The following is a 72,089-nucleotide window of genomic DNA, read 5'->3' as shown; positions in this document are numbered from 1 at the left end:
GTTTGATTGAGAAGTATAGGACATTTGTTTTAGCCTATATGTTTATTTTCAACGTTACCAGTTATTTTGAGAATTGAAACAGGGGTTTCTGTCAGGATTTGTAAAAAATGTTATTAAAGATGATGATGAAAAAGCTAGGAGTAACAGATATTTTGTGTATGATGGGGTTTTGAGTAATTATTTGTATTTCTCGTAATTCTAGAAATATGATAGATGCAGATGAACATTATTTTTTTGCACTGGTTCATTTCGTGATTTTGTTGGCAATCTGTCAATATGTATAGAATGAGGACATACTATATTTTGTTTACAAAATGGACACTAAAAAAGTTGAAATTGCATTAAATTTAGAAAAAGCAACAGAGAATCTTGCAAATTACAAGCTATAACTCTAATTATGGATAACATTTACATTGAGGGTGTTATCTCAAAATCAGGCCCTGGAAGGCTGCAGACCAGGAAGACTTCAAGTAACTGTTTCAAACCTACTTTAGGCTGAGGCTTAGCCTCCTCAACCTGAGAGGGCTCTCTCTAGATGGGTTAATGATTTTGATTAAGATAAGATGGCTAACTCTTTGTGAAATAACTGTGACAAATATAGATGCTGGAAAAACATTAAACAAGTTTCCATTGGGCCTATGGAGTCAACAACACCTCAATAAACAAGGATCTTGACTTTACATAGAAGTCAGGGCATTCAGCATTTGAATATTCAGAACATAACTCATATGAAACCATAGTTTATAAATGCATACAGGAAATCAGAGCACAATCAGTGAATTCTGAGTGATTATACATCTATACAACTGTAAAAAATTTAGGAAAGGACAAGATCACACATTCTGAACATAGAAATCCTTCATGAATCCTGAGAAGTAAAGCCAAATTATATTACTGAAACTCTGTCTTTACATAAGCAAAATACAGTGCTCTGTCATAAAGTTTTCCAACCCTCATTACATTGTTGTTTCAGCTATATATAGAATTCTTATTCTAACTGATCGAGATTCCTCCTCCAGCATGAGGGGAATTCGATAACTACCTCTAATGACACCTATCAACTATTTAACTAACTAATAAATACAATAAAGTGCTGACTGGAGCTTTTTTAGAGTTCTAAATCTACTATGACTCTAACTCCATATTATATGCATGATGGCTTCTCCTCGTTCTTTGACACCTGGTCCTCTTTCAGTTTGGCTGAGATGGCTGGGATGGGTATTTAATGCCCCATGTTGACCTTGGATGTTGAAACTTTTTAACTGCTCAGAAATATTAGGAGGTTACCCTTGCTTCTCGGCTTCAGTTTTTTCCAAAATATTCGAATGCACAGAAACATGTCTTTTAGCCTTTAATTACCCAAAATGTGGAAGACTGCCACGTTTTTCATGCGCTGTAAGCTTTGTCCTTGAACATGTGTGTAGGAAAAAGTTTGTTGCAGGCCAACCGTTTGATATATCTTGAACGGTGATCAAGGGACTTTATAACAAAAATTTAAAATTGAATTTGAATATTCAACTTTTTAAAGCATCCACCTGTCTTGACCTGATTGACTGTTGACAGCTCCAGATGATCTCTTGCATTCCCTTTAGGCGTTTCCTTTTCAAAATTCCCGCTCATAATTCAAACTGTTTGATTTACGTTAAAATCATCACTTTCAGCAGTTTCGTAGTGCGCTACGAAACTGTTGAGTTATTTAAAACAGTTTGCCTTTGACCCGAGATCTTTATCAACCAAATATTTGATTGCCAAAAACTCCCTTCGACTTTCCACATGTTGAACAGGGATTTATATTTCCTCAGAGAAATAAGATTAAGCAAATTTGTCAAAAATTTGAAACAAAACCTTACTTGAAGTGAAAAACTCATTTAGCAGGCAGCCGGCTTAGCTGTGTCTTCAAATCTTCAATTTGTTTCCTCATAGCTCTATTCCCAGCTCTCAGTTGCATATTAATCCTTCTGATATACTTGGCTTCTTTGATTGCTGGTACTGTCCAGGTGTGAAATTGTGAATGGCCATCAACCACTGAATTCAGCTGAGCTTCTACAGCAGCATTCCCTTTCCATAGGGTTTTATAATATTTTGCATGTATGGTTGCATGCTTCCTAGCGGCTTTCCTCAATTTAGCAATTTCATACTTAGCTGATTCCAATTGTCTCTGTATGGCTGCTATATTATCTTCTTGAGATGCAATGGCTGTTTTGCCCGTGTCTTTTTGTATCTCTTCCCATGTTTCCTCTGTTCTTGGCAGTGTCTCCTGTACTTGCTGGAATCTCCTTGTCATAGGTCTTCTAGGTTTGAAAACAAACTCTTCAGCTGGCACATCAAATCTAAGCCTTTTTGAGGCCTTGGATTTCTTAGTGCTTTCATGTTCTGACTGCATCAATTCGATTTGAACTGGTAGAGACTGCTCAATTTCAATAGCCTGCAATAAATCATTTAAACTTGCCTTGGACAATGGACTTTCTTCAACTGCTATAGCTTTACCATTTTCCTTCATTATTTGACTTCTTGTTCTTACCCTTGAGATTGCTTCAGATGTGCTTGTTTCGGGTACATTCTTTTTACCCTGAGCCTTTTCCTTAGTTATTTGCTGAGGTTGATCTTGGATGATGAGAGGCTTCACTGGTTTTCTTAGTTGTGACTTTGGAACCCTTTTGGCTCTTGCCTCTTTTTGGAGCTCAGCTATTGTGAAATCTCTGGCCGGTTGAGGAGTGAGGCCAGTCTTGCTTTGGAATCCAGCCATAAAAATAAAAGAATTCCAGTCTCTGTCTATCTTCTGGAGGCCATCTAAAACCAGCAGCTTGATCAAACCATGATGAAACAAAGAGGTTTCACAGTCTTCTTTCCTCAGCTGCACCTTATCACACATCTTACTCAAGCTACGGAACAAATAAAAAGGTAGGTCTATGGAGACTTTCCCAGTGAAATGCAAAAGCAGTTTGAAATGGTAAGAATAAACCTTGTTATACCTTCCTTCACAAGTCAAATATTTCTGTATGCAGGTGAGTAAAAGAGCATAATGTTCCTTGACATAATTCCTGGGCACTGCCTTAGTTAAATCTTCATTTACATATGCATCCTTTAAAAACTCCTTACAAGGATTCATGTCAAATTTGAAATTTTTAAACCATTGCTCTTGTCCTCTTGGAATCTCTGTCACAGCAGATATCACCTCTGGAGAAACCTGCACTTCTAACATGGCTACCTTTGAATTCAAACCAGTGAAGTTTAGTGCAAATTCTTTAGTTACCTGTGCATGCCCTCCTTGTAGCTTTTTGCAAAAGTTCCAGCATCCGGCGTTTTTAAACGCTTTCTTCACCCCTTCATCTCTCAGCGTTATATCCAGGCCCTCAGGTTCAGTCCTTAGACATTTGCTGGATCTGTGCTCTTTTTTCTCCATGGATTCTTCCAAATCTTCGCACACAAAGACTAACAGCTCCGGTTGAAATTGTGATTCAGCTTCTTTTTAATTCCGCCTCGCTTGATTGTTAGCCTCGCTTGATTATCAGCCTCGCTTGAAATTTAAACTCTTCCATTTAAAATCCTTCAATACATAATCTTGCAGATTTGTCACTCATGCAAAACCTACGGCCATCATTAAGGTTTATGCACGGTAAAATTTCTTGGGAATGATACTTCGTGCATATCAACAGATCTAGTGGTGGTGATAGTGGCAATGAGCATTCAAACGTGATAAGAGAGGTACATGAGCTGACATGAGAGGACATGACTGATGACTCACCTAACGGACTTGACATTTCGGGAAAGATTCGCTGCGGAATGCACGAATCCATGATTTCGCAGCGCTGTTAGTTTTAAATTTTAATAATGCGCTGCGAAACTGCCTAATCATGATGCGCTGCGAAACTGCTTAATCATGATTGTGCTGCGAAACTGCCTAATCATGATTGCGCTGCGAAACTGGCGAATGGGAATTATGCTGGGAAATTACTAAAAGACATGGTGACTCGGATAACACAAGATGTGGCTATAGAACACTGATGGGTGGAGGAGAACCAATGGGAGTTGAGAATGAATTGAGCTAAGAAACTCTTTAAAACTCCAAATCCTTGGGGAAGAAAATTAAAACGAAATTAAACTAACAAGGACCTTTGTCATCGGGCTAGAATAGAAAATTATATGCATCAAATTTTTAGTTCTAAGTGATAACAGTGGCTCCACTTGGGATAGTGTGCTCCTGCAGTACACTAAGAACTCGCAGGTCCAGTGCTTTGTCCAATTTATGAAAACGTAAACAGAATTGACAAGCATCCCTTTCTAGCTTTGTGAGCCTTCACCTTGGGCTTGAGCTTCCTGTTCAGCTTGTCATTTATTTGCAACAAAGAAAGACTAATAAAACGGTTATATACAATGTTTTTGAGATACTTGGCAGAAATTCAATCAATTGTAATGCTTTAGGAACCTGCCATTAACAGGTCCTCCAGCATATGGTGTTCCATCAATCTCTTGTAGAATGTAGGTGTTATTCCCATGGAAAGCAGAAATTTGATATGGCCCTTTCCACAAATTTTCAAATTTACCATGTTTACCTTTCTCTTCAATTCTAGCTTCCCATTTCAAGACTTTATCATGAATCTGAAATGTAACTTCTTTGATCTTTTTGTCGAATGCTCTCTTGATCCTGTTCTGGTTTTGTTGATGATTGTCAAACACCTCATTTCTTTTCTCCTGCAAAGCTATTAGCTGATTGATCCTTCGTTGTATAGCATTTGGTTCTTCTTCTAATCCTTGAATCAGCTTCATTACTGGTACCCCGAGGGATGTTGGAAATATAGCCTCTGCCCCATATACTAGCTCATATGGTGATGTTCCAATGGACCTCTTTGTGCAAATCCGGTCAGCCCACAAAGCATATTTCAGTTTCAAATGCCAAGCTTTTTTATTTTCTTGCAGCAACTTCTTAATGATTCTCACAAGACTCTTGTTTGATGACTCAGCCAAACCATTTCCCTGTGGATAATAAGCAGTAGAATGTCCAAGGGAAATGTGATACTGATGACAAAAATTAATTAACCTTTTGGACTTGAAAGCTTGAGCATTGTCTGTAATGATCTTGATTGGGCAACCAAATCTTGATAATATATTGTTTTCTAAGAAAGAAATAATCACTGAATCATTTGCTTGCCTTGCAGGTATTGCTTCTATCCATTTTGTAAAGTAATCAGTGGCTGTGAGAATCCAGCGATGCTGTCCTGATGAAGGAGGATGGATTTCCCCTATAAAGTCTAATCCCCACTGCTGGAAAGGTGCTTCAACATAAATAGGAACCAAGGGCATTGGCATAAGCTTTCTCTTTCCTTCAAACACTTGACATTCATGGCATGTGGCTATCTTTTTATAGATATCTCTAAACATAGTTGGCCAAAAATAGCCAGCTCTCAAGACCTTGTTTGCAGTGGCTTTCCAATAGTGATGTCCTCCACAATCCCCTTTATGAAACTCATCAATTACTTTATCAGCTTCTTCAATGAGGCAGTTTAATAATATTCCTCCTGCATCTTTCCAAAACAAATTTTGGTCATACACAAAATATCTGAGAGATTTCAATTTGGTAAACCGAGCTTTGGATTTTGAAAGATTATCAGGAGCTCTATTATGCTGCAAAACAAATGCTATATCCTTGTACCATTCTGAGATCAAGAATTTTTCATTTATCTGGACCAATTCCTCTTCATTTTCAGAAATTTCTGAGATTTCTGTGCTTAAATTAATATCAATACAGTCCAAATTTGACTGAGTCAACAATTTGGCTAGGCCTTGACCCTTTACCAACTTGGTGGGTTTGATCTCAATGTCATACTCCAACAGTTTTGCTATCCACTTTCCCCTTTTTCCATCTGGATTAGCTTGTGTAAGAATATCTTTTATAACAGCATTTGGCACGTATGCAACAATGTGAGAGTGCAAAACATAAATTCTGAAATCTTTAATTGCTTTCACCAATGCATAGGCTTGCTTCTCTAAGATATTATATTTCAATTCAGCATTGGCCAATGTCTTGCTAAAGAAAGAAATGGGTTGTTCGGTACCTTGACTTCCTTTTTGCAATAAAACTCCAGCAATTGTGTCTTCAGAAGCAAATGTGAAGATAAGGAACTCCTTGGTAAAATCTGGGCTGATGAGTATTGGTGCTTGAGTAAGTGCCTTCTTGATCTCTTCAAATGATTTCTTTGCTTCAACTGTCCATTTAAAATCTGCTCCTTTCTTTAACATTTTTGTTATGTTCTTGACAACTTCAGCAAAATTAGGAATGAATCTTCTAACAAAGTTCACTTTCCCAAGAAAGGATTGAATCTCCTTCTTACTCCTTGGTAGATCTAACTTTTGAATTGCACTAACTCTATTAGGATCAATCCTAATTCCTTCTTCAGAGATAATATGACCAAGCAGTTTGCCAGAAGTTAGAGCAAAAATACTTTTGGTTGGGTTTAGAGAAATACCAAACCTCCTACACTTCAGTAGGACCCTTTCAAGGTGCTTTAAGTGGTCTTCTTCCTTTTTTGAAAAAACTGTGATATCATCAAGGTAAACCACCACTGATTTGTCCTTTTCTTCAGCAAAAGCAATATCCATTGCTCTCTGGAAAGTGGCTCCTGCGTTCATGAGGCCAAAGGGCATCTTTGCATACATGAATGTTCCCCATGGTGTAGTGAAAGCTGTTTTCTCCTGATCATCTGGGTGAACAAGGATCTGATTGTACCCTGAGAAACCATCAAGCATAGACATTCTTTGTGAACCAACAATGTTTTGCAGAATGAAATCCATTTTGGGGAGGGGGTAATTATCTTTCAATGAAGCCTTGTTTAAGTTCCTGAAGTCTATACAAATTCTGATCTCTCCATTCTTTTTCCTGACTGGTACCAAGTTAGCAAGCCAATTTGAAAATCTGATTGGGACAATAATTTTAGCATCAAAGAGCTTTTTCACTTCTTTTTCAATCAGTGGCATTAGAAGAGGATTAATCCTTCTTAGCTTCTGCTTAAAAGGATTTTCATTCTGCTTAATAGGAATGGTATGCTGTATGATTGAAGAGTCATATTGTTTCAAGTCAGCATAGCTCCATGCAAAAACATCAATGAATCTTTTCATCATCTCAACATATTTAGTCTTCATATCAGCTGAAAGGAATTTGGAAATCTTGACTATTTTAGGCACAACCGAGTCACCTAAATTGCAGTTTTCCACTTCCTCTTCATTAGCTTGTAGTCTTGGTGCTTTGAACACATCATTTTGATCAAATAATTTTTCAAGGGAATGAGGCCTTTAGGGATTAAGTTGTTTTGTAACTGTAAGACTTCAGAACTTTCCTTTGACTCTATTAACATATTCTGCTGATCTATCTGATTGTGCTCAAACTCTTCTTTTAATTCAATGAAGTTCCTTACCTGCTGATCATCCTCAAAAACTTGCCAATTTGTGATATTATCCGGTATGACTGGTCTATGGCGAACCTCCACTTCATAGCTTTCAGAAGAATTCTTAGGAATAATAAAGAGACTGGCTGAAACAGTAAGAGAATCTGCAATAGAGTTTTGATCTCTAGTTTTGATGCTGAAGGAATAGGATTGAAATTTTTCCAACATTTCCAACACTAAATTTCTGTATGCTCTCATCCTTGCATCCTTAGTTTGATATGTACCTTCTACTTGTTTAATTACCAATTCAGAATCTCCATAAACAGCAATGTTTTTAGCTTTCAACTTTATCAAGGTTTCCAAACCTAAAACCAGAGATTCGTACTCAGCCATGTTGTTGGTACAATCAAAGTTTAATTTGTATGAGAGAAACTTACTTTCTTCAGTTGGACTAGTGATCCAAATCCCAGCTCCAGCCCCTTCTTTTCCTGCCGATCCATCAAAGTATAATGACCAGCAGCCCATGATATCTCTTTCATCTCCTTGCTGCCCTTCTTGACATTGATTTTCTGCAGGTTCATCTTGTGATTCTTTTCCAACTGATTCATTGAAAAGGATAGCTGATCCAAGGCCAGTATCACATGAGTAAATAGGAAAATTCTGAGGCTTGTCTTTGCTGCTTACCACATAGGCCATCCTTGTTTCGCGATACAACCTTCTCTGTTCACCAAACACTGGGATGGTAGCATATGTAAGATCCATCTGCATTGTGCCCTTGATTTTTGCTGCCCATGACCTTGAAAGAAGCATCCCAAACTTTGGTGGAATGTCTGCAACAACAATGTCCATAACAGTTGTTTTTGCTGGAATTTGTGTGAGCCCCACAACAACATCTTTTATCAAACCAATGCAATGGACTCTTTTTGAATCAAAGGAAAATAAATCCTTATATGGCCTAGTTACCTCTAACCCCAGTCTTTCCATGATTACCTTAGGCATGAGATTATGTGATGCCCCCGAATCTAACATAGCATTATGTAGAGTCATATCATGAATGGTAATGCTTATGTAGAAAGGGCGAAACTCTTCATTTTGTTCATCCTCAAGTCTTGGACCCAAACAGATAATAGGATTATCTTCTTGTACATTTAGGATATCAGCCACTCCTGGTTGTGAATTAAGCATTTCAACAATTTTGCTTCTGTATTTGTCTACCTTGAGAATTTCATTAAAAGGGACTGATATTTTAATTTTTGCAATCTCATTCTCAATATTAAAAACAGAAGTAGTCTTGTCAATTTCTTTGGGAGGAGAAGAAATTTGAATATCCTTTTTGTCAAGAGGAGAATCATCTTTACCTTCAACTACCTTTGATTTTTCCTTTTTATCATCAGCTGTCCTTGATGTATTCTTCTTGAGCTGTGCTTTGTTTGATGTAATAGGAACATCTCTATTCCTAAGATTATACTGCTTTTGCATCTCAAAGATAGCGTGCTGATAGCCCTTTAAAAAATCTGAAGGCTCTTCTCCTGATTTCATCATGCTGGACTCATCGTGTTCCTCCTTAGTCAAGAAAATCCTGACATTTCTTCATCAAAACAATGAATTGATTCCTCAGGGACTTCAGGCTCATCTTCTTCCTCTTCATCTACCAAATTTTGTTGGAAGGGAGGTCTCACTGGAGGATCTGCCTGCTGATTTCTGTTGTCTCTTGGCCTTTGCTGATTCTGAGGTCTTCTGAACTGAGGGTTCCTGAATTGAGGTCCTTGCTGTGCTGGAGGGGCAGAAGCATTCCCAAGAGCTAGTCGGTCCATCAATTTCTCCATGGTTTTCATCATTGTTTCAAACTTGTCTTCTTGAGCAGAAGTAGAAGGTTTCTCTTCTTCCTTTAACTTAGTCTTTGCCATCTTTGATTTCTTAGCAGCAAGCATGTTCACCTCCACTTTAATTGCATCATTTTTCATGTCAGCAAGAGAGGCAGACTCTCTCTCTCTGAGTAAAAGAGAAAAATCTGAATCAAATGATTCAGCATATCTCAACTGTGCCAAAGCTCCAGGAGGTTTCAAATGAGCTGGAATGGAATTGTATATTTTATTAAACCTCTTAGAGAAGTTTTGGACAGTTTCCTCTGGAGCTCTCCTAAGATTGTTGTATTCAGTAAGGGCTTGGACAGGGTTGGTTCTGTTTCCCCATTTCCTTAGAAAGCTATCTTCAAATTCAGCCCAACTATGAATGCTTCCGGCTCTAAGGGCTTTAAACCATTTTCTGACTTCCCCAATGAAAGTTTGAGCAAACAATCTTAGTTTTACATCTTCATCATCCACTTCTTCCCTGTCAACAAAATCATTGAACCTATCCACGTGTTCCTCTGCTGTAATACCTTCATCTCCTCCCCATGTTGGAATTCTGGCAGCATATTCGCTAGGAAGATCATGTAAAACAGCAGGGAGAGCTAGAGGAGCATACCTAGCAGGTATAGCCATAATGAATGGAGGAGCAGTAACAACAGGTATTGTATGACCAGTGGAACCAGAACTAGTATGAGATAGTGTCTGAGGACTATTAGGACTAGCAGAGGCAGAAGATAAAGTATTGGTCCGAAAAGGACTATTTGGACTTTGCAAACCACTCACAAAAGAACTCCAATTTGGGAGAGGTAAACCAGTTTTGGACTTGAGCAAAACCTCAAAAGGATCAAGTTCTTTGAGTTGATTCAAGTCTTCTTCCTCTAATAATAATTCTGAAGTAACAACCTCCCAAAACTCTTCCTTATCCTTTTGTGACACTAAAGATGAAGTATCAATGCCTCTTTTTTGTAAATCTAAAATAATTCCAATAAGCTCTTCTTCGTTTTCAGACCTCAACAATACCTCATGAATTTTATCATCAACAATTTTATCTTCAGGACTTCTAGAAAATTCAGGGAACAGAGATTTTGATACAGATGAAGTACCTGGTATATCAGGAAATCTTTGCCTGCTCCTTGAGATGGTGTTCGGATTATCCACAGGAGTAGGTGGATTTGGGTCAGGATTACTCCTTGTATATCTTCCTCTCGAAGCCACCTTTTTAACTTTAAGATTGTATGGAGTCACCAAGGTAGAATGCAGCCTCGAAAACCCTCTGAGCTCTTGCTACCTTCAGAAGTTCAGCTTCATAATTTCGGGAATGAGTAATCTTCAGGCTCCCGGCAGACGCACCAAAATGTTATCTCTAAATCAGGCCCTGGAAGGCTGCAGACCAGGAAGACTTCAAGTAACTGTTTCAAACCTACTTTAGGCTGAGGCTTAGCCTCCTCAACCTGAGAGGGCTCTCTCTAGATGGGTTAATGATTTTGATTAAGATAAGATGGCTAACTCTTTGTGAAATAACTGTGACAAATATAGATGCTGGAAAAACATTAAACAAGTTTCCATTGGGCCTATGGAGTCAACAACACCTCAATAAACAAGGATCTTGACTTTACATAGAAGTCAGGGCATTCAGCATTTGAATATTCAGAACATAACTCATATGAAACCACAGTTTATAAATGCATACAGGAAATCAGAACACAATCAGTGAATTCTGAGTGATTATACATCTATACAACTGTAAAAAATTTAGGAAAGGACAAGATCACACATTCTGAACATAGAAATCCTTCATGAATCCTGAGAAGTAAAGCCAAATTATATTACTAAAACTCTGTCTTTACATAAGCCAAATACAATGCTCTGTCATAAAGTTTTCCAACCCTCATTACATTGTTGTTTCAGCTATATATAGAATTCTTATTCTAACTGATCGAGATTCCTCCTCCAGCATGAAGGGAATTCGATAACTACCTCTAATGACACCTATCAACTATTTAACTAACTAATAAATACAATAAAGTGCTGACTGGAGCTTTTTTAGAGTTCTAAATCTACTATGACTCTAACTCCATATTATATGCATGATGGCTTCTCCTCGTTCTTTGACACCTGGTCCTCTTTCAGTTTGGCTGAGATGGCTGAGATGGGTATTTAATGCCCCATGTTGACCTTGGATGTTGAAACTTTTTAACTGCTCAGAAATATTAGGAGGTTACCCTTGCTTCTCGGCTTCAGTTTTTTCCAAAATATTCGAATGCACAGAAACATGTCTTTTAGCCTTTAATTACCCAAAATGTGGAAGACTGCCACGTTTTTGATGCGCTGTAAGCTTTGTCCTTGAACATGTGTGTAGGCAAAAGTTTGTTGCAGGCCAACCGTTTGATATATCTTGAACGGTGATCAAGGGACTTTATAACAAAAATTTAAAATTGAATTTGAATATTCAACTTTTTAAAGCATCCACCTGTCTTGACCTGATTGACTGTTGACAGCTCCAGATGATCTCTTGCATTCCCTTTAGGCGTTTCCTTTTCAAAATTCCCGCTCATAATTCAAACTGTTTGATTTACGTTAAAATCATCACTTTCAGCAGTTTCGTAGCGCGCTACGAAACTGCTGAGTTATTTAAAACAGTTTGCCTTTGACCCGAGATCTTTATCAACCGAATATTTGATTGCCAAAAACTCCCTTCGACTTTCCACATGTTGAACAGGGATTTATATTTCCTCAGAGAAATAAGATTAAGCAAATTTGTCAAAAATTTGAAACAAAACCTTACTTGAAGTGAAAAACTCATTTAGCAGGCAGCCGGCTTAGCTGTGTCTTCAAATCTTCAATTTGTTTCCTCATAGCTCTATTCCCAGCTCTCAGTTGCATATTAATCCTTCTGATATACTTGGCTTCTTTGATTGCTGGTACTGTCCAGGTGTGAAATTGTGAATGGCCATCAACCACTGAATTCAGCTGAGCTTCTACAGCAGCATTCCCTTTCCATAGGGTTTTATAATATTTTGCATGTATGGCTGCATGCTTCCTAGCGGCTTTCCTCAATTTAGCAATTTCATACTTAGCTGATTCCAATTGTCTCTGTATGGCTGCTATATTATCTTCTTGAGATGCAATGGTTGTTTTGCCCGTGTCTTTTTGTATCTCTTCCCCTGTTTCCTCTGTTCTTGGCAGTGTCTCCTGTACTTGCTGGAATCTCCTTGTCATAGGTCTTCTAGGTTTGAAAACGAACTCTTCAGCTGGCACATCAAATCTAAGCCTTTTTGAGGCCTTGGATTTCTTAGTGCTTTCCTGTTCTGACTGCATCAATTCGATTTGAACTGGTAGAGACTGCTCAATTTCAATAGCCTGCAATAAATCATTTAAACTTGCCTTGGACAATGGACTTTCTTCAACTGCTATAGCTTTACCTTTTCCTTCATTATTTGACTTCTTGTTCTTACCCTTGAGACTGCTTCAGATGTACTTGTTTCGGGTACATTCTTTTTACCCTGAGCCTTTTCCTTAGTTATTTGCTGAGGTTGATCTTGGATGATGAGAGGCTTCACTGGTTTTCTTAGCTGTGACTTTGGAACCCTTTTGGCTCTTGCCTCTTTTTGGAGCTCAGCTATTGTGAAATCTCTGGCCGGTTGAGGAGTGAGGCCAGTCTTGCTTTGGAATCCAGCCATAAAAATAAAAGAATTCCAGTCTCTGTCTATCTTCTGGAGGCCATCTAAAACCAGCAGCTTGATCAAACCATGATGAAACAAAGAGGTTTCACAGTCTTCTTTCCTCAGCTGCACCTTATCACACATCTTACTCAAGCTACGGAACAAATAAAAAGGTAGGTCTATGGAGACTTTCCCAGTGAAATGCAAAAGCAGTTTGAAATGGTAAGAATAAACCTTGTTATACCTTCCTTCACAAGTCAAATATTTCTGTATGCAGGTGAGTAAAAGAGCATAATGTTCCTTGACATAATTCCTGGGCACTGCCTTAGTTAAATCTTCATTTACATATGCATCCTTTAAAAACTCCTTACAAGGATTCATGTCAAATTTGAAATTTTTAAACCATTGCTCTTGTCCTCTTGGGATCTCTGTCACAGCAGATATCACCTCTGGAGAAACCTGCACTTCTAACATGGCTACCTTTGAATTCAAACCAGTGAAGTTTAGTGCAAATTCTTTAGTTACCTGTGCATGCCCTCCTTGTAGCTTTTTGCAAAAGTTCCAGCATCCGGCGTTTTTAAACGCTTTCTTCACCCCTTCATCTCTCAGCGTTTTATCCAGGCCCTCAGGTTCAGTCCTTAGACATTTGCCGGATCTGTGCTCTTTTTTCTCCATGGATTCTTCCAAATCTTCGCACACAAAGACTAACAGCTCCGGTTGAAATTGTGATTCAGCTTCTTTTTAATTCCGCCTCGCTTGATTGTCAGCCTCGCTTGATTATCAGCCTCGCTTGAAATTTAAACTCTTCCATTTAAAATCTTTCAATACATAATCTTGCAGATTTGTCACTCATGCAGAACCTACGGCCATCATTAAGGTTTATGCACGGTAAAATTTCTTGGGAATGATACTTCGTGCATATCAACAGATCTAGTGGTGGTGATAGTGGCAATGAGCATTCAAACGTGATAAGAGAGGTACATGAGCTGACATGAGAGGACATGACTGATGACTCACCTAACGGACTTGACATTTCGGGAAAGATTCGCTGCGGAATGCACGAATCCATGATTTCGCAGCGCTGTTAGTTTTAAATTTTAATAATGCGCTGCGAAACTGCCTAATCATGATGCGCTGCGAAACTGCTTAATCATGATTGTGCTGCGAAACTGCCTAATCATGATTGCGCTGAGAAACTAGCGAATGGGAATTATGCTGGGAAATTACTAAAAGACATGGTGACTCGGATAACACAAGATGTGGCTATAGAACACTGATGGGTGGAGGAGAACCAATGGGAGTTGAGAATGACTTGAGCTAAGAAACTCTTTAAAACTCCAAATCCTAGGGGAAGAAAATTAAAACGAAATTAAACTAACAAGGACCTTTGTCATCGGGCTAGAATAGAAAATTATATGCATCAAATTTTTAGTTCTAAGTGATAACAGTGGCTCCACTTGGGATAGTGTGCTCCTGCAGTACACTAAGAACTCGCAGGTCCAGTGCTTTGTCCAATTTATGAAAACGTAAACAGAATTGACAAGCATCCCTTTCTAGCTTTGTGAGCCTTCACCTCGGGCTTGAGCTTCCTGTTCAGCTTGTCATTTATTTGCAACAAAGAAAGACTAATAAAACGGTTATATACAATGTTTGTGAGATACTTGGCAGAAATTCAATCAATTGTAATGCTTTCGGAACCTGCCATTAACAGGTCCTCCAGCATATGGTGTTCCATCAATCTCTTGTAGAATGTAGGTGTTATTCCCATGGAAAGCAGAAATTTGATATGGCCCTTTCCACAAATTTTCAAATTTACCATGTTTACCTTTCTCTTCAATTCTAGCTTCCCATTTCAAGACTTTATCATGAATCTGAAATGTAACTTCTTTGATCTTTTTGTCGAATGCTCTCTTGATCCTGTTCTGGTTTTGTTGATGATTGTCAAACACCTCATTTCTTTTCTCATGCAAAGCTATTAGCTAATTGATCCTTCGTTGTATAGCATTTGGTTCTTCTTCTAATCCTTGAATCAGCTTCATTACTGTTACCCCAAGGGATGTTGGAAATATAGCCTCTGCCCCATATACTAGCTCATATGGTGATGTTCCAATGGACCTCTTTGTGCAAATCCGGTCAGCCCACAAAGCATATTTCAGTTTCAAATTCCAAGCTTTTTTATTTTCTTGCAGCAGCTTCTTAATGATTCTCACAAGACTCTTGTTTGATGACTCAGCCAAACAGTTTCCCTGTGGATAATAAGCAGTAGAATGTCCAAGGGAAATGTGATACTGATGACAAAAATTAATTAACCTTTTGGACTTGAAAGCTTGAGCATTGTCTGTAATGATCTTGATTGGGCAACCAAATCTTGATAATATATTGTTTTCTAAGAAAGAAATAATCACTGAATCATTTGCTTGCCTTGCAGGTATTGCTTCTATCCATTTTGTAAAGTAATCAGTGGCTGTGAGAATCCAGCGATGCTGTCCTGATGAAGGAGGATGGATTTCCCCTATAAAGTCTAATCCCCACTGCTGGAAAGGTGCTTCAACATAAATAGGAACCAAGGGCATTGGCATAAGATTTGTCTTTCCTTCAAACACTTGACATTCATGGCATGTGGCTATCTTTTTATAGATATCTCTAAACATAGTTGGCCAAAAATAGCCAGCTCTCAAGACCTTGTTTGCAGTGGCTTTCCAATAGTGATGTCCTCCACAATCCCCTTTATGAAACTCATCAATTACTTTATCAGCTTCTTCTTCAATGAGGCAGTTTAATAATATTCCTCCTGCATCTTTCCAAAACAAATTTTGGTCATACACAAAATATCTGAGAGATTTCAATTTGGTAAACCGAGCTTTGGATTTTGAAAGATTATCAGGAGCTCTATTATGCTGCAAAACAAATGCTATATCCTTGTACCATTCTGAGATCAAGAATTTTTCATTTATCTGGACCAATTCCTCTTCATTTTCAGAAATTTCTGAGATTTCTGTGCTTAAATTAATATCAATACAGTCCAAATTTGACTGAGTCAACAATTTGGCTAGGCCTTGACCCTTTACCAACTTGGTGGGTTTGATCTCAATGTCATACTCCAACAGTTTTGCTATCCACTTTCCCCTTTTTCCATTTGGATCAGCTTGTGTAAGAATATCTTTTATAACAGCATTTGGCACGTATGCAACAATGTGAGAGTGCAAAACATAAATTCTGAAATCTTTAATTGCTTTCACCAATGCATAGGCTTGCTTCTCTAAGATATTATATTTCAATTCAGCATTGGCCAATGTCTTGCTAAAGAAAGAAATGGGTTGTTCAGTACCTTGACTTCCTTTTTGCAATAAAACTCCAGCAATTGTGTCTTCAGAAGCGAATGTGAAGATAAGGAACTCCTTGGTAAAATCTGGGCTGATGAGTACTGGTGCTTGAGTAAGTGCCTTCTTGATCTCTTCAAATGATTTCTTTGCTTCAGCTGTCCATTTAAAATCTGCTCCTTTCTTTAACATTTTTGTTATGTTCTTGACAACTTCAGCAAAATTAGGAATGAATCTTCTAACAAAGTTCACTTTCCCAAGAAAGGATTGAATCTCCTTCTTACTCCTTGGTAGATCTAACTTTTGAATTGCACTAACTCTATTAGGATCAATCCTAATTCCTTCTTCAGAGATAATATGACCAAGCAGTTTGCCAGAAGTTAGAGCAAAAATACTTTTGGTTGGGTTTAGAGAAATACCAAACCTCCTACACTTCAGTAGGACCCTTTCAAGGTGCTTTAAGTGGTCTTCTTCCTTTTTTGAAAAAATTGTGATATCATCAAGGTAAACCACCACTGATTTGTCCTTTTCTTCAGCAAAAGCAATATCCATTGCTCTCTGGAAAGTGGCTCCTGCGTTCATGAGGCCAAAGGGCATCTTTGCATACATGAATGTTCCCCATGGTGTAGTGAAAGCTGTTTTCTCCTGATCATCTGGGTGAACAAGGATCTGATTGTACCCTGAGAAACCATCAAGCATAGACATTCTTTGTGAACCAACAATGTTTTGCAGAATGAAATCCATTTTGGGGAGGGGGTAATTATCTTTCAATGAAGCCTTGTTTAAGTTCCTGAAGTCTATACAAATTCTGATCTCTCCATTCTTTTTCCTGACTGGTACCAAGTTAGCAAGCCAATTTGAAAATCTGATTGGGACAATAATTTTAGCATCAAAGAGCTTTTTCACTTCTTTTTCAATCAGTGGCATTAGAAGAGGATTAATCCTTCTTAGCTTCTGCTTAAAAGGCTTTTCATTATGCTTAATAGGAATGGTATGCTGTATGATTGAAGAGTCATATTGTTTCAAGTCAGCATAGCTCCATGCAAAAACATCAATGAATCTTTTCATCATCTCAACATATTTAGTCTTCATATCAGCTGAAAGGAATTTGGAAATCTTGACTATTTTAGGCACAACCGAGTCACCTAAATTGCAGTTTTCCACTTCCTCTTCATTAGCTTGTAGTCTTGGTGCTTTGAACACATCATTTTGATCAAATAATTTTTCAAGGGGAATGAGGCCTTTAGGGATTAAGTTGTTTTGTAACTGTAAGACTTCAGAACTTTCCTTTGACTCTATTAACATATTCTACTGATCTATTTGATTGTGCTCAAACTCTTCTTTTAATTCAATGAAGTTCCTTACCTGCTGATCATCCTCAAAAACTTGCCAATTTGTGATATTATCCGGTATGACTGGTCTATGGCGAACCTCCACTTCATAGCTTTCAGAAGAATTCTTAGGAATAATAAAGAGACTGGCTGAAACAGCAAGAGAATCTGCAATAGAGTTTTGATCTCTAGTTTTGATGCTGAAGGAATAGGATTGAAATTTTTCCAACATTTCCAACACTAAATTTCTGTATGCTCTCATCCTTGCATCCTTAGTTTGATATGTACCTTCTACTTGTTTAATTACCAATTCAGAATCTCCATAAACAGCAATGTTTTTAGCTTTCAACTTTATCAAGGTTTCCAAACCTAAAACCAGAGATTCGTACTCAGCCATGTTGTTGGTACAATCAAAGTTTAATTTGTATGAGAGAAACTTACTTTCTTCAGTTGGACTAGTGATCCAAATCCCAGCTCCAGCCCCTTCTTTTCCTGCCGATCCATCAAAGTATAATGACCAGCAGCCCATGATATCTCTTTCATCTCCTTGCTGCCCTTCTTGACATTGATTTTCTGCAGGTTCATCTTGTGATTCTTTTCCAACTGATTCATTGAAAAGGATAGCTGATCCAAGGCCAGTATCACATGAGTAAATAGGAAAATTCTGAGGCTTGTCTTTGCTGCTTACCATATAGGCCATCCTTGTTTCGCGATACAACCTTCTCTGTTCCCCAAACACTGGGATGGTAGCATATGTAAGATCCATCTGCATTGTGCCCTTGATTTTTGCTGCCCATGACCTTGAAAGAAGCATCCCAAACTTTGGTGGAATGTCTGCAACAACAATGTCCATAACAGTTGTTTTTGCTGGAATTTGTGTGAGCCCCACAACAACATCTTTTATCAAACCAATGCAATGGACTCTTTTTGAATCAAAGGAAAATAAATCCTTATATGGCCTAGTTACCTCTAACCCCAGTCTTTCCATGATTACCTTAGGCATGAGATTATGTGATGCCCCCGAATCTAACATAGCATTATGTAGAGTCATATCATGAATGGTAATGCTTATGTAGAAAGGGGGAAACTCTTCATTTTGTTCATCCTCAAGTCTTGGACCCAAACAGATAATAGGATTATCTTCTTGTACATTTAGGATATCAGCCACTCCTGGTTGTGAATTAAGCATTTCAACAATTTTGCTTCTGTATTTGTCTACCTTGAGAATTTCATTAAAAGGGACTGATATTTTAATTTTTGCAATCTCATTCTCAATATTAAAAACAGAAGTAGTCTTGTCAATTTCTTTGGGAGGAGAAGAAATTTGAATATCTTTTTTGTCAAGAGGAGAATCATCTTTACCTTCAACTACCTTTGATTTTTCCTTTTTATCATCAGCTGTCCTTGATGTATTCTTCTTGAGCTGTGCTTTGTTTGCTGTAATAGGAACATCTCTATTCCTAAGATTATACTGCTTTTGCATCTCAAAGATAGCGTGCTGATAGCCCTTTAAAAAATCTGAAGGCTCTTCTCCTGATTTCATCATGCTGGACTCATCATGTTCCTCCTTAGTCAAGAAAATTCCTGACATTTCTTCATCAAAACAATGAATTGATTCCTCAGGGACTTCAGGCTCATCTTCTTCCTCTTCATCTACCAAATTTTGTTGGAAGGGAGGTCTCACTGGAGGATCTGCCTGCTGATTTCTGTTGTCTCTTGGCCTTTGCTGATTCTGAGGTCTTCTGAACTGAGGGTTCCTGAATTGAGGTCCTTGCTGTGCTGGAGGGGCAGAAGCATTCCCAAGAGCTAGTCAGTCCATCAATTTCTCCATGGTTTTCATCATTGTTTCAAACTTGTCTTCTTGAGCAGAAGTAGAAGGTTTCTCTTCTTCCTTTAACTTAGTCTTTGCCATCTTTGATTTCTTAGCAGCAAGCATGTTCACCTCCACTTTAATTGCATCATTTTGCATGTCAGCAAGAGAGGCAGACTCTCTCTCTCTGAGTAAAAGAGAAAAATCTGAATCAAATGATTCAGCATATCTCAACTGTGCCAAAGCTCCAGGAGGTTTCAAATGAGCTGGAATGGAATTGTATATTTTATTAAACCTCTTAGAGAAGTTTTGGACAGTTTCCTCTGGAGCTCTCCTAAGATTGTTGTATTCAGTAAGGGCTTGGACAGGGTTGGTTCTGTTTCCCCATTTCCTTAGAAAGCTATCTTCAAATTCAGCCCAACTATGAATGCTTCCGGCTCTAAGGGCTTTAAACCATTTTCTGACTTCCCCAATGAAAGTTTGAGCAAACAATCTTAGTTTTACATCTTCATCATCCACTTCTTCCCTGTCAACAAAATCATTGAACCTATCCACGTGTTCCTCTGCTGTAATATCTTCATCTCCTCCCCATGTTGGAATTCTGGCAGCATATTCGCTAGGAAGATCATGTAAAACAGCAGGGAGAGCTAGAGGAGCATACCTAGCAGGTATAGCCATAATGAATGGAGGAGCAGTAACAACAGGTATTGTATGACCAGTGGAACCAGAACTAGTATGAGATAGTGTCTGAGGACTATTAGGACTAGCAGAGGCAGAAGATAAAGTATTGGTCCGAAAAGGACTATTTGGACTTTGCAAACCACTGACAAAAGAACTCCAATTTGGGAGAGGTAAACTAGTTTTGGACTTGAGCAAAACCTCAAAAGGATCAAGTTCTTTGAGTTGATTCAAGTCTTCTTCCTCTAATAATAATTCTGAAGTAACAACCTCCCAAAACTCTTCCTTATCCTTTTGTGACACTAAAGATGAAGTATCAATGCCTCTTTTTTGTAAATCTAAAATAATTCCAATAAGCTCTTCTTCGTTTTCAGACCTCAACAATACCTCATGAATTTTATCATCAACAATTTTATCTTCAGGACTTCTAGAAAATTCAGGGAACAGAGATTTTGATACAGATGAAGTACCTGGTATATCAGGAAATCTTTGCCTGCTCCTTGAGATGGTGTTCGGATTATCCACAGGAGTAGGTGGATTTGGGTCAGGATTACTCCTTGTATATCTTCCTCTCGAAGCCACCTTTTTAACTTTAAGATTGTATGGAGTCACCAAGGTAGAATGCAGCCTCGAAAACCCTCTGAGCTCCTGCTACCTTCAGAAGTTCAGCTTCATAATTTCGGGAATGAGTAATGTTCAGGCTCCCGGCAGACGCACCAAAATGTTATCTCTAAATCAGGCCCTGGAAGGCTGCAGACCAGGAAGACTTCAAGTAACTGTTTCAAACCTACTTTAGGCTGAGGCTTAGCCTCCTCAACCTGAGAGGGCTCTCTCTAGATGGGTTAATGATTTTGATTAAGATAAGATGGCTAACTCTTTGTGAAATAACTGTGACAAATATAGATGCTGGAAAAACATTAAACAAGTTTCCATTGGGCCTATGGAGTCAACAACACCTCAATAAACAAGGATCTTGACTTTACATAGAAGTCAGGGCATTCAGCATTTGAATATTCAGAACATAACTCATATGAAACCACAGTTTATAAATGCATACAGGAAATCAGAGCACAATCAGTGAATTCTGAGTGATTATACATCTATACAACTGTAAAAAATTTAGGAAAGGACAAGATCACACATTCTGAACATAGAAATCCTTCATGAATCCTGAGAAGTAAAGCCAAATTATATTACTGAAACTCTGTCTTTACATAAGCCAAATACAATGCTCTGTCATAAAGTTTTCCAACCCTCATTACATTGCTGTTTCAGCTATATATAGAATTCTTATTCTAACTGATCGAGATTCCTCCTCCAGCATGAGGGGAATTCGATAACTACCTCTAATGACACCTATCAACTATTTAACTAACTAATAAATACAATAAAGTGCTGACTGGAGCTTTTTTAGAGTTCTAAATCTACTATGACTCTAACTCCATATTATATGCATGATGGCTTCTCCTCGTTCTTTGACACCTGGTCCTCTTTCAGTTTGGCTGAGATGGCTGAGATGGGTATTTAATGCCCCATGTTGACCTTGGATGTTGAAACTTTTTAACTGCTCAGAAATATTAGGAGGTTACCCTTGCTTCTCGGCTTCAGTTTTTTCCAAAATATTCGAATGCACAGAAACATGTCTTTTAGCCTTTAATTACCCAAAATGTGGAAGACTGCCACGTTTTTTATGCGCTGTAAGCTTTGTCCTTGAACATGTGTGTAGGAAAAAGTTTGTTGCAGGCCAACCGTTTGATATATCTTGAACGGTGATCAAGGGACTTTATAACAAAAATTTAAAATTGAATTTGAATATTCAACTTTTTAAAGCATCCACCTGTCTTGACCTGATTGACTGTTGACAGCTCCAGATGATCTCTTGCATTCCCTTTAGGCGTTTCCTTTTCAAAATTCCCGCTCATAATTCAAACTGTTTGATTTACGTTAAAATCATCACTTTCAGCAGTTTCGTAGCGCGCTACGAAACTGCTGAGTTATTTAAAACAGTTTGCCTTTGACCCGAGATCGTTATCAACCGAATATTTGATTGCCAAAAACTCCCTTCGACTTTCCACATGTTGAACAGGGATTTATATTTCCTCAGAGAAATAAGATTAAGCAAATTTGTCAAAAATTTGAAACAAAACCTTACTTGAAGTGAAAAACTCATTTAGCAGGCAGCCGGCTTAGCTGTGTCTTCAAATCTTCAATTTGTTTCCTCATAGCTCTATTCCCAGCTCTCAGTTGCATATTAATCCTTCTGATATACTTGGCTTCTTTGATTGCTGGTACTGTCCAGGTGTGAAATTGTGAATGGCCATCAACCACTGAATTCAGCTGAGCTTCTACAGCAGCATTCCCTTTCCATAGGGTTTTATAATATTTTGCATGTATGGCTGCATGCTTCCTAGCGGCTTTCCTCAATTTAGCAATTTCATACTTAGCTGATTCCAATTGTCTCTGTATGGCTGCTATATTATCTTCTTGAGATGCAATGGCTGTTTTGCCCGTGTCTTTTTGTATCTCTTCCCCTGTTTCCTCTGTTCTTGGCAGTGTCTCCTGTACTTGCTGGAATCTCCTTGTCATAGGTCTTCTAGGTTTGAAAACGAACTCTTCAGCTGGCACATCAAATCTAAGCCTTTTTGAGGCCTTGGATTTCTTAGTGCTTTCCTGTTCTGACTGCATCAATTCGATTTGAACTGGTAGAGACTGCTCAATTTCAATAGCCTGCAATAAATCATTTAAACTTGCCTTGGACAATGGACTTTCTTCAACTGCTATAGCTTTACCTTTTTCCTTCATTATTTGACTTCTTGTTCTTACCCTTGAGACTGCTTCAGATGTGCTTGTTTCGGGTACATTCTTTTTACCCTGAGCCTTTTCCTTAGTTATTTGCTGAGGTTGATCTTGGATGATGAGAGGCTTCACTGGTTTTCTTAGCTGTGACTTTGGAACCCTTTTGGCTCTTGCCTCTTTTTGGAGCTCAACTATTGTGAAATCTCTGGCCGGTTGAGGAGTGAGGCCAGTCTTGCTTTTGAATCCAGCCATAAAAATAAAAGAATTCCAGTCTCTGTCTATCTTCTGGAGGCCATCTAAAACCAGCAGCTTGATCAAACCATGATGAAACAAAGAGGTTTCACAGTCTTCTTTCCTCAGCTGCACCTTATCACACATCTTACTCAAGCTACGGAACAAATAAAAAGGTAGGTCTATGGAGACTTTCCAAGTGAAATGCAAAAGCAGTTTGAAATGGTAAGAATAAACCTTGTTATACCTTCCTTCACAAGTCAAATATTTCTGTATGCAGGTGAGTAAAAGAGCATAATGTTCCTTGACATAATTCCTGGGCACTGCCTTAGTTAAATCTTCATTTACATATGCATCCTTTAAAAACTCCTTACAAGGATTCATGTCAAATTTGAAATTTTTAAACCATTGCTCTTGTCCTCTTGGGATCTCTGTCACAGCAGATATCACCTCTGGAGAAACCTGCACTTCTAACATGGCTACCTTTGAATTCAAACCAGTGAAGTTTAGTGCAAATTCTTTAGTTACCTGTGCATGCCCTCCTTGTAGCTTTTTGCAAAAGTTCCAGCATCCGGCGTTTTTAAACGCTTTCTTCACCCCTTCATCTCTCAGCGTTATGTCCAGGCCCTCAGGTTCAGTCCTTAGACATTTGCCGGATCTGTGCTCTTTTTTCTCCATGGATTCTTCCAAATCTTCGCACACAAAGACTAACAGCTCCGGTTGAAATTGTGATTCAGCTTCTTTTTAATTCCGCCTCGCTTGATTGTCAGCCTCGCTTGATTATCAGCCTCGCTTGAAATTTAAACTCTTCCATTTAAAATCTTTCAATACATAATCTTGCAGATTTGTCACTCATGCAGAACCTACGGCCATCATTAAGGTTTATGCACGGTAAAATTTCTTGGGAATGATACTTCGTGCATATCAACAGATCTAGTGGTGGTGATAGTGGCAATGAGCATTCAAACGTGATAAGAGAGGTACATGAGCTGACATGAGAGGACATGACTGATGACTCACCTAACGGACTTGACATTTCGGGAAAGATTCGCTGCGGAATGCACGAATCCATGATTTCGCAGCGCTGTTAGTTTTAAATTTTAATAATGCGCTGCGAAACTGCCTAATCATGATGCGCTGCGAAACTGCTTAATCATGATTGTGCTGTGAAACTGCCTAATCATGATTGCGCTGCGAAACTGGCGAATGGGAATTATGTTGGGAAATTACTAAAAGACATGGTGACTCGGATAACACAAGATGTGGCTATAGAACACTGATGGGTGGAGGAGAACCAATGGGAGTTGAGAATGACTTGAGCTAAGAAACTCTTTAAAACTCCAAATCCTAGGGGAAGAAAATTAAAACGAAATTAAACTAACAAGGACCTTTGTCATCGGGCTAGAATAGAAAATTATATGCATCAAATTTTTAGTTCTAAGTGATAACAGAGGGGGTGATAGCATATATTGCATGTTGCAACTACTAAGGATCGCTATATAATCATATGGAGGTTCTCTAAAATTGGTGGTTTTAATTTGAAATTATCTACAATCGGTAACTTTGGAGAGGAATAAGAAGAAATTAGCTTTGTTTGGTATTTGAAGTGGCTTCAACATTTGTTCCATAAGCCTAGCAATAAAATTTCTTAAATAGAATGGGAGCTTTCTTCTTGGGTGAGAAAGGAAAGTCTGCCTTGCCCATGCTTGGCTACAACTCCATATCCCCCAAGAAAAAATGTGGGAGGGATGAGAAAATTATGCACCGTTATGCCCAGAAAGTGCAGAGGGAAGTTCTCGAAATTGTTGTGGGTTTGCTTCATTCTTTAGAGAGAGAAACAATCACATGCAGGAGCTTAGAAAAACTTCCCTCTAGGCCACTTGTCATCCATCTATGTGGTTGGATTATACGTTAGACGATTGCAGAGTGTTCCGCCATTCGATTAGACTAATGTATTTGGATGAAGCAAGCATTTGGAGCCAAATTACTGAATCTAATCAAATAATTTAAGGCTGAACAGTGATGTCCTAACCAAACACCCACTAGGGCACAAACAATGGGTTTATTTTGAATCCTCTTAAGGACATTTGGAAGGTAGATTTGTGAGAATGCTTGGCACATTTTTAAGGTTAAAGTCTTGGCATAATTCTGAGGGTAAGTCCAAAGAGTTGTTGCAAACAACTACAAAGATTTGAACTTACAAATCTGAGTCAGCTTCTGTGAGTTGGCAATGTCTACGCTTTCAACTATCCATTGTAACGAGTGAATTTTGTATGCACAATTTAAGTTTATCCAAGACAAACAGTCCAACACCAATCTGCATCCTTTCTTGAGGCTATCATGGAAGATTTGTTCTACAAAACTACATCATACTTACATAATATGCACCTATTTTGATCATGATGTGAATTTATATTTTGTTTAATAAGAACTTCTTTAGAGAACCTAAATTATGTTGGTTATCTAACATATTAATCCAACATGTTTGCTAAGTTTTGCAGTAACAACTGTACAACATCTATTGTTGATTACCATAGAAGCTGCCCAAATTGTTGTTATGATCTCTGTCTCATTTGTTGTCATAAGCTCCGAGAAGGCCATCAACCTGGTGTTGATGAAGCAGAGTTTGCTCAACATAAATCTCAGGAAAGATCTAATGCTCTTGTTCGAGACAATCTTTGTGCTTTAGCAAGGAGAATTCTACACCTCGGGGACCCTGAGGCAATACCACCAAAAGCACAGGCATGTCTCCATGAAGGCAGTGAAGAATTGGGCGAATCATATATTGGAAGGATTGCATTATATTCATAATCATAACACTCGCATAATTCATAGAGATCTAAATTGCAGCAATATATTCGTGAATGGAAATGGAGGTGTTCTGAAGATCGGGGACTTGGGTTTTGCCACTATCTTGACAAATGATCATGTTCCGCACACTATCAATTGTACACTTGAATTCATGGCTCCAGAATTATATGAAGAGGTTTATGATGAACATGTAGATGTTTATTCCTTTGGCATGAGCTTACTGGAGATGGTTACTCTGGAGATTCCTTACAGCGAGTGTCATCATGTTTCTCACATTTATAAGAAGGTGAGTTTTGGTATAAAGCCTGCATCATTGCAAATGGTTACCAATTTAGAGACGAGGCAATGTATTGAAAACTGCCTGGCACCAACGTTGGTGAGGCCTTCTACTATATAGATTCTTATGGACCCTTTTTTTAGAGGACTCCAAGTGAGCAGCTAGTACATATACATGCTATAGGCTATACTCTCTATTGCAATGAACTTGTATACGGATATTTTGTGTTTTGGGGTGTTTTAGAACCTACTTGGGTGTTTGATTGAGAGGTATAGGACATTTTTTTCAGCCTATATGTTTATTTTCAATGTCACTAGTTATTTTGAGAATTGAGACAGGGGTTTTTGTCAAGATTTGTAGAAAATGTTGTTAAATATGATGATGAAAAAGCTAGGAGTAACAGATATTTTGTGTATGATGGGGTTTTGAGTAATTTTTTGTATTTCTCTTAATTCTGGAAATATGATAGATGCAGATGAACATTATTTTTTTGCACTGGTTCATTTCGTGATTTTGTTGGAAATCTGTTAATATATACATAATGATGGCATACTATATTTTTTTTACAACATGGACACTAAAAAAGTTGAAAATTCATTAAATTTAAGAAAAACAAAAGAGAATCTTGCAGATTACAAGTTATAATTCTAATTATGGATAACATTTACAGTGAGGGGGTGATAGTATATATTGCATGTTACAACTGCTAAGCATCGCTATATAATCATATGGAGGTTCTCTAAAATTGGTGCTTTTAATTTGAAATTATCTACAATCGGTAACTTTCGAGAGGAATAAGAAGAAATTAGCTTTGTTTGGTATTTGAAGTGGCTTCAACAATTTGTTCCATAAACATAACAATAAAATTTCTTAAATAGAATGGGAGCTTTCTTCTCGGGTGAGAAAGGGAAGTCTTCCTTGCCCTTGCTTGGATACAACTCCATATCCCCCAAGAAAAAATGTGGGAGGGACGAGCGAATTATGCACCGTTATGCCCAGAAAGTGCAGAGGGGAGTTCTCGAAATTGTTGTGGGTTTGCTTCATTCTTTAGAGAGAGCAACAGTCACATGAAGGAGATTAGAAAAACTCCCCTCTAGGCCACTTTTCATCTATCTATGTGGTTGGATTATACATTAGACGATTGTATACTATTCAATCATTCGATCAGGCTAAGGTAGTTGGGTGAAGCAAGCATTTGGAGCCTAATTCCTGAAGCTAATCATAGAATTTAAGGTTGAATAATGACGTCCTAACCAAACACCGACTAGGGCACAAACGATAGGTTTATTCTGAATCCTCTCAAGGACATTTGAAAGGTAGATTTTTGAGAATGCTTGGCACATTTTTAAGGTTAAATTCTTGGCATAATTCTGAGGGTAAGTCCGGAGAGTTGTTTGGAACAACTACAAAGATTTAAACTTACAAATCTGAGTCAGCTTCTATGAGTTGGCAATGTCTACGCTTTCAACTATCCCTTGAAATGAGTGAATTACGTATGCATAGTTTAAGTTTATCCAAGACAAATAGTCCAACACCAATCTGCATCCTTTCTTGAGGCTACTCTGAAAGATTTGTTCTACAAAACTACATCATACTACATAATATGCACCTATTTTGATCATGATGTGAATTTATATTTTTTTTAATAAGAACTTCTTCAGCGAACCTGAATTATGCTGGTTATCCAACATATTAATCCAACATGTTTGATAAGTTTTGCAGTAACAATTGTACGTCATTTGTTGTTGATTACCATAGAAGCTGCCCAAATTGTTGTTATGATCTTTGTCTTAGTTGTTGTCGTAATCTCGGAGAAGGCCATCAACCTAATGTTGATGAAGCAGACTCTGCTCAACATAAATCTCAAGAAAGAGCTAATTCTCTTGTTCGAGACAATCTGCATGCTTTAGCAAGGAGATCTGGCATTCTCGATCAGAACTATTGCTTGATTGACAGCCGCATGAACCTTGTGTTGTACAACATTTGTATTGACTGTGAAGGATTTAAGGAGAAATAATGTTGTTTTTGTTGAGCCTAACAAGGATTATCAAATATTGTTTATTGGTCCCTGTGGTATACATTCTTTGGATCTTGTTTGTTCCCTTAATTGTAAGTGCATAAAAATATTAGATTCATAGTACAGGGTACCATTAATCATGTGAGCCATTAATCATTAAGTGCAAAGTGTGGATTATCAGGCATGTATTCTAGCTGAAAAAATTAATAGAAGTAGGAAGTCCAATTGGCCAATTTGCTTTGCCAACTGTACAAATTTCAAAATCACATGTATTACTTTGTTTAGGTTCCAAAGACTTTTTAGGGAAAATTAATAAGCATTGAGTCAGTCATTAAATTTAGGTGATTTGCAGAAGCACAAATGAAGCTTCTATCAAATGGCTTAAAGGAAGCAATATTAATTCAATAATTAATAATAAAAAATATAGTCTTAGGCACCCTAAATCAATTTTAGTTTATACAGCTTTAGAATTTCATTTATGCTACATCTCTGCATCTTATTTAGATTTTCCCATTCCCATGTCGTGATTGTTCTTCAATTTATGCCTTACGACGTTTCCTTTGCAACATCTGGTGCAAATGCTAGTTTATTTATTTTTAAATGATTTATGAAATGGGATTTATGAATTTCTTAAGTGTTGCCCGGTTTTGAGAATGAATATCTAATTTCATATTTATCGAAGTTTTTCTTTTACACAAATGGGTAGAAAATCTAACGGGAAAACAATGCCAAGAATATAAAGACAAGACTATAAAGGAGATGCTAAGCACATTGAAAACGAACCTTATTTTGGTTATTGAGATTTTAACATTGGATTTTTTATCTACTAGGCTTTTTACTGAAGGCGAACTTTTCCTTTCAAATAATTTTGTGAATCAGTTTGTTTGATTTTCAATATTTTCTTCTTATATTTCTTTTTAGTAGGTTTTTCTATGTAAGCTCAACAAATGTAGTAATCTAGGTTTGATTATGTTTTCTCTATTATTCTAAAAAATTTCATGGCATTTCAGGTGTAGGGAAATAAAATCCCCTGCATATCCAATTTAATGACAATTTATCTGATAGTCTCAAATATTGTTAAACTTGTCACATCAAAATTTTATTATTAAGTTTTCCCACAAAGTACTATTTAGGTGTCATCTTGCATTTGTGAATTTATGCAGTGATGTATCAATCGATTCTCATGCATATGATGCTTTACAATCTCATTTTTTATTAACACAACAATCTTCTAAAGTTCTTTGATATTCTATCCATTTTTATTTTTTTCTTTCATCTTGGAAACTCATAGTTGATTTTGGATTCACATTATTTTAGAAGGAAGACAAAATATTTGTTTAAAGCAGACCCAATGGATAAAGGTTCGCCACATTCATATTTATTTATGTCTATTCTTCATGTGTTTAATAAAAGAAACTTGCTATTTAAAAGCCTTGTTGAAATATTTGTTGGGGTTTTCAATTTAGCACTCACTCATTGCATTCATTTGAAGACATATGGAATAATCTTCTACATATTGGAAGAGGAGTCCCATCTCTATAAAAATAAGGAGAGTATTTATTGTTCCCCACAAGATTCTCAATGTAGTTCTTTTTCCCTTAACAAGAAAAAACATCAATTTTTTTTGGCAACTTTAATGGGGAAATATTCATTTTCAAAAAATTGATACCTTTCTTTTAAAGATCAAATATTATTGAAACAATAGAAACTTTCTGTTCAAATTCTAACACTTGATGATGAAGCAAGTTCTTCTCTAAGATAGGCTACAAGATGTTGTATTTAGAGTTTTGGGTACAAGTTAGTTATTACAATTCAAGACTTTCAAACGTGATTGGAACAAGAGGATTCTTTGGCTATGTACGTGGATCCATTGGAAGTTTACTTGAGAGTAACACTTCTCTTGAAGTAACTTGTTTTCTCACATATATAATTTTGTTCTTTCAATAAATTTTTCCTAAGAAGAATTCGTTGGATCGAGAAGGCGACTAGTTAGATTTTGGTGTTCTTAGCAACCCACAGGGGGCTCACTATCCTGCAATTGGATTCAAATGTTGATGTATTACATGTTAGCCTCACTCTCATGTGATGAAAACAATTATAAGTCCAAAACAGTGAAATTAATTAAAATCAAGAAAGTTGGATTTAATCCTACCTTTGTAGATTGAATTTGTTCCTCGTGGTTAGGAGTCAGTTTAGGCTTAATTGGTTGAGAGATTATCTCCAACTAGTTAGGCTCCTAGATTAGTGTTTGGTTGAGAGATTTGCTCAACCATAATGTCCAAAATAGACGTACTATCTTGAGACAAACTTCCTTATGTATTTATTTGTACTATTATTATTATTTGTACGTTGCATTGCATTATGAGAGGAATACAGTAAAGCTTATCCCTTTTCCGCCACTTCCATGTCTCTAGTATTTTTTCATGTTTGTTAATTTTATTTAATATTCTACATGTGGTATAGCGGTAACCTGTTGGAGAAATCGATTGTGCATTCAAACACCATGTATTCTTTTTATGCGGTTTCTTTGTAGTTTTATGAGCAAATATTGAAGTTGAATATGGTTGCATAGTTAGTTTTGGATTTGCAAATTTCTGGTTCGTCGCTGACTGGAAGAAACCTCAACATGCTTGAGGGACTGAGAAAGATGGCTAACCCACGAGCAGAAGGAGCGGATGGTGGCATGAATTATAGTTTTATTCCACTTCAATGGTTGACTATCGTAGTTTGATCAAATTTCTAAGGTCTTTTGAGGAGCACTGCGTCGTTCAGCTCTTTGTCGTTGCAAACCTGTCCATCTGACCGAATCTTATTGGGAGCAGCGTCAAATAAAAAGTGGATTAAAGATCTAGCAATGGAGCAAAGATTCTGCGTTGCACTCAGTTAAATTTTGGTTTTATTAACGTTGATCAGGGATACCATAGCAAAAGGTTGCTTCAGCGGATGATGATAATTCTCTGGGGTTGAGAATGACATTAGCGCAGTGAATTCGTGAAGATCGAACCTCCTTAGGTCATCATATGGTTCTGTAAATTGTGATGGTCTTGATTTATGTTGTGAAGCCATCGTCTTGATGGTCTTGGCTACTTGGTATTGTTGTCGCAGAATCGCAAGGCGCTCGACACTATTCTTGGTTGGATCCCCATGTCTTTTTGTTCCAGACTTTGCCCTGATCCAGAGGTTATCAAATATATTTAAATGATTAAAAAAGAAGAATATAGTGAGTTCCATTCACAACGTTATCAGGCGGCATTTTCGTAATGGAGAACGAAGGTAAAAACAAAATATTGCAATGGTAATCTCGTTCCGTTTTTCCATGTCAACTTGCTTAGATGATTGCCATCAATTGCAATGAAACTGCTATCGCTCTGCCTTTTAATTAAGGTGCATATTTCTATTTCTAAAAGAAATTTGAAACGACTCAGTGGGATTCGAAATTTTGTGTTCTCTGCAACTTTCTCTTACTGCCTTCAGTGATGGTCTATTTCTGTGGTTTGGTCCTTTCTAAAATACGCATTTTGTTCCGCCGAGAAGATTTTGTGTCCATTTAGGCTTTCAGAGGAGTTTTTAAAGTGCAAAATATCTTGTAGTTTTACTTTGAGATAGTTTAACTTAAGTTTAAAGTCAAGTCAAAGTTAAAATTGTAATTGAGAAGTCATAATGTCAAGTGAGCAAAGTGATGGATGATGTGAAAGTTAAGTGGAGCAGGATTGAAGTTAACGTTGAAGATAGAGCTTTGTATTATCATTGTTTAAATATTGTCAACAATGAAATTATAAGGGTGAAGTTGATTGTTTATGTACTCAATATTTAATAAAGACATATTTTTTGCGGTGTTGATGTGTCGTAGATCTATCTCAAATTGAATAGGGGATCTCAGGTACACCATGAGTATGCTTGTGATGGCTCATGCATTTTTGGATTCTTGAGCTTTGTATTATCATTGTTTAAATATTGTCAACAATGAAGTTACAAGGGTGAAGTTTATTGTTTATGTACTCAATATTTAATAAAGACATATTTTTTGCGGTGTTGATGTGTCGTAGATCTATCTGAAACTGAATAAGGGATCTCAGGTACACCATGAGTATGCTTGTGATGGCTCATGCATTTTTGGATCCTTGATGTTGCTTATTTTTTGTGTCTAGTTTTGACACTACAATTATCTTATCTAACACACACAAGAAGTCTAAAGCAAGTGAATGAAACAAGCACATTAATCAGAGCACCTGAAATCAAGACGCTACAACGAACATTCAATCAAGCACAAACAATCACATGCATTTGCGCAACTACAACATATAATCAAAGTTGGCAACATCAGCATTCTACATCAACAAGCAATTCAACATCATTCACTCAAGGCAAATCGAGTTAATGCAACTAGAAACTCATGCATTTCAAAAGATTACATCAACATTCAATGACAATTGGTCACTATGTAACTTGAAAAATCATAATTTGTAAGTTAACTTGTAAACAAATTCAAGTAAAATTGAGTTGAATTGTAAGAGTGCATTCTCGATCGAAACCGACACCCAAATTGTGAATTTATAGGAGGTAAAGTGAGTGAATTCTCCTCAACTAAGTCAATTAAGTGAGTCAATTCTCTTCAAGTGAGTCAATATCATTTGAACTTGTCATTGTAAACATTGGGTGCATTTTCGGTGGTATCCAACACCCTCATCCTAGTACAAAATTCAAGCGAGCGTGAGTTCAACCATTCCATTGATAAACTAAATCAGGCACACAAGTTCAAGAATTCAAGTGAGCGAGATCTTCAAATCTCACAAGTGTTACAAGCAAGCATCAAGAAAAATCAAGCAAGAAAGCGAGCCAGTACAAGCGAGCGTGTCAAAAATCATAATGGGTAAAGGAGGAAAACATCTTCAAAGTGCAGAACTGGAGATTAAAGATTTGCAAGATTGCAATCATGAGTTATAGAACAAAGTTGAAATACTGGAATTGAAGTTGAAGCAAAATCAAACCTTAATCAATCAAATGACCAATACATTAGAAGCTGCGAAAGACTTTAAAATTGAGCTCAAAGTGAAAGAAAAACTCATTCATGCACTTCAAATTAAGTTAAGTGAAAAGCAAGATTTACTAGATGCACAATGTGCAAAGAATACAAATGCAAGTTGTGACATAGAAGATCTCATCACAACAACAAATGAAAGTTGTGATACAAGTGATATTATTCAATATATTAATGAAGGTTGCAACACAGATGAAATAATCAAACAGGTTGATGTCAATTGCGACACAAGTGATCTTATCCAACCAGTTGTACTACTTAATGATGCAACAACCAAAGACCAAATTGATTAGTTTGATGCAACACGTCAAACAGATGAACTGTTAATGCTTGATGCCCAGTGTGACACAAAAGGTTTAATAAGTCAAGGACAAGATGTTAGTAGCAGAAGCAAGTATGAAGAAAAACAACGGGATAGCCTTTCCAAGAAGGTGATCAGACCTTGGGAAGAAATGTCCTTCAAAAAAGATCAAAGATCAACACGGCCTAGGATACAACAAAGAAAACACTTTGTTTGTTCCAGATTTCTCAAAGCCAGTTCAGTTTGTAAGTGCTAGTTTTCTAGATAGTGATCAAAGTATGGTTAGTGTAACCAGTGTAAGCGAAATGGTTATATGGAGACCAAATGCTTTGACCTCCATCCTTGTCACCATTTTGGAAAGAAAAATCATTCATCTGAAGGATGCTACAAGCGAAATCAACCACCCATAGTGAAGATCAATTACGCATGGATTGATTCTTGGAAGTGGTCATCTACAGTCAAACAGTTGTCTATGTGTTACCGAAGGATTCAGTCTCACATGAAGACCAATCCTACAACAGTCAAATGAAGATGGTAGTCTCATGCACCTGAAAGTGGGAGTACAATAGTGAAACTCTCCTACACCTGAAGGGGGGGAGTTCAGAGTTCAAAAATCAAATGCAGATGATTGTCTCTCCATTTAACTGACAAAGGGGGGAAATTAAGGGTGGTTGTCAGACTGAAAGTCTTGACAACATCATCAAAAGCAGCCAGTGGGCATCTTCAAATCATTCAGTGGGCATCATCAACAAATCAGCCAGTGAACATTGTCAAATTAGCCAGTGGGTGTTCTCAATATTTTGTCAGTGGACAAAGGATGCTAATTGCAAGCAAAGGACAGATGGATCATTTTGCAGCTTGGCACATGATGGAGTTGTCAAGCAAAATTTCATAGATGACTCAAACTTGCAACTAACTCATGTTCTCTCCATATTTAAGTTTTTCTCGGCATCCAGCGTTGGCGGTTTTTCAGGCAGTGTTTTTTGAGGATCAACAGTTTCAGCATGAGAACTTGGAAGATGGTTCCTGGTTCTTATTTTGGACTTATCATTGGGGGGGGGGGGAATGTTAGCCTTACTCTCATGTGATGAAAACAATTATAAGTCCAAAACAATTAAATTAATTAAAATCAAGAAAGTTGGATTTAATCCTACCTTTCTAGATTGAGTTTGTTCCTCATGGTTAGGAGTCAATTTAGGCTTAATTGGTTGAGAGATTCTCTCCAACTAGTTAGGCTCCTAGATTAGTGTTTGGTTGAGAGATTTGTTCAACCATAGTGTCCAAGATAGACGTAATATCTTGAGACAAACTTCCTCATGTATTGATTTGTACTATTATTATTATTTGTACATTGCATTGCATTATGCGAGGAATACAATAAGACTACAATAAGACTGAGGCCTTTTCCGCCATTTCTGTCTCTAGTATTTTTTTCATGTGTGTTAATTTTGTTTAATATTCTACATTACGTCATATATTAAAGGATAGCTCATGTCAGCTTCATCCAACATTTTATGAAATCAAAAAACATATGTCATATGCCAAATTTCTCACTATTTTCCCCACATATCTCCATTATTACCTTTCTTATCATTATTTGTACTATTCACATGATTTATCCTTTTCCATTTTCCCAACTAAGAATTATTTTCATGAGGAGTTACTTTAACTCATTTTCTCCTTTTTACTTAATCATTTGTGTGAATATTTCTCACAAAATCATTTTCCTTCTATACTACTTAGTCAATTCTACCCTTATTTATTTTTACTTCTTCTCAGCTTACTCATTTTCCTTCTGTACAACTTAGTCAATTCTACCCTTATTTACTTTTACTTCTTCTCAGCTTACTTTTCAAATTACCACATTGCACCTTCGTATTATTAATAATTCTCATATCATTTTGTAATATTAATACTTCTCATATCTTTTTGTAATATTAATATTTCTCATATCATTTTTATCCTAAGTTCTTTTGGCATATCTTCTTATGACATGTGGCAACTAGTTGGACATACCATAGGGCAACACTCGAAAGGTATTGATTGGTCACATATTATTGGGCAATGACTCAGCATGATGATTCAGCGATGAGAGGGCAACATGACTAAACAATGAGAGGGCAATGAAAAACTACACTATGTGTACACTACACAAGGTTCCATGGCTCTTTCTACTTCATATACAAATAATATAAAGAGTTTCATGGCTCTTTCTACTTCATATACATATAATATAAAGAGATTATTTTTAATAAATCATTGTAAATGCCCTCCTCTAATGCATGTGGAATGAGTAGGGTGGATTTATAAATCAATTGGCCAAGATTCATGTAGCTTAGATCAACAATTACTGAGCCACTTCATGCAGATCAATATTTATTGAGCCACCATCTTTCAGAGGCTATAACTTGAGCTCTCAATATCAAAATTGAGAAAATGAGAACTCATTGGAAAGATAGAAGAATGAGGAACACGTTGGGAGTGGTTTCCATGCATAAAATTACAACTGTCATGCCCAAAAAATTAAAACATAGTCATGATGTGTTTTTTTTAAAATGATTTATTAAAAGGATTTTTGAACTTTTGAAGTGCCCCAGTTTGGAGGATGAATATCTAATTTCACATTTACTGAAGGAATTTCACTTTTTTACACAAATTGGCAAAACCCTAACTATAAAGTAGTTCTAAGAATAAAAATAAAAGAGATGCCAAGAACATCGAAACTGACTCTTATTTTGGCTCATGGGCTTTTAAAATTGGAGTTTTCATCCACTAGGGTTTTTGTTCAAGGTGATTTTTTTATTTCAAAGAATTTTGTGAATAACTCTGCTTGAATTTTTCTTTCATTTTTTCTTCTCATGTTTCTTTCTAGTGGGTTTTTTTTCTTTCATTTTTTCTTCCCATGTTTCTTTCTAGTGGGCTTTTCTATATATGCTTAACAACTATATTAATCGAAGTTTGATAATTTCTTTTCTATTCTTCTAAAAACTTTCATGACATTTCAAGCTAAGGGAAATAAAATCCCTAGCTTGTAAAAGGAAAATGCAGTTTAATTACGTTTTATCTAATAGTCTTAGCCATTGTTAAACTTGTCACATCAAGATTTTATTGTTAATTTTTCCCACAAAGAATTATCCAAGTGTTAACTTGAATTTATGTGGCGATGTATCTACAGATTCTCATGCACATCATCATTTGATATTAATGCAACAATTTTCTTTCATCTTGCAAACTCATAATTGATTCTAGATTCACATTATTTTAAAAGGAAAATTATTTGTTGAAACCTAATAGATAAATGTTCTCCACTTTCATATTTATTTAAATCTATTATTTATATGTTTAATAGGAAAATTTGCTATAAGAATAGTCTAACGAGAGCCCACAATTTTGCCTAGAAAAATAATGGAAATTCCAACAAAATTTGACAAAATCCAGCAGAAATTTTTTAAAATACGGGTTACAACTGTCAAACTTCAAGATTTTGGGTGCCTCGGGGGTTCTTGATGGTGTTGAATCCATTTCCACCATCAAAAAAACAATTCAAACACTCTAATAGTTTGATTTTTTGAAGAAAAAAATCACCAAATTTTGGCATGAAATTTGTTGTCTGTGCGAAATTTTGGCCTTGATAGGCAACACCATCCACTATATGAACGCCTTGTTGGAATATTTGTTGGGGATTGTTGGGATATTTGTTGGGGATTGCCATTTAGCAGTCACCCAATGCATTCATCACAAGACATATAGAAGAATTTTCCAAATATTGAAAGAAGAGTACCACCTCTATAAAAATGAGGAGAGTATTTCTTATTTCTCCTAATACTCTCTCAATCTTAGTAATTTTTCCTTAACTAAAAAGACATCAACACTGGAAAATTAATGAGTTATAAACCTTTCTATCTAATTTTTTAATCCTATCCATTTAAATCATGGTGTTGCACAATTATTTTGTTTTAACACTCAAAAATGTCTTTAGGGAATATGCATAATCTTAACTTAACTAGAATTGAGTTGTGCACACCATGTAGTACATATTCAGTGATATAATATGGGTGATGTGAAAGCCCTATAATATATGCCCATTAAAGATAACAAGTGATCTAAAGTAAAAATCATATTCTTATTACAATTTCAAATGACAATTTTATTTTTTAACAAAATGTTGACAATTTCTTAAAATTATTGATTTGAGGCTTCTACAATTGTGGTGTTATCTTCCAGAGTCATTGCATTCATATTTTCCGGTAAGAGGCCAGATGTTGGTCACTTCAGGATTTTTGAGTCATCAGTGTATTGCCATGTAACCAAAGATGCATCGAAGAAGCTTGCGCCGACAGCAAAGTTGGGGATATTTGTGGGGTACACTGATACACCTCACAACTATCGGGTGTACTTGCCAACCAGCAGGATGACAGTGGTTCGCAGAGATGTCAAATTCGATGAGGAGAAGGCCATGCGAGTTTCCCTTCAGAGGGAGCTTGAGCTACATGCGGATGAGGAGCTTTTAGCTCCTAAGATTGAGGAGCCTCAGATTGATGTGGAGCAGCCACATGCAGAGGATCCATGAGTGGAGACATCCACTTAGGCAGAGTCTTCCAAAGAGGGAAGAAAGTGCACCAGAGAGATTGACAAATTGTTGGATGATGCACAGGAGAATGTGGAAGCACCCGCTTCTCAGCGCAAGCAGAGGAGGTCACCTAATAGGTACACTAGATACATGGCTCTTATGGGTGAATGTGTTGTGACAGAGCCATCTTCCTTTAAGGAAGCAATGCAACAGCCAATTTGGGTTGATGTCATGGTGGAGGAGTATGACTCCATAGTTTGTAACAATGTTTGGGATGTGATCCCAAGACCAGAAGACAAGTCAGTGGTGAGCTCCTGTTGGCTTTACAAGGTAAATCAAGCTACAGATGGTAGTGTGGAGAAACATAAGGCTAGATTTGTGGCTCGTGGCTCTTCACAGGTAGAGGGGATTAACTATGATGAAACCTTTGCTCCTGTTGTACGGTACTCGTCGATCAGACCTATATTAGCGCTATCAGCACGGATGGGTTGGAAGATACATCAGATGGATTTGAAGACAACCTTCCTTTATGGCATGATTGAGGAATAGGTGTACATAGAGCAGCCTAAAGGTTTTGAGACCTTTGATCGTGAGTCACATGTGTGTCGACTTAAGAGAGCGTTGTATGGGCTAAAGCAAGCACCTCGTGCTTGGTACACCAGGATAGATAGCTACTTCACCAGGTTGCGCTTCACGAAGAGTGAAGCGGATGCGAACCTATACCAGATAGTCGTGAAAGGTAAATTGTTGATCATTGTACTTTATGTTAATGATCTCATACTGACAAGTGATAATCAACTAATCAAATCTTGCAAGGAGGACCTTGCAAGAGAGTTTGAGATGAAGGACATGGGGCTCATGCATTCCTTTCTTAGCATGGAAGTATGGAAGAGAGGCGGGGAGTTGTTTTTGTCTCAGGGAAAGTATGCCAACGAGATACTCAGGAGATTCCACATGGAGAGAAGCGAACCCATGGAGACTCCTCTAACAGGTAACTGGAGGAAGGAGGATGCTACTTCTGGGGAAGTAGTGGAAGCTATTGTTTACATGTAGTTTGTGGGTTCACTCATGTACTTGGTGAACACATGACCGGATATGTGCTATGCAGTTAACCAGCTTAGTCAAGCGATGGTTAGGCCTACCAAGTTGTATTGGAAGGCAGCAAAGCATGTGTTGAGATACCTCAGGGGAACTTCTCAGTATGGATTATGGTACAAACAAACAGAGGGAGTGAAGCTTCAAGGCTTCACCGATGCAAATTGGGCAGGGAGTCCATCCGATCGAAAGAGAACATCAGGAGGGATCTTCAGTATTGGGTCAACGACAGTTTCTTGGTACAACAAGAAACACAGATCGATTGCACTCAGTTCGGCAGAGGCAGAGTACATGGCGCAAGTCAGACAACAAGTGAGGCCATCTGGATGAGGAAGATCCTGTTTGGTTTGTTTGTTCAGTAGATGGATCCAACTGTGATTTACTGCGATAATCAAAGTTGTATCGAACTCTCTGAAAATCTAGTTTTTCATGATCAATTCAAGCATATTGATATCCGATATCATTATCTTACAGATTGTGTATTGAGGCGGATTATGTTGTGAGAGTACATTCCCACAGATGAGCAAGATGTTGACATTTTGACAAAGGCATTGTCAAGATGTAAATTCAAGTTTCATGGAGACAGGATCGGGGTAGCTGATAATCCCTTTCTTGTTGAGAAGGAGTGTTGAGAAATGGCAATAAAAATTCCAGTTCAATTTGTCCTTGAATTTAAACTGTGAATTAAAATCGAATTCTATTTTCATAGCAACTTGTAAATAGTTAATTAAGTTTAATTAACTTAATTAGCTTAGGAATTTCAAGTTGGAAGTCTTTCTGAAGTCATGTATATGTTCTCCCTAAGTTTTAGCGGTCCAGGATGAGTTTAATTGTGAGTTGTAATTAGATAACTTAGTTTACTGAGTTATTTTCAATTAAATTAATTCCAAACTGTTTGTGGAACTAATAGAAAGTTAACAATAGTTAGTGCACTAGTGCATCCAGAAGTGTCACTCTAGTTAACTGAAAATTCTCTCATCAAAAACTCATGCATGTCGATTTTGAGAAAAACCCAGTTGAGACTAGAGTGCAAGGAATCAGAAGCTTGAAAGCTAGGAATTTGGCTACGTATTGGCCAAAGGAAGTCATGAGGCAAAGGATAGGAAATACTTTTGTAAGTTGAGCTCAAGATTGAGCAGAGCATATTGTATTCATCCAAATTCTTTGACCAAGGGCACAAGGAAATAGGGGTTTGGAGAGCTACAGAATTGGCTAAGTGTTGGCCAAGAGCTTACTTGTGAGCTGAGAGAGTTGAGCATACTTGTGTGGAATTGTTCTAGTGAAAACAAGCTTTGTATCTTCACTCATATTTATGATATATGCAATACTGATAGCAGAGTTTTGAGCAGTGGTTTTCCCTAAATACATCTTGTGTTATGTGTCATTGATTTATCTTCTTCTTGTTCATATTGTTTTCATTGATCTATTGGCTTCCATTGGTTGAAAGTAGAAGTAGATTATTGTCTTGTGCTTTAGTACATTGCATGAGTTTGTGAATCTACAGGATTTTATACAAACCAATTAATAGATCTATTAATCCCTTGGTCAAACCCCTACCTAGCCAACCTTCACGACTTACTTCACTAGCACATTACAATGGAGTATCATCAAGCCTTTTAAAGGTTTCATTACATGTAACCCACAAGCACAAAACCACAGGATACCAAAAACATGTCCCCGAAACCACCACTATTGAGCTAACGAGTTTTAATCTTTCATCAAGTCAAGTTTAACCTAACTTTCCTCCCCTTTAAACTTGACTTGGAGTTTCTTTGACCAAATCCAGCCAAACCAACGAAGTGAGCCTTTCACTCAACTTAGGCACACTACAATGGAGATCCCCAAGCCTTTTAAAGGCTTCGTCACATGTAATCCATGGGTTCTAATAGCAAAGGCCACCAAAAATATGTGCTTGAAACCATGACTGTGGACCTAACAACTTTGACTCTTTCATTGAGTCAAGTTTACCTTTAACATTCCCCCCTTTAAACTTGTCTAGGGAAATCCACATGCTCTCCTCTCCTATCACCTAGGTCTACTCCAAGACTTTACCGACAATCATACGCATGCCAAAGTAGGTCTTATAGCTGTATGCCCATATACATGTAATCTACAAATTCCAACTCCAAAGTAATATTTTTTTGTTATTGTTGTTTAGCACTTATGCTTCCATTCTCTCACCTCTGCACACCTACTCACACCAGGTGCTCTCCTCACCAAATCTCGCTTTTGTGGCTGCATCTCACCCTATTGGACCTCTCTTAGGCAATCTTCATGTGTGTGGGTCAAATCCCAATCAAGCTTCTCTATGTTATCTTTATCCTCAACATACAATGTGCCAACATTTTTAACCATCACCTCCTTCTAGATCCCACAATCTCTTGCCTTTGATACCACTTGTTAGTAAAAATGAGAGAGAAATAATACATGATAAAACTCATACATGGTTTATGTGTATTGTTGCTATTTATGTATTTATCATTTATTATTTCTCTATTGTTTTTAGTAACATGATTGTACAAGATCTTCAACAACCTGCTAAACGGAGCAGTAACAATTTCCAAATTTTTCTTGAGCCAAATATGTTTCCAACTCATTTCCAATTCAGGAATGCACTTCCTAAAATATGTTTGTAACCATCACAATAAGTATTCAAAATATGAATTAAAATGATAAATTGCCAAGGAAGGATTGGTAATCAAAATTGTTAAATAGCAATAATAAAGATTGCTAAGGATTCCTTAATAAAATTCTGCTACTTGACAAATATATCGACAAAAACTGACCTACAACTATCTTCTATTTCGTTGATAAATTTTCAGACTGTCAAATTCTGACATATTCTAGCTTTTCTGCAGACGAGTGAAATCTACAAGTTTTTAAAGTGAATTCACAAGCTGTTTGTCAATATTCCAAATACAAAAAAGAAAACGGTTTTGATATGTAGGATATTCTTGTCCTTTAGCATGGAAACAGAAGTGGCATACTCATGGTATGATATATTAAGAGAAACTCAAAGTATACTGATAGCAGCCCACCTAGGTCCGACTAGTAATACAACTTGATGAATCTTTTTTCCTGTTTACAATCTCCAGAATTTTTTTTTCTTTTTTGGAATTGGAATACATGGTACAATATTGAGGACTATGGGGTCAAAATGAAGTCCATTATATTGCCTGAGATGAAATTGGAGAACTGAGAGGCAGTGCCCAGTTTAACAAGGCTTCATTAACAAGATCTGGAACCTCGTCATGAGGGCAATGCCCTGCTTGGAAATGTACGAGAGAAGAATTAGGATAAATCTCCTTGATCTTTTCAGCTTTGCTTGGGCCCACCCAAGGATCCAAATCTCCCCATAGCAGAAGAAGTGGGCACGAAAGTTTCTCTAAAATGTCATTTAATGTAACTTTTGATGGACTGAACATAAATTGTGTTATCAACCTGCAATAAAGTAGAAAAAAAATACCATCATGAAGTATATTATGAGAATAACTAATAGGATATACATCTTGAAAGAGAGTTTTTAAAATTTTATTTCATTGCTTTTCTAATCCTCCCTACTGTATTCACGACCAAACACCATGAGTAAACAGAGTTGATCATCAATGAAATGAAATGAAATCATTCAGAGTGATGAGTGTGGCTAACCACGAACAAGGGATCCAGAAAAGGTAGTCATGACCCAAGAGGGGAGCACGATTACAATCTAGAATGGCAAAAGAAATATGGGTTATCATATCTAGTGCAAGGATAACCTGTTTCAACTGAGTTCATGGCAAGTATTGGAAGTTCATATTCCAATCCCATGCCTATTCACATTCTGATAGTGATTGGAAAGTATGTTTTCTAGTGATGGCAAGAAAAAGAGTATTACTCTAATTCTTATTTCAGGTAGCTGCGTGGAAGTCTAGCCTTGACAACATGTTTTGAAGAATCTTAATGTCCTAGGGCTTAGTTAATCAGATCTCAACCATGGTAGGAATGTTGCAGTAATTGGCCACAGATTTTTGGAAGGCCTTTAGGAAAGTATTAGAAACAATATCAACATTTACAGAAAAAATCCAGTGTGAATCCACCATAACCTTTTGTAGACAACTCAGGAATGTAATTATACGTGTTTTTAGAGAACAAGAGGGGCAAGCCATCTATAGTCCACCTTCAGAGTAACAGTGAATTCAAAATCCTTTAACCTCATCCTATTCCAAACACAAATGAGATCATGAAAGAGAAGGAAAAACTAGGTTAGGAACTAGTGCAGATTCATGTAACATAGACTTCCATATCTGAGCTTAAAAACATGTAGAAAGAACTGTAATAACAGCAGAAAATTTAAATTTTAGCTTGCATAAAGGGAGGGAAAGCTCTTAAAGGAATAATATACGTATGGAGCACGTATCTTATTGAACATCTACACTAGAATATTAATTTCCAAGGAAACCCAATGCCTGGCATTAACAAGTAGAAAACCATCAAACAGATAAAGAACTAAAATGCTAATTCTTTCTAGCTTAATGAGATCAATAGATGCTCAATAACATATTACAAGTACTTCAGAACCACAAAAGGCATTCCGGTTCAAACCTGTAGTAAACTTCTCCTGCATTTGGGTCACCTGTTGGTCTTATAATTGATTCAATGAGATAGTCATCTACGTTGGTTGAATCTGAATATACCTGCACAGCAAGGGTAACTCCTTTTGCTTCTCATCTTGATCGTTTCAAAACCAAATTCACTCAAAAGACAATCAATGTACCGTTATTTCAAAATGAACTGGTAATCAAACTTAGAAGAAGGTTATGGAATCCGGATCATAGTGTACATTTCTTAGCACAGACTGAACACGGGATGGCTGTTTTGCTTGCCAAAATGCAAATGCAAGTACAACACGTTGAACCCAATTCTTCAATGGGTTTATTATAAACCTTTGTATGGCCGTCTCTTCCACGACATTTTTAGATTGTTCTTCAGGATTGCGAAACTGTCCCGCACTATTTAAGATTGCGACTCCTGAAACAAATTCTGGACAGTCGGCTGCCGTTATCAATGCTGTGAGTCCTCCTAGGCTGCATCCAATAATAGTGTACAATGATCCAGATTCCAGAGACCATGCCCAAATATCAGTAAACAAATACGTATGTCTAACATTTAAAAAAATAAAATAATGATCCAACAAAGCATTTGAAAATGGCAGGTTTCATTCTAAACGGAATAACTTTTATATATCAATTCAGGGTCATACGTGAAATTGGGAGAATGATTTTACAAAATTTACAAAGAACGATATATTCGTAATCAGAAAGCTCAAAACGGTCTCTGCGGCTGTGGGATTAATATAATTATGGAGGAAAACTTACAATATAGGATTTCCTGGAATGGGGAAGGGGTACTAATTGCAAAGCTGAGGTGATGGCACTGGCGGGTTTGCTCTCTATCTGTCATTTCCTCAACATTCATGCCCTTCTGATATGCAGAGACTCCAAAATCATTGTCGATCATGTAATAGGCAAGAACCATATCAACAAGCCACATCTTATTGGCTGGATGGACAGAATCATGTATCTTTGGAGGAGGATGGACAGAATCATGTATCATGTATCTACAGATCTCAGAACCAGCAAGCTGACTCATTATCCAAGAAAGGACTTCTATCTATACCAGGTATATGGAACATGGAGGTAATATCGGACGGAAAAATTTTCTTCATCCAGGAATTTTCCTTCCCTGGTATTTAGGTTCAATTTCCATTGCTGATCCCAGGTATGTCCATTCTGTTTTGTATCTTCCATTTCCATTGCTGATCCCAGGTATGTCCATTCTGTTTTGTATCTTCCAGTCTTCTAAATTTTGTGTTTATGTTTTTCACCACTGATAACTGCCGGTGGCAAAATGTCACATATGGTAATAGCTGTTGGTCATTGGTTTCTATTTTCCATTCTGAAGCTGTGATATCTACACTTTGCAACTACTGTTTAACTATTTGGATAGGCTATAATGTCCTTTTGTTGGAACTCTATGTTTCTCCATACTATTTTGGTAATTCTGTACAGAATGGACCAGCTTTCTCAAGCTTACCTGATGTATTTTTTGCCCATTATATATCTTATATAATATAATTTAGCTTTTTTCGCTCTGAAAATCAGAAAGCTTTAAGAAAGTATATAATTCCATTTAATTGAAAAAGGTAATTATACAAATGCAAACGGCTTACATGTTAAGCAAAATTCCATTCAAGATAAAGAAAAGCCTGGAAGTAAAAATTCAGCATTTGAACTGTGTCCCCTGTTCAAAGTGTAATTTAGAAGATGGAATCTATATTAACAGTCTTATAGTAGTTTACTAATTAAAGACAATAGGAAACAGACAGAATCAAAGTTATCCACTGAGCTATATACAAATTCATGATGAATCAAGAAGCGTCTGCAGACCAACCATTGGTTCAGTTGTGGATCTTCTCCAACTTCATAGCTATCAGTTCTTTCTATATGTTGCTGTAATCTTCCGGATTCCCAAATTTTTTTATAGGTGATATGTCTCACAACTCACAAAATCTACCCTTAGGCGAAGATGCTGCAACTAGGGAGTATCACCAAATTTGCCCAGGACTTGCACCTAGCCCCAACCACGGGAAACAGTAACACAGCCACGAGATATGAACATGTCTCTAGGGTAACTCTGTACCTTGATGAAGGAATAATAACACCCCCACTTTACCAACCAACTCAGCCCCCATTGACTGTGATTCCCAATTTTAGTTCTCTGCAGATTCTTTTTTTTAACCATCTTAATAACAACACCCCGAATTTACCAACCAACCTAGCCCCATTGACTGTGATTCCCATTTTCAGTTCTCTGCAGTTTTTTTTTTTTTTACTATCTTAATAACAACACCCCCAATTTACCAATTTTAGTTCTCTGAAGAGTTTTTTTTACCATCTTATCCAGTAATATGGGCTTTTACTCGCAGGCACCTATGCCAAGCACGGCCATGACCTCGAATCTTCTCAAAGATGTGATTAATTGTGTAAATTAGCCACTATTTATGCATTTTGCGCTACTACATAAGCATTAAGTTAGCAACATCTCTATGACTGATAGAAGCTCAATTTAAGCTTCTGACTACCTTTGAACAGGCATCTGTTGAAGAAATACCATGGTACTTAATCTTCTTAGCTCATTTAAAAGCAAAGCAACCTAGTTCAAACTTCAGATTGATAATCGCTGGACTAGTTAATGTCATTCACCATCCCTAGAGACATTTGCCCAATCTTTGACATAAAGTTAAAAACATGATCAATTTCAAATAACAAATCAATTAGGATTGAGATGAGTTACTAGCACATACGCAGTCTGATAAAACTGTTTTCCTAAGCCTATGTTTAACCTATAATTCGAAGAATCAATTTCCCGCCTACCATTACCAACCATAATTAAGTATAGAGATAATGGCAAATGATGGCATTGCTTTAAGAGTAACAAACTTTTATTGAATTGAGGCTTCTGTGATCCATAATAGTTGTAAGAAGAACTTCGGCGTAAATCACATGAGGAAAGACCTTTGTTGACGCGTTTCGAACCAACTAGTGTGGTTCATCGTCAGGACAAGTTGAAGAAACAGATCCAGCTATGCAAGTTAAATAGTATGGGGGGCTCTGCTCATACTATTTAACTTGCATAGTGGGATCTGTTTCTTCAACTTGTCCTGACGATGAACCACACTAGTTGGTTCGAAACGCGTCAACAAAGGTCTTTCCTCATGTGATTTACGCCGAAGTTCATCTTACAAGTAACAAACTTATAAACGTTAATTATTCTAAAAACCGCATATATATATATATATATATATATATATAGATATATATATCGTGTCATTAGTCATGGTTATATTTATTAGACTGCTGCCTTCATCCAATCCAAACGAATTGCAGGTAAACTCGATAATAATTTATTGCATACCTGTTTCCTACTAATATTGCTTGATCTTTGACTATTTCATTTAAGAAGTCAGCCACCTGATCCCTCCATACAGAAGCATTGTAGTCAATAATTGCTTTCTCGCTCCATCCAAAACCCAACAGGTCTATTGCATAAACCTTGAAAGTTTTTGCCAACTTCGGGATGTTGTACCTGTTATTACAATAAGAATAAAAAAATTTCAAGCATTAAATATTTAACCAAATATTTGGAAATTTCCCATATAAAAATAGAATATATTCTCAAGTTTTCAAAAAGTTCCAAACATAGAATAGCTTCATAAAATAATGTCCATTTGATTCTACAAAGTGTTCATGGCACTTTTGTAAAATCATCTAACCACCCATGAATTCGGATGTCAAAAGACTTGAAGTTTAGATTTACCACATTAAGAGTTCCACGAGAGGAACAATGATGGGAATCAAAAACTTCAAGCAAACAAATGTGTCTCAATACATTGCAAGGAAAGATACTTATAAGAAATTAAAATAGAAGCAAGAAATTTGTTTCAAGTATGAACAAATCATCTGCTTCATCACATATAAAATGGTTACAACAGCACCACTAATTCCAACATTTTTAACATTATGTGTTTTTCTCTGTTTAACTAATTTCTACAAGTGCTATTTATTGATTTGTTTATTTAAGCCATTTTTACTACTAAGTACCTCTAATTTCAAACCAGCATGAGAATGTTGAGCAAAACAAATGTAAGAACTATTATCAGATTATCGTAGCCATCTGATCCAATCAAACCAAATGTAATGATTTGGATGGTAAATTTCTCATCTGAAGAGAATCAAATGGCATTCTGAAGAATTTAGTCTAATTCCCTTTATTTGTCCAATAGCACTTATCGGTCTCAGGGGACAGGAAAATTCATCATCAAATGAATAATATTAAATGAGACAATCATTGAAAGACTGTGAAAAAATAAATTGTTTATATTTTTTTTTGTTTCAGCCCTTTCAATGGTCCTGTAATAAGCAGTCAAGTTGCAAGTTTCGAGGAATACTGGTGATCAAGATCTTTGATAAATAAAACATTAACGTGCATAAATTCATTTGGGTCTTTCAAACAGACCTCCAATGAAAAGCTGAGGCACCAAATCCATGAATCAGAACAATAGGACGGCCTTCTCCTTGGACCACATAGTGTATTTTGTGATTGCGCCAAGTCCAAAAGTTATAACCTTCTGGCTTAAAGGGTAGCTTTTCCATACCTACAAGAATAAGTACAAATTTGGTAATGGTTTACTGCTAGATAAGAGGGTTAATTATATCTTATTTAAATGTCTGCAAGAGGGAATGTGTACATTAACATGCAATCAAAGCAAAGCAAGTTAAAAAATGGATGGCATTGTCTCCAGGCTACCGAAACGTAGGATCATATTCATACATATATGCCAAGCACAAGTAAATACAATACAGACCCCTTGAAGTAAAAACGAAATTTGGATCATAGGAATAAAAAAAGAAAAAAGACAGATTGATGTCCAAAACTGACAAAAAGCTACCAGCACGATGGAAATTTACATCAAGAATGTCCGACATCTTGAATTTTGTTGCAACAAAAGAAAAAGAAAGTAAAGTTGATGCCCTCTCACTACAGCCCTCTTGCTGCCCATTAGATGTGCATTAGTCATAGAATCCCCCTGCTACGAGATATGGGCCACCATTTACAAAGCTCTGCCCTGTTACCCTCCAGCCGATATTCGGTAAACTTCATCCTGGTTTAAAATACCTGGGAACTTTGTAACAATTTGACATGCTATCCAGATTCCAGGCATTAATCACGTATACTTGTCAACTCTAAACGAATATATTAAGGATCACAACTTGTGGCGTTGCCCTTCAAGGGTAATAGTCCTAGAGCCACCCAATCTGTCGATGGGGCATGTTCTAGTTTGTGTGAGATCCCTTGCTCATGCCAGTCAGATACAGATGTTCCCTTTGTTGTTCCTTAGTTACAGAGCTTCCATCACTATTAGAAGCCTCCAGCATGGTGTACCGACTCTCTCCAGCCTCTTGCCTCATATGACAACAAATGCACTATTGTTTCATTATACATAGTCATAATCTCATTTTATGGGTTTGATACATTAACCTGGTGTTAGAACTTCTAAATTGGTCATGAAAGTGGTAAATAGTAAAGCGTAATCTAATAACTCTTCATAACGCACACGAATTTGCTTCTTCATCGAGGACATGACAGTCCTTATCTAAGTGTCATCAAGATGTGGGTTAAGTCTTACCATTAGTGACCTAGTAGAGTTAACATACCACATACAATCTTAAAAATGCTTAACACTTTTCATTTTTCCCTTTCACTTTTATCTCATTCATAAGAAATATACCCCAATTCATGTTTGACTTATCACAAGTGATGAGGCACTTCGTTTGGAGACACATGTAAATTCTATTCTTCCCTTTCACTTTGATCTCATTCATAAGAAATATACCCCAACTCATGTTGACTTATCAAAAGTAATGAGGCACTTCGTTTGGAGAACCATGCAAAAATACTTAACACTTTCCATTCTTCCCTTTCACTTTTTTCTCATTCATACGAAATATACCCCAATTCATGTTTGACTTATTACAAGTGATGAGGCACTTCGTTTGGAGACACATGTGCCTCCTTTTAGCTCTTTGTTGACTATTCTTTCATCACTTCGTTTGGAGACACATGTGCCTCCTTTTAACTCTTTGTTGACTATTCTTCATTATCATGTGTTAGATCCTCACTTCATGGACAATTTATCATGACTATGTGAGGATGCTTCACTTTGGACGATAATCATGGGGATGTTGGCTCAATTAGAACTATGCCCAGCCATTAATCAAATTTACAACTCAAAACAGAGTCTTCTAACTTTACATTGTGTAATTCTTAAGCAAGGAAGCCATCCCATTACATATTGAAGAAGGATACGAAATTCAATTACACTTATATTAAAACACAAGCATCTATAGGGTAGACATTGGAAGGATACGAAATTCAAGTACACTCATATTAAAACACAAGCATCTATAGGGTAGACATTGGACTCCACACAGACAAAATTTGGCTACATTTTGACAAGTGGCTGATGAGGAAACATTAACAATACCATACGAACAAAATGATTCCATATGAACCATACACAATTCTATGAGTTATGGAACCTAAGGCCTTTCTTTTGGATCTTCTAGCACAAACCAGTTTTAATAATCTCAAATTGTATAATGTTATAAGAACCCTCATATGGAAGAGGAGGTACAAATGTGACACCCACAAGATTACATTCCAGAGATATTGCCCCCCTCTCAAAGGGCATATTGTTTTACATCCAAACTATATCTATGTGGAAACAGGAGGCTGACAAGGGACCCTGCCCTTTCAAGCCAAATGGATATCCCAGGTTACATTCGAACAACATTCTTTACATCTTTATCAGAAATTGAATAAAATTTCTTCCTAAGGAGGGAGGAAATAATGCTTACGAATGCATATTGCATACCTTTTGTAATTATGCACCCTACAGGTAGCCAGTAAGTTAGTTTCAATATTTTTATTATTTTAGTACATCTTAGATGTTGCATATAAGGCAGGAATGTAACGCAAGTGGCTCCTTTCCTCATATCTGTGTCTTCCATTTGTGCACTCCCGTTTTTTTTGGCTCACCATATTTGTGTTTGTGTCCGTTCCATTTGTGCCCCCTGTTCCTTTGTGGCTCACCATATTAAAAGGTGTCCCTAATTTGCACCACTATGAGAAAAATTGTAAATGAATAGGCCTTCTCAGCCAAGGTGAGAATGGGGGCCAACAAAATAACAACTGGGAAAACTTAAAAACAACTAGCGCATCTCCATAAATTAATGATAATAGCTAAGAGGGGATTGAACTGAAATACCCAAAATCACCTTAAGTTTGCACTGATAAACCCCGACATGCATACAAATTTAGCTGATTGTGCCCATTCCCAAGTAATCATATTTCTAAAACCAATATTGGTTGGAACATTTGAAAAAAAAAACTATACAAAACAAGCAAAGCAGAAATCTGGTATTTCTTTGAAAAACACACATAATTCAAAAAAAAAGTGCTGAGAGAAGGAACAAACCTTGAACAGAGGGCTCACTTATCACTGATGCACACATTGAAATCCCAGTTGTTCCAATTCCCTTCAGCAAGCCTCTCCTCGGCAAGTTCAGAGCTTCACCATCGGAACAGCCTGCATGTATTCACTGAATATGTCAAAAATGATCAGAAGGCTTATTAAAAACTATATTAACCACACCCAAAGAAATCTGGGTAGATTACCAGATAAATTTGGGCGTTTGGCTACTGTATATAATGGCCGGCCTATTGCAGAGCAAGGATTGGGGTAAGGAGTCACCCTCCTGGCTGGTGATGAGCAAGCGCTGAAAGACACATGAACAGGTGAGAGGGGGAGCGTACATACATACGCCATTTAAAATAAGGCAAGCCTGCCACTGTAAATCATTGGACCATTTTATGTTTCCCTCTGATAAAGGTGGAGTCTGCATCTCATCCAGTTCGTTTCGCTGTGTGAGATTTCCAACACTTGCTACGTAGCCACCCTTTTCACCAATGGACAGAAATGTAATATCCTTTTCATTAATTATTTACAAAAATTAAAACACAAGGTTTGCAAGAGGGTGTATTTTCCGCTGGCACAGATATGCTCTCGTCTTCGATTAAAATGATAATAATATTTCTTAATAATGGATATGAAATTTCATTTGTTTTCACTTGTTAACCTACGGTTTTTATTTTTATCGAAAAAACCATAATTTTTTTATTGTTATAAAAGATCTATTTTTATACGGTTTTTATTTTTATCGAAAAAAACATAATGTTTTTATCGTTATAAAAGATCTATTTTTATACGGTTTTTATTTTTATCGAAAAAAACATAATGTTTTATTGTTATAAAAGATCTCAATATTTTTATCTAAAAAAACATAATGTTTTTATTGTTATAAAAGATCTATTTTTATACGGTTTTTATTTTTATCGAAAAAAACATAATGTCTTTATTGTTATAAAAGATCTATTTTATTGAGAGCACGTAAGTGTTTATAGTTTAGTAGGGGGAGATATTATTATATAGGTTAATGTTTGATATTTGATATAAAGAAATTTATTGCATAATTAAATGGTTTTTTATAGGGTGGGAAATTTATCATAGTTTAGTTGTCAAATCGGCGGTGAGGATAGCTATATCTCGCTGCTATTTACAAATGCAAGTTGATTCATTACCTTTATTCAAGGAAAACTACACTGCCTCAAATAACTTATTGGTGGTTTGTAAGGGGGTAGGCTTTCACTCCTACAAGATGCCTTGTGTCAGGCCCCCGAGTCACCATCGCACTTGGGCGATCAGGTGCCCATACCGGGTGTGTTTAACCAACGAATTGGTAGACGAGTCGTTGGGGCGTGTTTAATCGACGAGCTAGGCGGGGCGCACATAACCAACGAGTTAGTTGGGCACACTTAGCCGACAAGCCGTGGAGATGCTTTTAACCGACGAGCTGGGGAAAAAGCACTTAATCAACGAGTTAAGGGGCGCCAACATGAAGAAATGACTAAGTGTTGGGCGCACAAGACACTTTGGTTTATAGGAGGATGAGTTGGGCGCACCACTGAGGTCCACATATGAGTCGACGAATTAGATTTATGAGTTGGAGTGTGGGTGGGTCGGTTGGACCAAGCCAAGCCCCCTCCCCACGTCCAAGAGTTCGTATAAGTATGCGAAGGGCGAGAGTGGAAGGAGGCATCAGACAGCCTCAACCGCAGAGATATCAGGTTAGCAGAGGAGCAGAGCCAAACCATACGGAATGAGCCTGCATGTCAGGCAGGAGTAATATGAAACAACGCGGAGGTAAGGGCGTGGGTGACCATAGCAAGTGGGTCGACTTGACGCTACACTTGGGCGCGGAAACACGGTAGTGTGGCCACCCTTGGGCGGGGCTACACGCAATAGTTTACACGACAGGTGCAACAGTACACGGTGTCGAGTGGAGGTTTGGTCTGCGGTAGAATACAACGGAGGGGTGCGGAGTGTTGGGCAACTCAGACCTGCGACAAGTGTGTCGAATAGCGACCAGGTGGAAACGGTATTGCGATGAGCTACGGTCGAGTCATGTAGTAGGCCGACCGACTGGGCAGCTCACCTACCTATGTTGTATTTTGTAAAAACCGGTTGAATTTAACTCCCAACATATTGTAAAGATCTGCAGAAATATTATATACTTGATAATTACATGAAATATGTGTCTTGTGCATTTGTTATTGTCGTGATTCTTGTTTAAGTTATTCTGCATTTAAACTGAATAAAAGATGAAAGATGAATGTTGAAGGTGTAGTTCAGAAAATGATAAAGAAACTAAAGTGTTGAAGTATTTCGTTGGTGCCTCACGTAGCCCAATTCAGGAAAAAAGAATTGGGGGTGTGACAGATGGTATCAGAGGTAGAACAACAACAAGATGCAGAGACCAGGTATGTATGCAGTTTGGAATTTTGGGAAAGAAATCTTGGATTCATAGTTTGGGGTTTCTTGACTTGGAAGTTCATGGCAAAACTATCCAAGCATTGGTGGACATAGGTGCCACACACAACTTCATGATGACAAGATTGGCAAAAGAAGTTGGGTTGCAAATTGTTCCATCTAATGTGGAAGTCAAGGCAATGAACTCGAAGGCTAGAGTGTCAGGATTGGCAGATGAAGTGCCAATTCGAATTGGAGACTGGCAGGGTTGATTGGACTTCACGATGATGGAGATGAATGACTTTGACATGATATTGGGGCAGGATTTTCTGAAGGGCAATAAGGTGATTATTGTCCCATTTTGCAATGAGGTTATGTTGATTGGAGGCTCACAAACTTGGACTTTGCCTACTCATAAGCAAAGGAAGGAAGTTCAAGTGTAGCATGTTTTTGCACTAAGCTTGAGGAAAGCAATGTGGGAGTCAGATGTGACAATCATCAGGGGAGTTGATAACGATGATGGAGTGGGGATGCCTGTTCCAGCTAAGATTTCCGATGTATTGGACAAATATGCAGATTTGATGCTCGATGAGTTACCGAAAGCACTTCCACCGAGGCGTGCAGTGGACCATAGAATTGAGCTAGAGCTAGGGAAGCAACCTCTGGCAAAAGCTCCTTATCGATTATCAGGGCCGGAATTGGAGGAATTGAAACGACAGTTGAAGGATTTGGCTGATGCAGGTTTCATAAGACCTTCAAGGTCCCCATATGGAGCTCCAGTATTATTCCAGTGAAAGAAGGATATGAATGAGCTACGGATGTGCTGTGATTATCGTGCTCTTAACAAGAAAATGATAAAGAACATGTATCCTTTGCCATTAGCTGCAGATTGCTTTGACAAGCTTGCGAAAGCTCGAGTGTTTTCCAAGCTAGACTTAAGGCATGGGTACTATCAGGTGCAGATAGCGGAAGGAGATGAGAAGAAAACTGCGATTGTGACAAGGTATGGGAGTTTTGAGTTCCTTGTTATGCCTTTCAGGTTGTGTAACGCTCCTGCTACATTTTTCACTTTGATGAACGATGTACTACATCCATATTTGGATTCATTCGTTGTAGTATACTTGGACAATATCGTGATATATCGTGATAAGATGGAGGATCATAAGAAACACTTGGCTTTTGTGTTTGACGCATTGAAGAAGAATCAATTGTACTTGAAGAAGTCAGAGCGTATGTTTGCCCAGACCGAGATTCTGTTCCTTGGACACATTGTAGGCCAAGGGCACATATGGATGGAGCCGAGTAGATTGAAGGTGATAGAGGATTGGGCCGAACCAAAGAATGTCCATGACATGAGGGTGTTTTTGGGGATGACCAACTACCAACGAAAGTTTGTAGAGGGGTACTCCAAAGTGACATCGTCATTGACAGACCTTTTGAAGAAGGATAAGCGATGGAATTGGATAGAGAAGTGTCATACAACATTTGAATACTTGAAGAAGAGGATGGTTACAGCACCGATACTGAAGTTACCTAACTTTGAGAGACCTTTTGGGGTACACACAGATGCTTCAGATTTTGCGATAAGAGGAGTTCTTATACAGGATGGGCATCTGGTGGCATATGAGATTCGGAAGTTGCAGGATAGGGAACGATGATATCCGATTCATGAGAAAGAGATGACTGTGATCATCCACTATTTACAGGTATGGAGGCATTACTTGATTAGGAAGCCTTTTGTTGTCAAGACTAACAATGTTGCAGCAAGTTATTTTTCATCACAACCAAAGCTGTCAGCGAAGCAAACTCGTTGGCAAGACTTCTTGGCAAAGTTTAACATGACTATTGAGTAGAATGAAGTAGGAGTCGAGTACATATGACTGATGAGATGCAAAATAGGCTTCGGGCAAGCATTGAGACAAATACTCAAGCACAAAGCATTGTGAAGTAGGTGAAGGAAGGAAAGACACAGAGGTTTTTTCTACGAGATGGACTCTTGTTCTTTGGGAAACGACTATACATTCCAAAGTCATCGGGACTTAGGAGACACCTTTTGAAGGAGTGCCACGATTCTCCATGGGTTGGCCACCCAAGGCAGCGTCGTTCTTTGGCATTGTTGGAGAGAGGGTTCTTTTGGGAGAAGATGTGGGAGGATGTAGAGGAGTATGTACATACGTGCATTATTTGTCAACAGGACAAATCAGATAACCAGAGGCAGGGAGGATTGTTGCAGCCTTTACCGATTCCAGAGAGACCATGGATGAGTGTTTCGATGGACTTCATCACTTAGTTACTGCAGGTACATGGGTATAATGGGATTATGGTCATGGTCGATCATTTTTCCAAGTATGTCGTCTTCATTCCGACGAAGATACCATGTGGAGCCGAGATGATTGTTGAGTTGTTCTTCAAACATGTTGTGAAGTATTGGGGAATGCCATTGAGTATCATATCGGACCAAGATCCGCGATTTACAGGCAGATTTTGGACCACTTTGTTCAAGTTGGTTGGGACAAAGTTGCTGTAGAGTTCGAGTTACCATCCACAGACAGATGGGTAGACTAAACGGATTAATGCACTGCTGGAGGACTACTTGAGACATTATGTGACGGCTGATTAGAAGAATTGTCCTGAACTCTTGGATGTCGCTTAGTTTAGTTACAATATGCAGAAGAGTTCTGCAATCGGGTATAGTCCAGTTGAGTTGGTAAATGGAAAGGTTCCAGTTGCTCCACACACCACGTTATCGAGAGGTTTCTTAAGGAGTCCACATGCGAAGAGATTCATGATAGCATGGGAGGAGACCTTGGAGTTGGCACAGGTGCACTTGCATGAAGTTGCAAGGAGGATGAATAAATGGGCAGATAAGGATAAATGGGATGCACACTTCAATGTTGGGATATGGTTTTTCTTAGGATTACCGGAGATCAGTTTCAGCCACCGAAAGGGACTGCGAGATGTTTGATGAGGAAGTATGAAGGGCCATTCCAAGTAAAGAAGCAGGTTGGAGAAGTTGCATATGAGTTGGAGCTTCCGAACCACATGCGTTTGAAACATCCTGTGTTCCATATGAGTCAGCTCAAGAGATGTCGACTTGATGCACATCATCCAGACAGGACAAAACCACCGAGGGGACCAACCATGATTGTGGACAGGCCACACCTTGTTCTAGAGAAGATTCTGGATCTTCGAACTATGGGTGTTGGGAGTACTACACGACGAGAGTTCTTTGTTAAATGGAAGAACGCACTGGAGGAGAGTAGCTGGGAGACAGAGGATTCACTATGGAGATGGAGGAAGGAGATTGCTGAGTACGACGAAGAGTTGAGGAGAGTAGCTGGATTTCCGAGGACGACAATGACTTCTGGTGGGGGAGGATGTCAGGCCCCCAAGTCATCGTCGCACTTGGGCGAGTTGAGTAGCCATATCAGGCGTGTTTAACCGATGAGTTGGAAGACAAGTCATTGGGACACATTTAATCGACGAGTTGGGCAGAGCGCACATAACCGATGAGTTGGTCGGGCACACTTATTTGACGAGCCATGGAGACACTTTTGACCGACAAGTCAGGGCAGATGCACTTAACTGACAAGTTAAGGGGTTCCAACATGAAGAAATGACTAAGTGGTGGGCGCACATGACACTTTTGTTTATAGGTCAACGAGTTGGGCAGAACGCACATAACCGACAAGTTGGTCGGGCACACTTATCTGACGAGTCGTGGAGACACTTTTAACCGACGAGTCAGGGCGGACACACTTAACCGACGAGTTAAGGGGTGCCAACTCAAAGAAATGACTAAGTGTTGGGTGCACATGACACTTTGGTTTATAGGTCGACGAGTTGGGCACACCACCAAGGCCAACATATGAGCCAACGCATTAGATTTATGAGTTGGAGTGTGGGCAGTTTGGCTAGACCAAGCCAAGCCCCCTCCCCACTTCTAAGAGTTCGTATAAGTATACAGAGGGCGAGAGTGGAAGGAGGCATTAGACAACCTCAACCATAGAGATATCGGGTTAGCAGAGGAGAAAATACGAAACATACGAGATGATCCCGCGATCTGGGCGGGAGTAATACGAAACAATGTGGAGGTAAGGGCATGGGTGACCGTAGCGAGCAGGTCGACCCAATGCTACACTTGGGTGCAGTAACACAATAGTGCGACCACCCTTGGGCAAGGTTGCATGCAGTTGTTTACACGATGAGTGCGACAGTACATGATGTCGAGCGGAGGTTGGGTCTGCGTTAGAATACAGTGGAGGGGCACGGAGTGTTGAGCAGCTCAGACCTGTGGCAAGTGTATCGAATAGTGACCAGGTGGAAACGGTATTGCTACAAGCTGCGGTCAGGTCGTGCAGCAGGCCGACCGACCGGGTAGCTCGCCTACTTATGTTGTATTTTGTAAAACCAGTTGAGTTTAACTCCTAGAATATTGTAAAAATTTGAAGAAATATTATATACTTGATAATTGCATGAAAGATGTGTCTTGTGCATTTGTTATTGTCGTGATTCTTGTTTAAGTTATTCCGCACTTAAACTGAACAAAATATGAAATATGAATGTTGTAGGCGTAGTCCAGAAAATGATAAAGAAACTAACGTGCTGAAGCATTTAGTCGGTGCCACACATAGCCCAATTTAGGAAAAAAGGATTGGGGGCATGACACCTTGGGTATTGGGTCGTTAGCCTGTTCCTTACATCCAAGAAAGATGAGCTCTTAGCCAAGAAGCAATTTTAGGGCATACTATAGGCCCCATTACGTAATTAAATGTTATATTGAATATTTTTGGAAATAAATAAATTAAATAAAAATAAATAATTATACAAATATGTGTATGTAATAATATTATCATAAGAAATAATGTATATAATAATATTTTAAGAAACTAATAATAAAAATAAATAATTATACAAATATGTGTATGTGTATGTTGGGCATGGAATCCCCCCACGGCATGTTTTGGGGCTCAAAGCCCAAGTTTTGACCTAATAGTGTTGTAAAAACTCCGCGAATGTATGATAGAGTCACAGGGTTGTCCGCCCTAGTTTTGTAATGTAATGTCGGCCTACCCATGGTCCGCAGACCATGGGATTGTATAAATAGAGCGAGGCTCTAAGTGTAAAAGATAACTAACGAATAGAAGGAATAGGAAGAAGGAAGCAAGAAGATAGAGTCTAAGTGACTAAGTGGCTTGGGCTATAGGGTAGGATAAGGCTATGCAGCTGAGTGCGCAGATAAGTGTGCAGGGTAGAGTCAAGTCTATAACCGAAGAAGATATTAATAAAGAAATTTTTTGTTACCAATTCGTGTATCTATTCATGGATTAATGCATGTTTGATGTAAATTGCAAATATACTATCTGTTTACTGTGCGCACCTATATGAATGGTTTTTGTTGATAAGTATAACTTAAAGCACACAAGTAGGCTAAAATAATCAACTAACATTGAAATACTAGTAAGGAATTGGGCAATAACATCATCGGCCCCTAAGTAAAGCTGCGTGAAGGCAACATCTCAGGCTGTGAGGTAAGGAAAAGCGCGCGTGGCGATGTGTTCGCAAGGTCGAACCGCGGACCTCTTGAACTCATCAGACATCTCCATTATACGAAAACCTAGTTCTAGCACCCTCCCATACTACTTCGGGTGAGACCTCAGTTCGCGCTCCGTAGACTGTTGCGGAAAGGGCCATTAGTACCGAGATTTTTTTGGCTAAATCACCTCCGAACCTGGGTCAGGCCCCAATAAGCCAACAAATGGTTCTGTTGCCAGGACCGGGAACTGCATAAGAGATCTCTGATGTCGTGTCACTGGAATCTAACAAAGAAATAAATTGAAGGGTGGTTGGATAGAAAGATTCACGAGTTCGCGGCGCAGGAAAATAGGAATTTGCGAGTATTGAAGGAACAATGGTTAGAGCACTACTTATATACGGAAATCCATGAAATTATCTTTACATCCTTCTCCTCTGAGTTGTATGAATGGATCGCAAAGCTCACAGACAATCAAGGAAGGTGTAGGCTCGAAAAACCTATTGTGTGGACTCCAAAGTTGGTGTGCAGACTAGAAGCATCAGGAGATAAAATTGCGCGCACTGTGGACGATTAGCTTGATCAAATTATAGGAGGATTTATCACCGAGTTTGTGGTAGATACGTCAGTCAGCTACAGCGAGGCGGAATGACGCTTCCTCAAAGGACTGCGAGGTAAATACATTAAATCCTTGAACACTTGGTTAAAATGCTATTGTGTGAAAAGCGGGTTATGTGAATAAATTGATGTTTAGGGCTATGCAAAGTGGGAGGATCTATAGAAATGAAGGTAGCGAAGAATTAGAGACTAGTCCCTTGATTTCACCTCCGCAAGAAAGCGAGGAAGAGCTCGTGAAAGTTTCACCGAGAAGTGCGATCAGTTTGATAAGGTAGCGAATCCCGCGCATACCACCCCCACCTACACCACCACCAGTGCCACCATCTTCACCCCCATCTTCGCCCACACCACCTCCGCCACCACCACAGTTCAATATGGCGAGTGAAACAAAGTTGTTGGTATTCAAAGGAGTAGGGAATGAAGATTCGAACCAATTTTGGTTTGTAGTAAAGGCTGTATGGGAAGTGCAAGGAGTCACAGATGATAATATCAAGAAGGCAACATTGGTTAGCGCCTTGCAAGATTGCGCACTGACATGGTACATTAAGCATTCCAATGACAATCCAAATGCAAGGATTGCGGATATCCAAGCTGCGCTAAACAGGGAATTTAGCAGGCCAAAATCAGAGACAATCGATTATCAGATTTAAGGAAATCATGATGCTTCCAGGTGAGACCCCCTGGGAGCTGGATCAGAGACTGAAGTGTATGATTCATGAAGCCAACATGACCTTGACGGATGGGCAACACCGCACATGGTTTGTAGCGTCGCTAACGCCGCATCTAAGGAACGTGTTGTCACAACAGAAGCTATCAACTCAGGCCGAGGCTTTGGAGATCGCAATGAGACTACACGAGACCCCAATACAAGATCCTAATTTAGGAGTCCAACAGATCCACGCGCAGTTGAAAAACTTGTGTCTTGAGATGCAGAGCTTGAAACAAGACAAGACAGCTCGCCCAGAAGTGCGCGAGGAGATATGGTGCATAAAGTGCAAAGGCCAAGGACATGACAAGGACCATTGTCCAGTCTTTGTGAACTACTTAGCAGGAGGAGGGCCAATGCCATTGAGACCAAAGGCACAAGCAAGACTGAGCGTGGCGCCTGTATTATGGTGCGCGATTTTTAAAATAGGAGGGAAGCATGCTACAGATAACTGTCATCTATTACAGAAGTATACATAAATGTCCCAGCAGTTGTTCTGTAATTTCTACAGGTCAGTAGGCCATGATGAGCGTACCTGTAGAAGTTATGAACTGATGATGGATCAGACTCATACCTACAAAGTTTAGACCGAAACATGAGCCCTCGATCAAAATGGAGGCATGGCGCGCACTGGGTTTCAGGGGCGCGAATGAGGTCGAGGTAGAATGGGACCAAGAAGGGGTTGCGAGCAACTGATCTGTTACAATTATGGAGGGCCAGGGCATTATGCCTGCAATTGTACAAATCCGATGAGGGCATCATGTTTATATTTTACCCAGTTTGATCATGAGACAGAGGACTGCCCCACACTGATAGCGAGGTTGCGCGATAAAGGAACACTCCAACCTCCCCCGACTCAGAACCTGCAAATGATGAGGTCTGAGCCGCACGAGGAGGACCCAAATGTAAACATTGTGCTCTGAAGCGGTATCATGATAGGAGATGACAAGGGCAAGTAGCCCAAAGAAAGTGCCTAGGTTTACAAGGCTCCAACAAAGGAACCAGAGTTCGATTTGGAGCACGCAAAGGAGACATTCATGGAAGCTAAGAAGAGCTTCACGGAGGCCTCCACTTCAGGTAGTAAAGACCAACTAGAACCGAAGATGGACCCATCAATGCTCACTACCTTTTTGGAGACATGCATGAAGCTGCTACGCAATAACAAAGTGGTGAAGGGGTTGCAAGAACTCATCACTAGATGTGCTGGACTCAAAGAACCACACGTAGTCTAGAAGCTTGGAAAACACGCAACACGAACAAGAAGGGAGATGAGATTGATTGTGCAAATTGGGGAATATGAAATGGATCAAGTGATTTTGGATCTAGGATCAGATGCAAATGTTCTTCCAAAGCAGACATGGGAGTGCATGGGCAAGCCCACATTGCAACAATCTCCTATTCAATTGAGAATGGCGAACCAGAAAAATAACCTCCCAATGGGAAGATTGTAGGGAATAACGATAGATATCGAAGGTGCGAGCGCGCTTGCAGATTTCGAAGTGATAGAGATTGTTGATGAAAACAATCCCTATCCCGTGCTACTGGGAATAGATTGGGCCACTAACATGAATGGAGTGATAAATCTAAAGAAGCACAAAATGATTTTTGAGAAAAATTCATTGTGCATAGTGGTACCTCTAGACCCTGTGGAAGGATTGCGCTACACAGAGCCGGTGCGAAACTGTGATAGCGATGATGATCTAGATTGTATCTACAAGATAACCGAGTGGGAGCAGAATTGGATAAATTCAACAGCAGATGGCAGGATTTTGTGGGAGCGCGAAAGCTCTTGCACCTCTGATTCGGACAAGGAGATAGAAAGATGGCAGAACTGGTTACACGAGGTAACCACGCTCAACTGCAACATGATGATAAGGTCACTACGCTGTGTAGAAACAGAGGCAAGAGACCTACCTATGTATGACGAATGACCGCAGTAGATGATTTCCTGAATAAATTTGAAAGAGAAGTACCAGAACAACAACGTTTCGACACTCTGAAATAGGCATTGCACACTACACCCGCAAGGTGGTGGGGTATGCACCAGCAAAATTTTGACGCCTGGCGGGAATGCAGAAGGATGATGCTCATATGGTTTGGAAAGCCTCAGAGACAGATGAAAGTCGGATATGAGGGACGAAATAGCCTACGCGCTCACCTCTCTAGATGGGTACAGGCGTATGGTACGCAACCTGCACGAATGCACACCGTCCTCGCGATAGGAAACAGGACCAACAAGCAGGAGCGGGCGAGACAAGGGCACAAATGACGAAGTATGATAAGACCAAGCACACAAAATATTATCCGCGTGGAAGCCTTTGACAATGTGTGCAAAGTACTGAACAAGGTCCACCATGTGAGACGCACTTATTGGTACCTGCGCGTACCAGTGGTTCTATGGGCTTATAGGACCATGTGCAAAACCCTGACTGCACGAGCACTTCCGAAGCCAAAGTATGAAGTAGAGGCTGTAATCCCTATGGAGCATGCAAAGCCTAGTCCGCGCATAGCGACACCTTTAGATACGACGGTTCACAAAGCCCGGAAAGAAGGAATCACTCAGTTGCAAGAAACATAACACATTAGGCTTAAGGAAGAAACCCGATGGGGAAACTTTAGACTCCGCGAACTTGAAAAAGAAAGGGTATGATTAAGGAAGAAAAGCGCTTTGATGAACGCGGAGGTCAAGAAGCTGGAGGATGAGATAAAGGAAGCGTTTTTCGTTGAAAAACCTAGGATGGTCAGGTAAGGTGCATACGGTCATACTGACAAGTTTGAGAACTATCGCCGTGAATTGGTTAGTCTGTTGCCTTGGCTTGGACCACATATCGCCAAGCATAGTGACCAGGGTAGCACATTGCCAGTGATGAAGTGCACGATGGCAACCACAACAATAAAAGGTGGGGAATCTCTGTGAACCATGGTGGAGGACGGGATGTAGCCCCACACGGGTGGTGCGACCACCTGACTAGTCGCGAGAAGGATAGTCTTAGCGCTCCAGGTAGTTGGAAGAAAGCGCGGGACTATAAAATATTCTACCTAGGAGCTGTGCAATATTGGGATGCGCGCAAAAGCAGAGAGTCACAAGGTCTGCGACTGCGCACGGAGGGCTGCACTGTCGCACAAGTTGGCTGGGAAGTGACCGTTGAAGTCAATATTCATGATGGGATGCTCAACTTGATGCCAAATGGAGTGGGCGGAAGGAATTTAAGACAAGATTTATGGGCAATATTTTGGAAAATATGCCGCAAAGAAAACATTAATGAACCAAAATTGGGGGAACGGTCGAATTTGAATTCAAAAGGCGCTATAAAACACAAAGGGCTACCCAACAAACAACACTTGGTCATTTGAGAATTGAACGATTAAGCAGAGCCTTGAGCATTGTGAGCCGAGCATTGATTGAGCCCTTAAATTCACCATTGCCAGATTACAGCCCAGATACAATGACAACAACCAAGGACGGTTTGGGAATAGAAGAGATAATCGTTGGCGAGGTTGCGCAGGCCCTAACTATGGAAGACATTCCAGAAGGCACTGGGGTTGTGGTAGAAATCCCCAAATCACCACGTACGCCAAGGCCCAAGAAGGATAAACAAGCAATGGCCCCCGTACGCATGTCCCCGAGGAACTCGCTGCACAACAAACTATCGATGGCAGAGAAGGGGAAAGTTGTCATGATAGAAACAGATGAGGAAGAAGAAGATTTGCAGGCCCTTATCATCGTAGAGGAAGAAGACGAAGGCATGGAGGAGGATATTCAACCTACACACTCTGCGACAAAGCTGCCCGCATATGTCCCTCTGCGGAAAGGGAAGACGAAAGTGCCAAAAGACTTGGACGAAACCAAGAGTTCACTCCATACCCCGCTCCTCCCAAACGGTATTATGTTTGAATGCACGCACCTGGGCCATGTTCCAACCATGAAGTTTGAAGATTGGGACCTCGCTGACCGCGAAAAGTTCCCTCACTTGGAGACAGGGAACCTCATGAAGCAGAACACTACGGGGGTGTTGGCAACGTTAGAACCGCAAAAGTGGCTGCGCGATGTGGAAAAGGTCAGGCTGCTGAACTTACTATGGGTACCGCATTTCCATCGCGTGCCAATCACCATTTTCATCATCATGCAGCTACTCTGCCTAGTGCATGATGGGTATTTATGGCTGGAGGAGCCTATCCCAATCACGGCAGACCTAATTCACCGCATTTCCTAGCTCCCTTACAAAGGAAAGGACCCTGCGACCATAGCCGAAGGAAAGGGCAGTGATTTGGCCCTTGCGGAAGCCATGAAGATGAAGTACAAGTTGGAGAAGAATAAGAGGGGCTACCCATCTCCAGCATCAAGGACAAAGCGATATGCGTAGCAACCTAAATCCTGGCCGGAAAAGTCATGTGGAAGTGTTGCGCTGACGAGGTACCGATGTCGGTGGTCGCACTGGCTGAGTAGTGTGTGGAGGGGGTCCAGTTTAACTGGTCTGAATTCCTCTGCGTAGAATTTTTGAAATTTTGTTGCGAAGCCTAGGAGCAGGGTAAAACCTTCCACTATGCGTGGTTGTTTCTATCCGTAGTGCTCGTAGTGGGAGAACTTCCAGAGGATAGTCAATTCCCCATCATTGACAGAGAATTACCAGAGGCCGCAAAGTACGCTTTACTCTATGTTGGGCATGGAATCCCCCCATAACATGTTTTGGGGCTCAAAGCCCAAGTTTTGGTCAAATGTATTGTAAAACTACGCGAATTGCAGGCGCGGAGCGCGAAGTATAGGTTGAGTCATAAGGTTGCCTGCTTTAAGTATTGTAATGTAATGTAATGTCATGTCAGCCTACCCATGGTCAGCGAACCATGGGATTGTATAAATAGAGCAAGGCTCTAAGTTGTAAAGATAGCAAATTGGAGAGATAGATGTGTTATACTCCTATAGTAATAGGTGTCATATTTCATGATTGACTGGTTGAGCTTTGTAATATGTTCATACCTTTCCTTGCTGTAAAGGTTTCCATATTATCAAAAAAATCATAAAAATTAAAAAATGTAAAGAGGGTATACCCTAAAAGAAAAATCAAAGGGTGAAAAAAATAAATGGTCAAAAGAAAAAATGAAAAGAAATGAACCCCAAATAAAAAAGACCAGGAAAGTGTGCAAGTCCAAATGCCACTACTATTTCATTTTCTGTAAATAAAGCGTCATGTGCAGTTTGTTCCTTCATGCCACAATTGATGAATGGCCAAACAACTCAATCTTGGCTGGTTCATGTTTCAATTTCATGTTTTAGAGATAGAAAATAAAAATCTGTCCAAAACTGTTTAATCTTGGCAGATAAGTAGATAGGTAGAGAAACAAAGGAGACCAACTGTTTAATCTAAGCCCTTAGAAGATATAAGTGCAGACTTAGATAGGCTCATCATGCAAAGAAAAGAAAAGTTGAAAAGGGTTTGCCAGCCTAAGTGCACCCAAGAAAGAAGAAAAAATGTTAGGAAAAGTAGGCTGGGTAGGTAGAATGGTGTTGCAGAATGTGACTTGTGATGTATTGTGTAAATATATTAACTTTCAGTCCCATCACAAGTACAGAGCAAATACTCTTGGAGCAGCGCAAGTGAGGCATGACTAACTCCCCTCATTCTTTTCCCCAGTCATTCACTAACTTCCCCAATGATATTAAGATCTGCTTAATATCACCAAACAATTCCTTCCATCCATCTCATTTCATAAACATTGCCTAAGTGAAACTCTGTTTTGCTTAGGAAAATGGCAACAATTCTCCATAAAAACCCTTTGCAAACTCTAGCCTAAGTTTTAACTACAAAAGTTAAAATATTTTTATAACTTAGCGCTCCATTCAAAAATTCATATTAACCCTAACTTTACTATATAACTCCCATATATAAACCCCTTCCTATAATATGCATATATGTATAAAATCCTCACATTGTTAATATTTCCCGCCCCTGGTTAAATATATAACCATAATCGTGATTTTGGGGATTGATTGGTTCATTTGGAACCTTTTAATAACCCGCCCCACGTAATCAATGGATTAATCAACCATTTGGGTTGATTAATAACATTCCCCCGACCAATAAAAATAGCCTCGAAACCATTAAAACCTTGGTTTATCGTGTTGGCCCCGCTGCTTAACCACCCTTCATCTTCGCACAGCGCCCATCGTCCGATTAGCCACTCCACATCCAACAGTTGATAACCATTTCACTAGCCCCCCCACTGCCTAAAGTTAAGCCGCACGAAAACGGTGGTTTCGGTGCCATACCAGATCCATGTGTCGAGCTCCCGCGGTGTTCGCTGCCCCTCCGCCCAAAACCGCCCAAGCCCAAAGTGATGCGGGCTAAACAGTTTACCACCCTCCTACTGACCCTCGCTGTTGTCACTTGCCATGTCACCATCAGTACTGCCATGTCACCTGCCACGTCATCCGTCTCGTACCCTCTGCTGACATCATGCTGATGTCATCCATCCTTGACATCAAATTTTTCCCGCCAAAAATCATTTTTGTTCAATAAAAAGGGAAGAAGCCAGTTTTGCTATGTTTTTTCATATCGCGCTCCAGGTATTAAAAGTGACCAAAATCAAATGTTCCCGATCCCCGACTGCCTCTGACCAGGAAAAAGCTCCATCAACGAGCTCGGCCTCAACAAACCTGCCCAGTACAGTTTTCTTCCTCTTTTAATACAGTTTAAAGTAAACCGAGGGATCTCCAAGTTCGCAGAAGAAGAAAAAACAGAGATTTACAGGATGTTTTGCTACCCGAACCAGTGGAACCCCGCAGAGACATCAATTACAGAGGAAAGGCGGTGTAAAGACACGTTGCAGTTCCATTTTTTCCGGACAGCGGCGAGCAGAAGTCAAAACGCATTAAAGAGTATCAGAGGAGCTTTAAAGTGTATCAGCGTGGAATTAAAGGAAAGTCAAATCAGGATTAAAGAGTATCAGGAGCCGACTAAGCGAAGCAGATCAGAAGTTAAAGAACAATTAATACAAACTATCGGCACAGAGCTACAAAGAACACCTGCAGGCTGAACCCTAAATAGCCAACCTCCAGCACAACATCGGATATCTTTTCCGAGTCGTTTCTATCTTCTCTTGTAAATTATTTTAGGTTAAACTTAGATATTATCTCATAGCTTGGATGAGACATTCTATCGTACATATTTTTGTTGTATAAATACCCCCTTCATCAGAGTTTTGAAGAGGTTGGGTATGTATAGATTTCTTAGACTTTGCTGTAATATTGAACTCTGGAATAAAAGGTTGTTGGAAAAAAACTGTTGTCTGGCCTACTGGAAGAAGAATTGATGTAGAGGACTTATCACAGAATTCTTGAATCAACCCATGGATCAATGAGTACTTTCTACCTTGTGTTTTATAGTTTCTTATCTGTTATATCATCTGTGTTTCATAAATCTGAATGATAAAGAAAAAGATTAACTTAGAATTTGCTTAGCTGCACTCTGTTTTCAGTCTTTATTATTCTCTGTGTTTTCTTCAGAATTAGTATAAACAGTGAATTCTTAATTGCTCCTATTTCCTGATTCTCTCATATTGATTATTTGATAAAGAATTCTTAACTACTCTTTGTCAGTAATCATTCATTTTCCCTCTTTCAATATGTTGAAGGATTCTTAACTGCCCTTCATCCATTTGAGTCCATTCCATCTGATTCCAGCCTTTAAATTGTTCCATGTTTGACTACCTTGCTCTATGATTCCATCCTCTGTCAGAAACCTAATCTAGAAAACCATCTTCTTTGACTCCATCAGGCCAAATGGGCTGAACTCTTCAGTTTTACCTCTCTGTTCTATTAAATCTCACCACCCAAACCCAAAAACAAAACCCTTGAACTTCATAACTAGCCTAAAACCTTTAAAAAAAAAGCTAAATCATAAAGAGAGAGCCCTCTCTGGATGTAGATTGGCTAGAATCCGTATCTAAAAGATTGGTTTGTGGTTACCTCGGCCGTATTCCCTTTCTTACAACTTTTTGGAACAACCTGAGTGATAACAAGATGAATACGAATAGTTCGAGCATAAAGTGAGATTCTAAGGTATTGGGTCGTAGTAGTAGAAAGAGGCTCTGTAGCTAAGTGTGCAGAGGCCTAGTAGAGTCCACAGCTGAGTGCACGGACCCCTGCAGCTGAGTGCGCAGGGCGGTGTCGAGTCTGTAATCTTGAACGAAGAATAATAAAGAGAAGTTGATTCCAATTTCTGTGCATCTACTTATGTATTGCCTTCTTTACATTTATATTATTTTGTTTATCGCGCACACTTATATGATTGTTGGATATACTATTAATTATCACTAGTCTTACACAGATAAGTTAAGTAATCGGGTAATAACAGGCTAAATAAGCAAGGAACTTGGGTATAATACGGATCGCACCCCGAGTAGGGCTGTGCGAAGGTAGCCTCACAGATTGCGAGGGACTAATAGGTGTGCGTAGGGTCAAACCACGGACTGCCAGAAGCTCATTAGACATCCCCAAGGTGCAGAAAACTGGTTCTAGCACCCTCCCATACTACTTCAGGTGAGACCTCAGTCTGCACTCCATGGACTGTTGCCGAAAGGGCCAGTAGTACTGGGATTTGCTTGGATAAATCACCTCTGAACCTGGGTCAGGCCCATACAAGCCAACAAATGGTTCCGTTTCTAGGACCAGGATTTGCGTAAGGGATGTCTGATGTCGTGCCATTGGAATCCAACAAAGCAAGAAATTGAAGGGTGGTTGGATAAGAATATTCACGAGTTCGCGACGCGGGAAAACAGAAATCCGTGAGTATCTAAGGAACAGTGGTTGGAGTGCTACTTGTATATGGAAATCCATAAAATTTTCTTTGCATCCTTTCCTTCTGAGTTGTATGAGTGGATCGCGAAGCTAGCAGACAGTCAGGGAAGGTGTAGGCTCGACAAACCAATCGTGTGGACTCCAGAATTAGTGCGTAGAATAGAAGCGTCAGGAGATAAGATCACACGAGCTATGGACCATTGGCTTGACCGAATTATAGGAGGATTTATCACTGAGTTCATGGTAGATACGACTGTCAACTATAGTGAGGCGAAGTGACGTTTCCTCAAGGGACCGCGAGGTAAGTATATTAAATCTTTGAACACTTGGATTAAGATGCTATTGTGTGAAAAGTGGGTTATGCGAATAAATTAATGTTTGGGACTACGCGAAGTGGAAAGATCTACAGAAGCAGAAGTAGTGAAGAAGTGGAAACCAGTCCCTTAATTTTCCCCTTGCGGGAAAGTGAGGAGGACCTCGCGAAAGTTTCTATGAGGAGCGCGATTAGTCTGATAAGGCAACACATTCCATGTTTACCACCTCCTCCCACATCGCCACCCATCTCAACCTCCTCACCTCCATCTCCACCCACCCCATCTCCGCCACCACCACAGTTCAGTATGGTGAGTGCGATCAAACTTCCGGTATTTAGAGGAGTAGGGAATGAAGACTAAGACCAATTTTTGTTCGTGTTAACAACAGTATGGGAAGCCCAAGGAGTGGTGGATAACAATATCAAGAAGGCTACGCTGGTGAGTGCGTTGCATGATCTTGCATTAACATGGTACATCAAGCATTCTAATGACCATCCAAATGCAGGAATTGTAGAAATCTAGACCACGTTGAACAGGGAATTTAGCAGGCCAAAGTTAGAAACACAACCAATCATCGAGTTTAAGGAGATCGCGATGCTCCCGAGCGAGACCCCATGGGATCTGGACCAAAGACTGAATGGCATGATTCGTGAATCCAACATGACATTGACAGATGGATAACACCGCGCATGGTTTGTAGCATCATTGACACCGCACTTAAGGACGGCGCTGTCACAGCAAAAACTTTCCACCTAGGCCGAAGCTTTGGAGATGGCAATGAGATTGCATGAGACCCCTATACAAGACCCTGGTCTGGGAGTCCAACAAATCCACAAACAACTGTAAAATCTGTGTTTGGAAATGCAGATTTTGAAACAGGATAGGACACCTCAGCCAGAGGCGTGCGAGGAGGTATGGTGCATAAAATGCAAAGTCTAGGGGCATGACAAGGACCACTGTCCAGTGTTCGCGAATTACTTGGCATGAGGAGGGCCAATGCCGTTAAGACTTGAGGCACAGGCAGGACCGAGTGTGGTGCTTGCATTATGGTGTGCGATCTGTCAGATAGGAGGAAAACACGCTATGGATAATTGTCATCTATTGCAGAAGTATACGCAGACATCTCAACAATTGTTTTGTAACTTTTGCAGGTCGGTAGGCCATGATGAGCGCACCTGCAGCAGCTATGAACTAATGATGGACCAGACTCCTACCTACAGGGTGCAGACCGAAATGCGAGCCCTTGACCCGAATGCAAGAATGGCACATGCTTGATTTCAGGGGTGTGGTCAAGGTCGAGGTGGAATGGGACCAGGAAGGGGTCGCGGATAGTTAATTTGTTATAATTGCAGAGGGCTAGGGCACTATGCCCGCGATTGTACAAATTCGACAAGGACATCATTTTTTTACTATACTCAGTTTGATCATGAGGAGGAAGACTGCCCTACATTGATAGTGAGACTGTGCGAAAAGGGGGTACTTCAGCCCCCTCTGACTCAGAATCTACAAATGATAAGGTCTGAGCCACGCAAAGAAGACCTGAATGTAAACATGATGCTCAGGAGCAGTATGGCTACTGGTGATGATAAAGGTAATCAGTCAGAAGAAAGTACGTGGGTTCGCAAGGCTCCTACAAAGGAACTTGAATTTGATTTAGAACCCACGAAAGAGACATTCATGGAAGCTAAGAAGAGCTTCACGGAGGCCTCCACTTCAGGTAGTAAGGATCAGCTAGAACCAAAGATGGATCCTTCATTGCTCACTACCTTTCTGGAGACATGCATGAAACTGCTACATGACAACAAGGCAGTAAAAGGACTACAGGAACTTATCACTAGGTGTGCGGGGTTAGGAGAGCCGTGCGTGGTCCAGAAACTTGGTAAGCATGCATTGCGCACAGGAAGGGAAATGAGGTTGACTGCGCAAATCAGCGAGTATGAAATGGATGAGTTGATCCTGGATCTGGGATCGGATGCGAATGTACTACCAAAAAAAACATGGGAACACATGGGTAGACCTGCACTACAGTGGTCTCCTATTCAGTTACGAATGGCAAACCAACAGAAGATCTTGCCTGTGGGAAGATTGCAAGGGATAACAGTAGATATTGAAGGTGCGAGCACGCAGGCATATTTTGAAGTGATAGAGATTGTCGATGAAAGTAATCCCTATTCTGCGCTACTAGGAATAGACTGGGCTACCGATATGAATGGAGTCATAAAACTGAAGAAGCGCAAAATGATCTTTGAGAAAAAGTCACTACGCGTAGTAGTACCACTAGATCCAGCAGAAGGAGCGTGATACACTGAACTAGTGCGCGACGACAATAGTGATGACGATCTCAATTATATTTACAAAATAACAGCGTGAGAATAGGATTGGGTGAATCCAACTGTAGATGGAAGGATTTCATGGGAGTGTGAAAGCTCCTTCACTTCGGATTTAGATGAAGAGATAGAGCGATGGCAGAATCAGCTGCACAAAGTAACAA

At 38.9% G+C, this 72,089-nt stretch overlaps 1 protein-coding gene and 1 pseudogene across 1 annotated transcript; one reads left to right on the top strand and one right to left on the bottom strand.

The window, feature by feature from the left end:
* The first annotated feature begins 25,809 nt into the window (after positions 1-25,809).
* LOC149246266 (putative serine/threonine-protein kinase WNK11 pseudogene) lies at positions 25,810-26,265 on the top strand (annotated as a pseudogene).
* A 15,861-nt stretch (positions 26,266-42,126) lies between these two features.
* On the bottom strand, positions 42,127-51,628 carry LOC149246265 (uncharacterized). The gene is made up of 7 exons (XM_089457850.1): positions 51,443-51,628; positions 51,243-51,353; positions 48,221-48,359; positions 47,120-47,290; positions 43,986-44,229; positions 43,748-43,839; positions 42,127-42,607 (listed from the first exon to the last, which is right to left on the bottom strand). The coding sequence occupies exons 1-7, from the start codon at positions 51,591-51,593 to the stop codon at positions 42,334-42,336; spliced, it is 1,182 nt and encodes a 393-aa protein (XP_089313976.1). The 5' UTR covers positions 51,594-51,628; the 3' UTR covers positions 42,127-42,333.
* Between the last annotated feature and the right edge of the window lie 20,461 nt (positions 51,629-72,089).

The sequence above is a fragment of the Pinus tabuliformis genome, chromosome 7, assembly GCF_031772625.1.
Source record: "Pinus tabuliformis cultivar Carrire ecotype Pingquan chromosome 7, CPIR1, whole genome shotgun sequence".
Classification (NCBI taxonomy): Eukaryota; Viridiplantae; Streptophyta; class Pinopsida; order Pinales; family Pinaceae; genus Pinus; species Pinus tabuliformis.
The sequence above is the reverse complement of the archived record's forward strand: the minus strand, read 5'-3'. Positions and strand labels throughout refer to the sequence as shown.

Excerpts from the sequence above, each read along its gene's own strand:
- LOC149246265 (XM_089457850.1), bottom strand. The coding sequence starts at position 51,593 with ATGGCGTATGTATGTACGCTCCCCCTCTCACCTGTTCATGTGTCTTTC. Across the intron at positions 48,360-51,242 it reads AAGTGAGCCCTCTGTTCAAG|GTATGGAAAAGCTACCCTTT; the intron begins GTTTGTTCCTTC and ends TTATTCTTGTAG. Across the intron at positions 43,840-43,985 it reads TTCAGTCTGTGCTAAGAAAT|GTATATTCAGATTCAACCAA; the intron begins GTACACTATGAT and ends CTTGCTGTGCAG.